The following is a 72,089-nucleotide window of genomic DNA, read 5'->3' on the forward strand; positions in this document are numbered from 1 at the left end:
AATAAGGGAGCATACAGAGAAAAGAGATGAAAACCTAGGAGAAAACTTATGGAAAACATCCACACTTAGTGAGCGTGACCAGGATGAAGATCAAGCAAAGGAGAATGGGAAGACAGACATGTAGGAAGAGTACTAAGAGAAAGTCAAATCACAAAAACACAGAGAGAGAGAGAGAACATCTAGGAGATAATTAATAATATTGGATGCTTGCAGAGAGACCAAGAGGGTTGAGGATGAAGAAAAACAATTGATGTGACAATTAAAAGATTGTTGGTAACTTTTGAGAGAGCAATTTCAGATGAATGATGAAATTGGATACCAGATTACAGAGGCTTTAAAAGAGATGAATGTGGGTACTGAAGTGTAGATTTTTAAAAGATATTTAACTGAGAAAAGGACATGATACATAGGAAAAATGATTATGAAGAAGATAGATAAAGAGAGCAGATGGGGAGGAGTGAAGAGAATGTAGCTTTATGAAAGCCAAAGAAATAGAACATTTCAAATGCAAGTAGATTAGGAAGGTTATTATGTGTCACAGAGAAATCAAAGAGGATAAGGATTGATGAGGTCTTTAGACTTAAAATATGATCATTAGTAACCTTGAAGAGAATTTAAGAAGGGTGATGGGGTGAATTTCAAAGAATTAAGGAATTGTTCTTGTTGTTTGTTTTTCATTTTCAAAGAGGACCAATGACAATACAGAGTGGTCTTTACTTGTACAGGAAGTAGATTTATGTGAGGCAGAGTTGCACAAAATCCTCAGCCTTACACTTTTCCAGACTCATCAATGTCTAGTGACAAGACAAAAGTCAAGGCAATTGGCAATAATCTGTGATACAGTGAATGACCTTGACATCTTAGATGTCTCAACAAGCTCTAAATGCTCTATAGCACCTGCTTCAGCCATGTACTTGGTCACTGAAATCAATTGTTCCCATGTGCCCATTCTGCAAAGAGAAGTCTTCATATGCTTGGGGTAGAAACCCCCTAACTCACTTATATCTTTGAAGCCCCTCAGTTATCCTTAACCTGGTTTAGCCTGTCTGTAAAGATAGTTTACTGAGGTGTGGTCACTGTACAAGCCACAGTTTCTTGGCGACATATATGAGACACCAAAGGTAGATAAGAAGCCCTGAAAAGGGCTTTGCAAGCCCTCACTCCAGACGTGCTAGTCCTCCTTGAAGAAGTGGAGGTTAGAAACATGGTTACTGCTGAAAACACTTATCACTTACACTTTAACAAATCAAACATATCCAAACATTTCTTTGTTCTTAACACTTCCAATTTTTTTTCTTTCTTTTAATGGAAAGGACTACAAAGAATGGTGTCTATAATGATGAGGAGTTAGCAAACCATACAAAGGTTAATGAAATGGCCAAAGAAAATGGAGATTTTATTTCAAATTTGAAGTACTTTATTGTTAAGAAGTTCTACTTTGTATGTTTATACTATACTTTCTATTGAATATTTTTTAATAATAAGCATTTTTATTTCAAATTTTGTGTTCCAAATTCTACCCCTCCTTCCCTCCTTCCTCTTTCCCTTCCCTGAGGTGGCAAGCTGATATAGGTTATACATGTGCAATTATGTAAAATGTTGCCATATTAGTCATTTTGTATAAGAATGCTTGAATCAAAGAAAAAAATCAAAATGAAAAATAGCATGCTTCAGTCTGTGTTCAATCAATATCAGTTCTTTCTTTAGATGTGGATAATATGCTTTATCATTAGTCCTTTGGGATTGTCTTGGATCACAGAAATTGTTTGTTTGTTGTTTTAACATATTAGTTACTTTCCATTCACCAACTCTCTCCTATGGTACCTTCTCAGAAAAACAACTAGCTAAAAGACTATTTGTGCCTGGCAGTATATTACCTTCCATTTGTCATTTATATTAGAACATAAGTTCCTTGAAGATGAGTTGTTTTGTTGTTTGCATTTCTTAGACCCAATACTTAGTATAGTGCATAATACATAATAAATGCTGTATAAACGTTTGGTGGCTGTCTGATTGAGTTACCATTTTTTAAAAGAAATGGAGGATATGTTTCTTTATTTCAGGTATTTAGAGCCCATCCTCGTGCACTATAAATTCTGTTACCTTTTATTTTGGTCTTTTTAAATGTTGTTTTTTCCTTGTTCATTAGTTCCTTTAATATTCTTGACCTTTTCTTTTTCCAGATGCATTTTGCTATTGTTTTTCATAGACCTATAAAATAATTATTAATTAGTCTGAGTGGTATGGCATTGAATAAAGTGATTAATTTAGGTAGAATTGTCATTTTTATTATATTAGTTCAGCCTATCCATGAGCAATAGATATTTTCCTAATTATTTTGATCAGATTTTATTTGTGTGAAAAGTTTTTTGTAATTGTGTTCATAAGTGTTCCTGGCTTTGTCTTGGCAGGTAGACTCCCAAGTATTTTATATTGTCTAGTTATTTTAAATGGAATTTCTATTTCTATCTCTTGCTGATGACCTTTGTTGGTCATATATAGAAATGCTGATGATTTGTGTGGATTTATTTTATATCCTGCAACTTTGCTGAAGATGTTAATTGTTTCAAGTAGTTTTTTAGTTGATTCTTTAGTATTTTCTAAGTATACCATCATATCATCTACAAAGAGTGATAGTTTTGTTTCCTCCTTGCCTATTCTAATTCCTTTAATTCCTTTTTATTCTCTTATTTCTTGTTGCAATTATTTTCTTTTGCTGAGGCAATTGGGGTTAAGTGACTTGCCCAGGGTCACAGAGCTAGTAAGTGTCAAGTGTCTAAGGGTGGATTTGAATTCAGGCCCTCCTGAATCCAGGGCTGGAGCTTTATCCACTGCACCATCTAGCTGTCCTTATTTTCTTATTTCTAAAGCTAACATTTCTACTACAATGTTAAATAATAGAGGTTATAATGGACATTGCTGTTTTACCCCTGACCTTATTGGGAAAGCCTCTAACTTATCTCCGATACATAAAATGCTTGTTGATGGTTTTAGGTAGATACTGTTTATTATTTTAAAGAAAGCTCCACTGATTCCTATGCTCTCTATTGTTTTTAATATGAATGAGTGCTTCATTTTGTCAAAAGTTTTCTCTGCATCTATTGAGATAATAACATGATTTTGGTCAGTTTTGTTATTGATGTGGTTGATTATATTGATAGTTTTCCTAACGTTGAACTGGCCCTGAATTCCTGGTATAAATCCCACCTTGCCATGTTGTAATATCCAGGTGATCAATTGCTGTAATCTCCTGGATAATATTTTATTTAAGATTTTTGCATCAATATTCATTAGAGAAATTGGTCTATAACTTTTTTTCTCTGTTTTGGCTCTGCCTGGTTTAGGTATCAACACCATATTTGTGTCATAAAATGAATTTGGTAGAACTCCTTCTTCACCTATTTTTCCAAATAATTTGTATAATATTGGAATTAATTGTTCTTTAAATGTTTGGTAGAATTCACTTGTAAACCCATCTGGACCTAGAGATTTTTCTTAGGGAGTTCACTGATGGCTTATTCAATTTCTTTTTTCTAAAATGGCTTATTTAAGGATTTTATTTCCTCTTTTGTTAATCCGGGCAGTTTATACTTTTGTAAATATTCATCCATTTCATTTTGATTATCAAATTTATTGGTATACAGTAGAGTAAAATAGCTCCTAATTGTTGCTTTAATTTCCACTTTATTTGTGGTAAAATCACCACTTTTCATAATTTCTAATTTGGTGGTTAATTGGGGATTCTTACCCCTGCCTCAATAAAATAGAGAAAAAGCAGATCAATGATTTTGGCATAGAATTTAAAAAAAACTAGAAAATGAACAAATTAAAAATCCCCAATTAACCACCAAATTAGAAATTATGAAAATTAAAGGAGAGATTAATAAAATTGAAAGTAAGAAATCTATGTAATTAACAAATAAAACTAAGAACTGGTTCTAGGGGGGAAAACAATAAAATAGATAAACCTTTAGTTAATTTGATTTTAAAAAAAGAAAGAAGAAAACTAAATTATCATTGATCTGCTTTTTCTCTACTTTATTGAAGAGAACCATGACATCGGGGTGATGTCATGACTTGCACTGAATTGGATTTAAGTGAGGCAGGGCTGTGCAAAGTCACCAACCTCACTCTCTCCTCCAGAGACATCTGAGTCCAGTGGCAAGATATAAATCAGGATGACTAGGGATGGACCTGGATATTTAAGGCAATTAGGGTTGTGATTTCCTGAGGGTCACATAGGTAGTAAATGTCTGAGGTGATATTTCAACTCAGGTCCTCTTGATCCCAGGGCCACTGTTCTATCCACAGTACTACCTACATGCCCCTAACTAAGAGAATTAGTAAAGTCTTGAAGGAGCTGGCACATAAGAAAAGCCTAGGAGTCACAACAAAGGAGAGGATGGAAAATAATCCAGACACAGGGGACAGTCTGTGCAACAGCAAGGAGATGGGAAGATGAATATCATGTATCAGGAACAGATAGTAGGCTGGTTGGGCTAGAGCACAGAATGCAGGACTGGAAGAGGGTATAATTCTCTTAGTAAGATAGGTCAGAGTTAGATTGTAAAGCATTTTAAACTAGGAAGAGGAGTCTGTATTTTATCCTATAGGCATTGGGAAACCATTGAGAACACAGTACTATCTATACTTAAGGAACATCAATTTGGTAGCTGTATGGAGAATCGATTCTAGAAGGCAGAAATTAGAAGCAGAGGGAATTAATTAGAAGGCTAATGTAATAGTCCAGGAAACAGGTGATGAGTGGCTAGAATATGGTGATTGTGATATAAGTAAAGAGTAGGAATAAAAGAGAATGAGAAAGTAGAATAAACAAGGCTTAACAATTGTTTAGAAATCAGGTATAAATGAGAATCAAGAGTGGAGGATGACTTCTTGGTTGGGAACCTGGGTGCCTGGAAGGATAGTAGTACCTTGGACAGAGAAAGGAAGTTAGGAGGAGAAACAAGTTGCAGAGGAAATATAATAAATTCTGTTTTCGCCTTACTGAGTTTTTGATGGCTGTGGGCATCCAAGTGAAGATGTCACTGGAGAATTATAATCATATGACTAAAGCTCAGGAAGGAAATGAAGGCTAGCTAAGTAAATTAGTGAGTCATGTGTATAGAGAATGCATGGGACTTGATGACATCAGAGTTGAGAGGATAATCTCTTTCCCTAATGTTGATTTATATAGACATAACTTAAGTGTGTTCAAAAGGGGGTGGTACCTCATGAACATAACAGGTCCAGAAGAACCAGGCATGAAGTTCCTTTCCATCTATCAGACCTTGCTTGCCAGAACACCACAAATATGATAGCCAGGGCCAATTACAAATGCTGATGGCTCTAGGTCAATAAGTGCATGTCCATTTCTATCCCAAGCTACGTATAATTCTTGAATCCCTGCAAGTTTATATTTTGAATTTCTGTACAAATAGTCATCTGGTGATGGACAAAATATATTTGTACCTTTGCAAGTTGTTACTCAATAGTAAGAAATAACTCTATATTTTTTGTAATCAGAAAGAATTCTAAACCAAGCAGATAGATGCCTAGTAATTGATAAATGGCAACACAAATTGTGTTACATGAATGGAATAGTACATGAATAAATGATGACTATGAAGAAAGGAGAAACAGACTGATATTAACTGATGCAAAATGAATTAAACAGAACCAGGAAAATAATATATACAGTGACTACAACAATGAAATTGAAAAGAACAACAGCAAAAATAAAAACTGAACACCATTAAATAATATTGATTGAGCTTGGCTCCAAACTGAGATATGAGAATTCACTTCTTTTCCTTTTTGTTGAATTGGGAACTATGGAGATGGCACGCTGCAAATGTCAGATTTTGTTCATATGTTAGTTTAAGGAAACTTTCCCCCCTCTTTTTTTAACCCTCTGTTATATGTGATGACCCTGCTCTGGAGTGGAGGAGTCTGTAGAGGAAGGCTTTATTAGGAAATAAAGCTAATGTAAAAAATCAAAATAAATTAATTAAAGATTAAAAATCTTTAGAACTAGTGTGACATGACAGATTATAGAGACACTCTTCGGAAAGGAAGAAGAACTGTTAGCAAGGTGATGGAATGAGATGCCATATGAAGACACTAGTTCTAAATATTCTCTGAAATAACGAAAACATGAACAATCCAAATTAAAGGATAAGCAATCAAAGAATCTCAAAAGACTCACAAAAAGAACAAAGAAAGGTCAAGAAAAGGAAGAAGCAATAAAAAACATGCAAATATACAAAAATATTTCAGGACAAATAACTATTATAAAGCAATTCAAAGAACAAAATAACAAATTAGTATGAACAACAGTTTTAGGGTAAGAACAAAGTTAGCAGTCTTCTAAGATAAAATAAAAGTGTATAACAGACATGCAAAGGCAAATAATGGAGGAAATTATACATATAAAGACTCAAAACAGAATCATTTAAAACATTCATTTAAAAAATCAGACAAAATTATACTAAAACAACACCATGGAGAGAGAAGAAAAGACCCAAGATATGAGAAAAGAACTATTCTGGGCAAAAACAAAAGGAAAAGTATAATCATAGGTAGCAAAAGCAGATCAAAAGATACATCAATAAAGGAAAGTAAAATTTTATCAGCAAAAATGATAGAACTAGAGAAAATTGAAGGCTAATTGCTATATATTCCCCTCTAGGAAAAGGTAAAAGTTCAGGAAATCAAAACTTGAGGACATTATGGAAGGCAAATAGCATAAATGAAAACATTATAATCAATGTATAAAAATTTTATTAAGCCCTTACTAGATGCTAGGTAACATATACCGCTTATGCTTAACTAAATTAAGGTAGTTAACACTATAGAAACAAAGGAAAAAGGGGAAAAAGTTCCCTACCCTCAAGGATTTCTATTGATCTATCATTCTAACAATATCTAAATATATTTATATATATATATATAAATAGATATGTATATATATACATACATATCTATCTATCCATGTATCTATATATCATCTATTTATCATTTTATTTGATATTTGAAAGGAATAGCAAGTTGTTCATGGTAGATTTGCAGTTTCATGTGCAATTATCTATTTTTATCATACTATATTATGCAAATGCTTGTTTCATTCCATAAATAAGAAATAAAATACATTTTAAAAGAGGTAATTATTGGGGCAGCTAGATGACGCAGTGGATAAAGCACTCGCCCTGGATTCAGGTCCGGCCTCAGACACTTGACACCTACTAGCTGTGTGACCCTGGGCAAGTCACTTAATCCCAATTGCCTCACCAAAAAAAAAAGAGGTAATTATTAATATGTAGCAAAGATTTCAAAGTCACAATTGATCGATGTATTCTTTAGTGTTTTTTTTTTCTGATTGTTTTTATCCTTTGTAACAAGTGATACCTATATAGGTAGGGAAGGGGGAGGGATATACAAGTGATATAAAATAAAAATCTAACACTTTTAAGAGAATAAAAATAAAAGTACATTCATAAATATGTTAATTATCTACACAAATATCCAAGGTATAAGGGAAGGGGATTTAGAACAAGTGAGTTTAAATGGGAGCACAGGATGAATTCATCCAAGGTGTGGGAAGAAAGGAAAGATGAGGCAAACAGTCAGGCATATGAAATCATTCTAATAGGGGGCACCAGTAGAAAAAGGCAATTTGAAGATTCTGGAGTAAAACAAAAATAAGAGTAATTTAATCCCATTTCACTTATTCCATAAATTGTTAGAGATCCTATAGACCCACTTGCAGGTCTTTACTCCATAAATAAAGGTTCATGCAATCTCTCAAATTGGCCTTTCCTTCCTAAGCACTCTCCTTAGGGCACCCTTTACTTCTGCATTTCTCAGGCTATAGATCAAAGGATTTAGGGTAGGATTAAAGAAGCTGTAAAACAAAAAAAAAAGAATTTCCTTTTGCTCCTCAGAGTTCCTAGATTTAGGGGCCATGCAAGCTATGCTGGCACTACCAAAGAAAAGCCCTACCACACAGAGGTGGGAGGAGCAGGTGGAGAAGGCTTTCTTTCGACCTTCCCCTGACTGGATTCTCAGGATAGCACCAAGGATACGTGTGTAGGAGACTAGGACTAAGCAGAGGGGCCCAACTAAGATAAAAGCACAAGCAACAAAGATGACCAATTTGTTGAGCCATATGTCTGCACAGGCAAGTTTCAGTACAGAAAGGATTTCACAGAAGAAGTGGTTGATTTCCCGAGGCCCACAGAAGGGCAGCCTAAGGAGGAGAAGCACATGGACCAATGCCAGGAGGTATCCACATGCCCAGGATGTGACAGCAAGTGCAATGCATACTCCCCAGTTCATAATAATACTGTATCTGAGGGGATGACAGATTGCCGCATATCGGTCATAGCTCATCATAACCAGCAGAAGGCATTCTATGAGGGCAAACATCAAAAAGAAATAGGTCTGCATTATGCAACCTGCAAAGGAGATGGGCTTGGCTGGATCCAGGAGGTTTACCAGCATTTCAGGCACTGTGTTTGAGGCATAAGAGATGTCAACAATGGCCAGTTGTGAGAGGAAGAAGTACATGGGAGTGTGGAGTCGGGAGTCAAGACAAATCAGCCCCAGGATAACTCCATTTCCCAGCAGAGTGAAGGTGTACAGCAGGAAGCAGAGGCCAAAGAGAATTTGATGCATCTTAGGGCTAACAAGAAATCCCAGCAGGATGAAATCTGTCACTGTGGTCTGGTTGTTCTCCATAACCCTATGATGAAAACAAAGACGTTGAAGGAAGATATTAAAATGCAAGTTAAACTCACTTCCACTCAGTCCCATGAAACATATTTTGTTGATCTTTGTTAATTCTTCTTTGGTGATGTGGGGGAAGAGGGCAGAAAGAAGAAGGCTGAAACCAATAATTACTTCTGATGATTCTTTAACTTACTTTCCTATACATCTATAGAGTATACATTTGTAGACTATTTTGATATGCTACATAATTCCTGCCCTTCCAAAGTTAAACTTTTAAAATGGTATGGAAATACAAGGAAACTAGAAATGTGTGGAGCTACACAAGGATATAGAATTACTATGTAAACTTTTATAGTATAGGGAAAGGTAATGTCTCGTGATGGGAAGAAATGATGCTATACTATCTTAGGAAAGGACATGATTACAATAGCTGTGGTTTCCCTCAAAGTTTCATTGATAGAGTGAGATATTTGAAGATCTTTACAAAAATTGGTCTGAATTAAAGGCAGAAAAAAAGTGAGGATGTATTATTACTACCACCCATTTAGACTGAGGAGATCTGCCTCTGACACTCTGCTGAAAAAAAAAATACTATTCATACTGTCCCTGTGAATTCAAGATTAACTGAGAATGAATGATTCTGTTATTATGTATGATGAATAGGTCAAAGGTCTTATACATCTAGATCACTTTGATGATGAAGGGTCACTCAACTGTTCTGTTGAGAGGTATCTAACAATTGCATCTAAGGGTATTTTCCTAACTTTTCATTTTCTCCCACTGGACAATTTCTCATCAATCTCATAAACTCTTACTTTGCCCATATAACTCAAATATATGGAATCTGAGAGATGCTAAGTATGTGTGATTGTCAGACGTTGATGATATAGAACACAGTGAAAAAAAAAACACCAATTACTGTTATCTGAGAACTGAACACTAAAAGAAAATGTTTGATACTTCTTTACTGGGAAAAAGTATGACAATGGAAATAAAACCAAGAACTGCCTAATTCCCACTACTTCTTTAGAAAAAGATGATGAAACATCTGGAACTGTACCAAATACTAGGTGGCAATCTATATGATATCATGAAGAATAATGTACACCAGAGCATTACATTTTCATTTAGTGAAAGTAAAGATGATATGTCAGGGAGGGAAGTTTTTTTTTTTTGGGGGGGGGAATGGGGGGTTAAGTGACTTGCCCAGGGTCACATAGCTAGTAAGTGTCAAGTGTCTGAGGTCAGATTTGAACTCAGGTACTCCTGAATCCAGAGCCGGTGCTTTATCCACTGTGCCACCTAGCTGCCCCCAGTATTATTTTTAATCTACCTAGGATATAGTAACTTTTTGTATTCCGTCACATTTGACATCCTCAGAGAACATTCAAAGACAATCAAACTTTTGTTCGTCAACAATTTTGGGAGGACAGTAAAAGTTAAAATAATAATATTTATATCAAAAGCTTTAAGATTTGAAAAGTGTTTTATATATGCTATCTCACTTTATCCTTACAACACTCCTAGAAGGTAGGTGATATTATTATCTCCATTTTGCAGATGCAGAAACTGAGACTGAAAGAGGTAACACACCTTCCCCAGAATCACGTAGCTAGTAAGTCTTTGTGTCAGAACTGAAACCCAGAGAATACCGATTCCAAGTCGAACACTCTATCCACTATCTTTTCTAGCTGGCTAGAGAAAAGACATTGTACATCACCTCTTATTTATTTCTGCTTATTCCTTAAAAAGGAAAATTTTGCTAGGGTTCAATAGAAGTTAATTATTTCAATGGTTTTAGTAAGGGGCACATATCTAGAAGAAATTCTAGACCCACTGATGATTTAAATTTTTAATTCATGTAACAAGAAAATCAAGAATCCATTGTTGGAATTTGAATAAGGTGCTGAATTTTAAATGGATTTGGTTAATAAACTGAACATTTCAATCAAGTATTTAGATAACTTTTATCAGAACTCCAAAAGACTCTAGCAACCTAAATGCTTCTTGGAGGCAATGAGTCCAGTTTCATTTCTAATATTCATAGTAGTCTCTATATACAGAATATTTATGATTTTTTTATTCTGACCTTACTCTGTCACCTTTTACCACCAACTCCATCATTTGTGCAAAAGCATATTTTACCATGTGAGAGATGAAGAAATTAAAGTCAACTGAAATAAATATTAGTGTTTAGGTAATTGGATTGTAATTGCTGATGTAAAATTGCTGATGGATTCTGGATCTTGGAACTTCTGTAGAAAAATAAGTGAGATAGAACTTTGTGTTTCTCAAATATTATGCTCAGTCTGGAACTCATGAAATCCCTATATGCTTCTACACAAGTCTCCAACTCACTAATTTCTTTCATTCTAACAGAAAAAATAGGAGGAAAATTTTTCCCCAACCATTTTTAAAGTCACAAACTTAGTTGAGCTCCTTCTCCAAAGTCTCCTGTATCAATATTTGATAGGTTCAAGGAATGGAGTTTGATAGAAAAGGAATGGAGTCCACTTTGCTGTATTGCCCAAGAAGGCAATTTGAAATTTCAATTTATTAAGTTCAAGGAGGACTCACCTGAAGAATTAAATGGAGTCCAATGAATATTGGTACATAGATGTTGTGGAACAAATTCTCCCCATGGGTTGGGGATGGATTAGTATAACCTTCAGTCTCCTTCAGCTCAAAGATTCCGAGATCTAAAACTAGGTAATAAAGAATGTTATTGTCTTCACTGAAATTCACTTCACCTTCTGGTAAATAATATGTATGTGTAAAGAATAGTTTATGTAGATCACAAAGAATCCTGTAGATGTGCCAGATCACTGAGAAAATAGCCTATATTTCCCTTCACCTTCAGATAGGACCCTATCCTTACATTCTGGTGAGAAGGAAACCAATCTCTTTCATGGGTACATATATATATTTTTTTTTTTGTGAGGCAATTGGGTTAAGTGACTTGCCCAGGGTCACACAGCTAGTAAGTGTTAAGTGTCTGAGGCGGATTTGAAACTCAGGTACTCCTGACTCCAGGGCCAGTGCTCTATCCACTGTGCACTAGCTGTCCCCATGGGTACATATTTTAACCAAAGAAACAGTCTGATGTAGTGAATAGAGAGTTGGCCTAAGAGTCTATGCAACCCAGCTACAAGTCTGCACAACTGACATATATTGGCTCTGTGTTCCTGGAGGACATAATGAAAACTGAAGAAAATACAACAGAAAAAGCAAAAGAGGAAAATATACTCTTCTGAAATTCTCAAGAATTATATTTGCATGAATTTTAAAAATAAAAATAACAGACACACTGACAAACTTTAAAAAAATAAAACAGCCTGACAGTAACCCCTAGAAACTCTCTAGGAACTGATTTTGATCTATTATTTTCAAAGAGGTCTTCTTAAGCAAGAACTCGCTATAGCAATGAAATCTGAGGAAATTATTTATATATATATATCTATATATATATAATTGTGTCAATGTATACATAAATATGCACACATATATGGAATCAGTATATATGTGTACATATGCATACAAACATATATACATTTGTTTTTACAGGTATAAGGTATGTCCAGAGACTATGAACAGTGTGTCTATGTATATGTTTTTACAAAGAGTCACAATTTATTGATGTAGGAAATTCCTACTTATGCAGATCATTGACTCTTCTGCAACAGATTGTCTTAGAGATTTGCAAAGAGCCCTGCCAGTTCAGATTGACTTTGTCATGGTCATAGAACCAATATGTGTCAGAGAAGAGAACTTTGAACCTGGGTCCTATTGACTCTAAGGCTCTCTCTCTATTCACTATACCAGACACCCTCTTGGGCACACACATACACACATGTATTATATATACATACATACATACACATATATATGTATATATGTATACATTATATGTATGGAAAATATTAAATATGTAACAATTGGGTGGGTAAGATAGAAATATCTAATAATTTATGTATTTTTTCAAGAACTTAAATAGATGTAAATTCTTTGAGATTAGGACTTATTAAATATATTGTATGTGTATCTCCAGTAATTTGCATCGGTGCCTGGAACCTATTAGGTACTTAATAAATCTTTACTAGTTAATTAAATAATTGATCTACATACCATCTTTCAACAATAGGACTTTTTAAAAATATAGAACATAATTATTCTTTTTTTAAAAACTTTTTTTTTTCTTGTTAGGACAATAAGGGTTAAGTGACTTGCCCAGGGTCACACAGCTAGTAAGGTGTTAAGTGTCCTAAGGTCGGATTTGAACTCAGGTACTCCTGACTCCAGGGCGGTGCTTTATCCACTGCGCCCCTAGCTGCCCAGAACATAATTATTCTTGCTCAATTATTCACAAAAATCATGGATTCCTTATTCTCCTAAGGCCTTTACAAGTAAATCTCTGATTCCATCTCTCAAAACTCATAGTTTGTGAATTTTCAAAGACCTTTCTCACCTCTTATAAAAATTAAGTAATAGACATACCAAAGTCCTTGCCCATAAATGAAATCTGTACAATAAATCTACTTGAGCTATCTTCTTACCTCAAGTTATTAATAAGCAAAAACTCCTCTTTTCAATGCATAATGAAGAGTGAGGACAAGAGACATGGTATTTATAGAACTAGATGCTACAAAGAGTTGGCTCAGAACTCATAGCCAAGTGCTAGAAGGCCACCTGGGTATGGTCATGTGGAAGCTATACAGGAACGTGGAACAAGTTCTAGGGAGGTGATCTTTGAGATAAGATTAAAGCTTTCACTAGAGATTCAGGTTAACTCTCTGGCTGCTTCTTCAGCTTGAGGAAGGATGCCTGTGTCCTCCAGCAGCAAAGGTTTTCCTCTTTGATTAGCTCTGACTTATACTCTTGAGAATTCAGTGTAGGTGGAGAATCACAGACTTTCCCAAACACTAGCCTCCTCCCCACAGAGAAGCAAAGAAACAATTCTGCGTGAGGAAAATTTAAGACTGTTTCATGAGACCCTGGAGTCTGAAATTCCAGGAGAAAGGAAGAATTAGGTTACAAATTTATAATCTGAAAAATGTTTGGCCTAATAAGCATCCATGAACCTCTATAATTTTTTTTACCTCATACCACCATCCCCTTAGAATTAAGTGTAAGTTGAGAGAAGGCATAGTTTATATGTTATCAGTAGCAATAGCAACAGCCCTATATGATTCAAGTGATTTTGCAACCAGAATGGGGAGTCCAAAGAACTATAAATCCCAGGGGGGCTCATTAGATTCTATCACTTGACTTTCAATTGGAATACAATATTTGGTTTCCCAATGGAAATATCCCCAGTTCTGCAATTTAGAAATACTCTGAGCTCTACCCCTCAGGAGAGGATTAGAACTCTTTAAAGCCTGGGTCCATTTATAACAGTGACTACTCTTGCCCCCCTCATCTTGAGAACCATAGCAAATAGACTCTGAGATCTCTCTAGGGCCAAGCCTCTTAAATTTTTTCTATTCACAACCCTTTTTTGTCCACCAAGTTTTTACACAACCATGTGACATCATGAACAGTGAAAAAATCTTGTCCAAGGTTATGTTAGTAATAAACAGCAGATCTAGAACTTGAACCCACCTCTTGTGTCTCAGAGCTGGTGTTCTCTCTGCTACAACTGCTTCAACTGTAGATAAATCCTTTTTTTCATGAATCTAATTAATAAATCAGTCAACCCACTATAGAACAAAGAATCAGTGCATGATAGTGAGTACTGTGAACTATAGTTCCTCTAGTCCATCAAGTTTCTTTTCCCTGGCCTCTGACTTTGTACCTTTTTAAAAAAGTCAGTAACAATGTTAGTGTTTTTCTATTCAAGGAATTATATCCCAATTTGATAGAAAGAGTTGGGTTTCTTTCTCATTTATTCTTTACTTGTCCTGCCAATTTTATACCTTCCCTCAGCTATCTCTCACCATGGTAAATTTTCCTTTCCCAATGCCTACTAAGCAGGTAGGACATTATGACCTATTTTCTTGTCTAATAACTGCACGACAACTGGAGCCCACAACACCAATTCTAACTACTATCATGTCTGGAAGGGAGGGAGGGATAGAATTTAGAACTAAAAACTTTTTTAAAAAATGTTAAATTTGTTTTTAAATGTAATCGGGGGAAAATAAAATATTAGTTAGATTCATTAAAAATATTATTTAAAAAGAAAAAAGTATTTTTCTCATTCACAGATTCCTGTAAATGTTAACTAAGTTGGGTTCATGTCAAACAAAGGTTCATATAAAAATCATTGGGGAAATTTGCAAATTTGGCCTTTCCTTCTCTCTCAGTCAGAATTGGTTTGTATACTAGATTAATGATAAGTTAAATACAATTGTTGTTGGCACATTCAGTACTAAATCACAGAGTACCACATAAGTATTAGTATTTTTTCATGGATTCCTTTTTATCCTTTGTTTTAAGAGATTGTATTCTAGAATGGGGAGGAAAGATATACTGGGAATTAAAGTTGATATAAAATTGAAAAATATCAATAATGATTTTTTTAAAAACTTTGGCATCAGAGTGACAACATATCACATGGGGTATGTTTAGAAAATTTAGGAGATAATATGGAGAAGGCATATAAAGATATAGGTCATAAATATTATCTGAAAGAAGAAAGATCGAAATACTCCAAAATAAAGAAAGGGTAGAGAGAAGGTGAACAATCTAAGAATTTCAAAAGAGAATAGACTCACATAACAGGAAGAGCAAAGTTCAAGGAAAGGAAGAAACAATGAAAAACATACAATGAAGCAAAAATCCTCTAAGACAAATATTATTAACCAAAATAATGCAAAGAAAAATATATTGGGTTATTAACCTCAACAACAGCTTCATGAATGGAACAGTGTTGAAACTCCTATAAGACACATCAAAAATAGATAATAAATAACACTAGGAAATGTTATATTTAAAATTTCACCTTATTTAGATGTCTTTATCCATAAAAAAGTAATCAGACAAAATTATATTGAAACAATATGATGGTGAAATATGTGGAAAATTTAAAGGAGAGTCAAATAACTTCTGATAAAAAACAAAAGAGGAAAAGTGGGATAATAAGAACCAAAACCATATTATAGGTCAACTTGATTGGAAGAACATTTTAAAATTTCATAGGCAAAGATGAAGAACTAGAGAAGAGCCTGGAGAGAAGCTTCTTTCTAGAAAAGGGAGGAGGTTGGGTAAGCAAAAATTTGAGAAAATATGGAAGTAGAAGAAGGAATTTAGATACTGTGTTTTATAACTCAACAAACATGTTAGGCTATTAAATGGCCCAGGAAATAGGTTAATTACTAAAGATACAAAGGAAAAAAACCACCACCATCAATAACAAAAAAAACCCCAGTTCCTGTCCTCAAGATGCTAACATTACAATAGAGATAATTGTATAAACAACAAATGGAACAGAAGCAAATTTATTGAATTAAAAGGGTATTAGAACATTTTATTTAATCCAAAAAGCATTTGTTCTATGTAAAACATTATGTTAAGTACCCAAGAAGCATACTATGGCAGCATGTGATAGATGAAAACAAAAACAAAAGCTCAAACAACCAGAAAAGATAGGAACAAATGGATTTTTAAAAATTTGATTGTGTATATGTATTATATATTTTAATACATGTATTAGATACATACAATGTTATATATACATATATGATAAATATATTAAATGTGACAAATATAACATCGCATAAATGCATATCTATGTATATGTGTTATACATGCTTATATATAAATACATATATACATATAAATATATATGTATAAACTAGAGCCGTTATTATATTTATTGGGGATAAGCTAGAATCCTTTCTGACAAGGTCAGGAGTAAAGCAAAAATGTTTATTATGACATACACCATGATTTTAGAGAGTACTAGAAAAATTAGATGTAGCAATAAGACAAGAAAAAGAAATCAACAGAACAGACATAGTCATAGAGGAAATGCATTTTTCATTTTTAGAAATAATATTAAAATTTCTTTAGAAAACCCATGTATGTCAACTAAGAGATTAATTGAAACAATAACTTCAGCAAATTTGCAAGATACAAAATATATCTATGTAAACTGGAAGGAACTCTGTATATTACCAACAAAACCCAGAAGGACAGGATAAAAAGACAAATTCCATTTAAAATAACTACAAAATCAATAAAACACTTGAGAATCTTACTTGCCAAGATACATATATAGAAAAATTATTTGAATACAACAAAAAACCAGTCTTTATTGAAATGTAGACCTAAATAATTACAGAAATAAAAATTGTCTATCAAAAGGCCAAGTCAATATAGTAAAAAGTACGTTGCCATCTAAAAATCATTTACTTATTTAGTGTCATAGAAATCATACTAACAAAAGATTGCTTTGTAGAGTTAGGGGGGAAAATCATCTGGTGCAAAAAAAAAAATCCTCAAGAATAATAGTGAAAAAAGGGAGGAAGATCCTACTAGTACCAGATCTCAAGCCATAAAGCAATGTACTAATAATATATATAGGCTAAAATAGAGCAGTTGAGGAATGTATATACAATTCATTACATATGTAATTATCATATATTATATGTCTATATAAGATTGCATGCGTCTAACTTTAAAAAATATAATACAGATATAATCAAATTAAAGAAAAATCCATTTGTTCTTATGTTTTCTGTTTTTTGTTTATTTTTAAAATAACAGATTAGCTTAAAACATATATAAGTTAATGAACATAACCTACTATTAAATAATACCCAGGGTACATAAACAAAAAATTTTGGGAAAACTAGAAAATGATCTAGAAGAAATCATCAACAAATGAATAGATCAATCTGTATAATATGATAAACTGCAAAATTAGGTATAGTTAAACATATCATTCTGCATCTCAGCATAAATTCCAAAAGGATTCATAACTTCAGCATAAAAAATGAATCATAGGAGTAAAGATGAAATTACCTTTCAAATTTATAAATAGAAAAATAATAGTTTATGACAAAAAAGGAGATGGATGGACAGAAAAGATAAAGGCAACAATTGAGATTACATAATTTAAAAACAGGCAAACAAAATCAAATGAAAACAAAACAAGAAGAAAAGAATAAACAAGAAAAAAATTGACACAATTTTCTCCAAGGTTGTAACTTCCAATATATATGAGGAAACAATTCAAATTTATAAGAATAAGAGCCATTCCCAAATTGATAAATGTTAAAAACATCAAAATACAGTCAATTTTCAAAGGAAGGAGTCCAAGTTGTTAGTAAAAAAAAAAGAAAAGAAAATGCACTAAATCATGAACAATATAGACTTCAAATTCGACCAACTCTGAGTACAAAGGGTGTGCATAAATTAGTATTTTTTTCAGTATAGTTCCAAAATACTTTCCAGAATGGATGTACCAATTCTCAGATCATTTCCCTGTACTGCTCTCACATTCAGGGTCTGAGAGGATAGGACACAGAAAAAAATGTTTCAATGAGATTACAGGATGTATGGAGGCAAGTCACAGAAATAAAGGAAATGCAGGGTAAAAATAAAGAGGTTCAGATGCATGCTCTAGGAAGTGATATAAGTAGAAAAAGGGAGCTTCAGAATTTTTTAAAAAAGGTGAAAAAAGGTTGATTTAATGTCATGGCACTACTCATCTTGTGATAAAATCCAAAATAACCAATCCTTTCCCTTCCAACACAAAAAAATTCCATTCAATCCCTTAACCTTGTCTCTTACTCCTAAGGAGTCTCCTTAGGGCACCCTTTACCTCTGCATTTCTCAGGCTATAGATCAAGGGATTTAGGGTAGGATTAAAGAAGCTGTAAAACAAGAAAAGAATTTTCTGTTGCTCCTCAGAGTTCCTGGAGTTAGGGGCCATGTAAGTGATAATGGCACTACCAAAGAAAAGCCCTACCACACAGAGGTGGGAGGAGCAGGTGGAGAAGGCTTTCTTTCGACCTTCCCCTGACTGGATTCTCAGGATAGCACCAAGAATACGTGTGTAGGAGATTAAGACTAAGCACAGGGGCCCAACTAAGATAAATACACAAGCAACAAAGATGACCAATTTGTTGAGCCATATGTCTGCACAGGCAAGTTTCAGTACAGAAAGGATTTCACAGAAGAAGTGGTTGATTTCCCGAGGCCCACAGAAGGGCAGCCTAAGGAGGAGAAGCACATGGACTAATGCCAGGAGGGATCCACATGCCCAGGATGTGACAGCAAGTGCAATGCATACTCCCCAGCTCATAATAATACTATATCTGAGGGGATGACAGATTGCCACATATCGGTCATAGCTCATCATTACCAACAAAAGACATTCAATGTGGGCAAATGTCATAAAGAGATAGGTCTGCATTATGCAACCTTCAAAAGAGATGGGCTTGGCTGGATCCAGGAGATTTGCCAGCATTTCAGGCACTGTGTTTGAGGCATAAGAGATGTCAACAATGGCCAGTTGTGAGAGGAAGAAGTACATGGGAGTGTGGAGTCGGGAGTCAAGACAAATCAGCCCCAGGATAACTCCATTTCCCAGCAGAGTGAAGGTGTACAGCAGGAAGAAGAGGCCAAAGAGAATTTGATGCATCTTAGGGCTAACAAGAAACCCCAGCAGGATGAAATCTGTCACTGTGGTCTGGTTGTTCTCCATAACCCTATGATGAAAACAAAGATGTTGAAGGAAGATATTAAAATGCAAGTTAAACTTACTTCCACTTAATCCCATGAAAAACATAATTGTTGATCTCTGTTAATCCTTCTTTGGTGATGTTGGGGAAGAGGGCAGAAAGAAGAAGATTGAATTCAATAATAAATATCTCTACTAATTATTTAATTTGCTTTCCTATACATAAATTGATAGACTGTTTTGATCTGCTACATATTGTTGCCCTTACCAAAGTTAGACTCTAAAAATTACCTGGTAATACAGGAAACTAGAAATGTGTGGAGCTACACAAAGGTACAGAAATACTATGTAAACTTTTACAATGTAAGACGAGGTAATGTCTCTTGTGATGGGAAGAAAGAATGTCATATTATCTTAGGAAAGGAAATTATTCTAATTCTTTGGGTTTCCCTCAAATGTTCATTGAGAGGATGAGTTATTTCAAGGTCTTTAGTATAACTGGTTTTGGTCAGAGGCAGAAAGAAATTAGGATGTATTATCATTATTATTTTTTGGTGGGACAACGGGGGTTAAGTGACTTGCCCAGTTTCACAGAGCTAGTAAGTGTCAAGTGTCTGAGGCTGGATTTGAACTCAGGTCCTCTTGAATACAGGGCCAGTGCTTTATCTACTGTGCTACCTAGCTGCCCCCTATTAGGATGTATTATAACTGCTGCCCATTAACTAAATCTGAGTATATCTGCTTCTAACTTTGTGGTCAACAAAATACATTTACTTTTCATCCTGCCCCCTGTGAGCCCAATGTTAATTGTAATGCATTATTTTGTTACTTTGCATGATGAATAGGTCAAAATTCTTAAAAGTCTAGATCAATTTGATGATAAAGGATCACATAAGTTTCTTCTATTGAGAGGTAGCCAACAGTTGCATCTTAGCACATTTTCTTAACTTTTCATTTTTTCCCACTGGACAATTTCTCATCAGTCTCATAAGCACTTGCATTTCCAGTATAACTCAAGTATCTTGAATTTGAGAGAAGCCAAATATGTACAAATTGTCAGATGTTCTTTCCACTGAAGACAGCAGTAGAAATCACCTATTACTATTATCTTGTGGAATGGAAATAGTCAATGAACAGTGAAAGGCACCAAATGTCATATATTCAGATACTTCCTCACTGGGAAGAAGGAAGATGATGATGGTAATAATAACATAAAGGACAGCCTGGTTTAAGCAATTCTTTATAAAAATAATGAAACATCAAAAATGCATGAAATATGAGGCAGCTAAGTGGCACAGTGGATAAAGCACTGGCCCTGAATTCAAGAGGACCTGAGTTCAAATCCGGTCTCAGACACTTGAAACTAGCTTTGTGACTCTGGGCAAGTCACTTAACCCCTCATTGCCTTGCAAAAACAAAAAATTTTAAAAAAGCATGAAATACTATATCTATGTGACATTATCAAAATTAACATGCTAGAGCAATGCATTTTCCTGTAGTGCCAGTGAAAGTTATAAGGGAGGAATTTTTTTTAACATATCTAAGATTTGGTAACTTTTGCATCCTATCACATTTGCCATCCTTGGGGAAAATTTAAAGCTGATGAAATTTTTGAGTTGTAAAAGCTTTGATAAGACAATAATCACTAAAAAGACAATAATGACTAAAATAATAATTGACATTTGTACAGAAAACTTTAAAATTTGCTCAGTGTTTTATGTGTGTTATTTCACTTGATCCTCACAATGCTCCTAGAAATTATGTGTAATTATATCACCATTTTGCAGATACAGAAACTGAAACTGAAAAAGATGACGTACCTTTCTCAGAATCACATAGCTAGTAAGTGTTTGTGTTAGGATTCAAACCCAGAGCATCCTGAGTCCAAGCCCAAAACTCTATCTGTTTAGCTGATTAGACGAAAGACATTCTACCTCTACATCTGACAAACTGAAAGACTTTCAGGTAATTGTAACTAAGTGACCAGAACTCAATGGAACATTTGATATTAAAGATCCAGAGGAAATACATGGAAAACATTAAAGACTAATTATAAGGCACTGATTCAAACTATTTACTTATGTGAAAATGTTATTATTTTCTTAAAACTGTAATGAAGGCTAAGGTAGTTTGCAAAAGTGGTGGGCTGAGTTGTGTACTCACAAAAGAATATAATACAATGAGTTTTGTATAGCTTAGACATACATTTGCTTAAAGTACTATAAAGTTTCAAAAATAAGCTTTTGGTATCTCGTAAATTATATCAAAAGTTTATGAGGTGGGCAATATATTTCAAAAAGCAAAGGAACTAGGGTTTTATCCAAAAAATATCTACCCAGCAAAGTTGAGTATAATCCTGAATGAAAAAAAAATGGACATTTGAGAAACTGAGAGACTTTTAGGTATTTGGAACCAAGAGACCAGACCTCAATGGAAAATTTGATATAAAAAATCCAGAGGAAATATATGGAAAACTTTGAAGACTAATTATAAAGCACTCTGTTTAATTACGATATGTGAAAATGCTATCAATATTCTTAAAACTGTCATGATACCTAAGGTAGTCTGAAAAAAGTTTTGGGGCTGATTTTTGTATGATGAGGTGATTCTAAAAAATAAAATTTTGTTGGAAATGGTAAAAAGGAGGTTTTATAAAAATGGGGCCTGAAAGAAAGGAGTAATAATGGTGAGGCAGGTAGTGGGGTGGAGAGCTGGTCGTGTTGGAACCTTGCTCTCATCTGTGTTAAAATGAAAACCAAGTGTACATCAGGAGAGGTTTAGAAATTTTCTGAACTTATAGAGAGGTAAGAAACCTAGGGTACAGGGTAAGCGTGGGTCTTTTAGAAGAGAGTATGGATTAAGATTAGGAGGGTATGGGCAGAAGATAAAGGAGGAACTTGTAGAAAGGGAGGTAAAATAAAGAATAAGAGGCAAGTGGAGAAGATAATATAATGGGAATAAAGAAAAAATGAGAGGTTGAGAATGAAAATTCTGAGTAAAAATAAGATGAAGGGAAATTCTCCCAAATAGTAATTATAACTGAAAGTGTATTGGATGAACTCATCCCCAAAATTGAAAAGTATAGCAGAGTAGATAAAAAATTAGAACCCAGCAATATGTTGTTTACAAAAAAAAACCATTTAAAAATGAGAGACGCACACAAACTTAAAATGAAGGGTTGGACTAGAATTTATTATGGTTCAGCTGAAGCAAAAAAGTCAGGGGTAGCAAGTATGATCTCAGACAATGTTATGGATAAAAGAGATTTAACTAAAAGAGACTAACAGAGTAACTACATTTTGATAAAAATGTCATAGACAATGGAGCAAAATCAATAGAGAACATAAATGCACCAAATGCTATAGCATTGAAATTTTTAAAAGAAAAGTTAAATGAATTCTAGGTGGAGATAGATAGTATTGGGGACTTAAATTCTCCCCTCTCAGAACTAGATAAATCTAACCAAAAAAAAATGAGAAAGTAGTCAAGGAAGGTAGATATGATAGATATCTGGAGAAAAATTGAATGGAAATAAAAAGGCATATGCCCTTTTCTGCATACTTCATGTAGCTTTACAAAGACATTTTATAATTAAAGCAGAAAAGCAGAAATATTAAAATTATCCTTTTCAGATCATAATGCAATATTATTATATTTAATAAGGGACCAATGAAATAGAATAAAAACTAATTAGAAATTTAAGAATCAAATCTTAATGGAGTGGTTTAAAGAATACATTATAAAAACAATTAAAAATTTCAATACAGAGAATGACAATAATGAGACAACATATAAAACCATGATTAAAGGAAAATTTTATCTCTAAATGCTTACATCAATAAAATGAAGAGCACAATAATTAATTAGATGTGCAATTAAAAAAAAAACAAACAGAAAAAAAATCCGCAATTCCTTAGTAAATTGAAAGTCCTAACAGGTAAGGATGAGATTAATAAAATTGAGAGTAAAAAAATCCATTGAATTTATAAATAAAACTAGATTTTGGTTTTATGAAAAAAACAAATAAAATAGATAAAAAAGGTTTATTCGATTTTAAAAGAGAGAGAAAACCAAATCACTAATATCAAAATGAAAAGGGTGAATATACCACTAATAAAGATGAAATTAAAGAAAATATAAGGAGCTATTATATCTAATCATATGCCAATAAAATAAGCAATTTAAGTGAAGTAGAAGAATATTTATTTTAAAAAATTATAAATATCCTAGATTGGCAGACCATGAAATAAAATATTTAAATAGGACTATTTTAGAAAAATAAAATAACAGTACATAAATGTGCTTCCTAAGAGAAAAGCACAGAAACCATATGGATTAACAAGTGAATTCTATTAAACATTTTACACTTATTAATTCCAGTATTAAATAAACTATGTGTAATAATAGGTAAAGAAATCCTGCCAAATTCTTTATGAAACAAATGTAATACTAATACCCAAACCAGAAAAGTAAAAACAGAGAAAGACAATTATAACCCAATTTTATTAATGACTGTGGATACAAAAATACTTCATGAAAGAATGCAGTAATACAATATAAGGATTATATATTATGATGATGCAGGGTTTTACCAAGAGCATATGGATGGTTTGCTATCAGGAAAAGTATTAATGTAATTGACTATCAATAATAAACGTTTAAATCTTATTATTTTTATCAATCGATGCAGAAAAACTTTTGATAAAGTTCAAAAAGTTCAAAATACTTGGAAGTGTTGGTACGAGTGGATTTTTCCTTAAATTGATAAAAATCATTTATCTGAAACAATCACCAAACATTATTTGCAATTGGGATATACTAGGAGCCTTCCCAGGAAGATCAGGTGTGAAATGAGGATGCCTGCTGTCACCAATATTATTCAATATTGTATTAGATATTCAAGCAATAGCAATAAGAAGAAAAAGAAATAGAAGAAATCAGAACAAGGAATTGTGTAATGAAACTATTTCTTTTTGCAGACAACATGATGATATACTTGAAAAATCCTATAGAATCAACTAAAAAGGTATGTTAAACAATTATTTTAGCAAAGTAACAGGATATAAAGCAAATCTACATAAATTAGAAGCAAATAAATGTAATAACCTTGTGTTAGACAAATGTAAGGACATATGATTTGGGGAAATAATTCATTATTTGGTAAAATTTTGGGGGGGGGAACAGAAAAGAGGTATGGCAGAAACTAGGCATAGATGAATATCTTACACCATTTACAAATATAAGGGCAAAAATGGATACATGATTTACATATGAAGAGAGATATTACAAGACAATTTGAAGGATATAGAATATATTACTTATCAGAATTATGGATAGATTAAGAATTTATGAATAAACAAGAGACAGAGATCAAAGTTAGGTATAAGATTGATAATTTTGATTGCATACAATTAAAAAAAAGGTTTTCTACAAATAAAACCAATACAGGTAAGATCAGAAGGAAAGCAGATACTTAGGGGGAGGGGGGATTATAGCTTCTCAGATTAAAGTTTCACATAAAAAAATATATATTGTCAAATCTATAAGAATATGAGCAATTCCTCAACTGATAAATGGTCAAAGGATGTGAACAGGAAGTTTTTGAATGAAGAAATCAAAGCACATTATAGTCATATAAAAATGCTCTAAATCATTGTTTTTGTTTTGTTTTGTTTTTGTCGGGCAGTGAGGGTTAAGTGACTTGCCTAGGGTCACAGTGTCTGAGGTCAGATTTGAACTCAGGCCCTCCTGAATTCATGACTTTTGCTTTATACATTGCACCACCTAGATGCCCCCTAAATCATTGTTGATTAGAGAAATGCACATTAAAACAACCATGAGGTTTTATTTTACACCTATCAGCTTGGCTAAAATTATTGAAGGGCAAAGCATAATATTTTAGAGGGTATGTGAAGAAATTGAAATACTAAATCATTGTTCATGGAATTGTTTGCTGATACAATAATTTTGGAGAGCAATTTGGAATTAAGCCCAAAAAGTTATAAAACTACCTTTTCCCTTTGACCCAGCAATGCCATTACCATGTTCAGTTCCAACAATGATTGCAGGGAAAGGAAAATAACTAATATAAACTAAAATATTTAGAGGAGCTCTCTTTGTAGTTACAAAGAACTGGAAATTGCAGGGATGCCCATCAGTTGGGCAATCACTGAATATGTTGTGGTATATGAATGCAATGAAATAATACTGTGCTATAAGATATGATGAACTCAATTATCTTAGTAAAACATGGAAAGACTTGCATGAAATAATGAGGTGCAAAATGAGCAGAAACAAGAGAACATTGTATATAGTAACAGAAATATTGTTTTAAGAATGACATTAAATGGATAAGTAATTTTGACTATTACAAATATCCAAGTTAACTATAAAGGCCATATTAAGAAAGATGCTATCTGCATCCAGAAAAAGTACTGATAAATACCTGAGGAATAATTTTACATATATATATATATATATACCTATTTGTGTCTAATCCTGGGCATCTGAAGGGGAAGTGAAGGGGAAGGAAGAACAAAGAGGAAAAAAAAAAGAAATTTACATGATAGCTTGATGGAACATTTAAAAGGAATAGCAAGTTGTACACAGTAGATTTGTAGTTTCATATGTAGTCATCTTTCTTATTATGCTATATTATGGACATGTTGGTTTTATTCTATGAATTAAAAATTAAACAAATTTTTAAAAACCATATATAAGCAGGAAATGTTTAAAAATTCAACATAATAATCAAGTATAATAATATGTTTCAAGTCTAATAATCATGGCCACCTAGTCTTCAATTAAAATGACAAAATCCTCTGCCCACCTTATTGTACAATTCAGAAATAGGTAGTTTTCTAATTTTTATAAATCTTGTAATCCCTTATATCCTATTCCACCATTACCACAATGCTCAAGAAATATGGATTGAGCACCGAAATCTAGAGAAGAGGCAAACCATTTTCAAAATTTCCTCTCATTACAGTTAATAACCATTTTTACTCTACCAGTAAGAACCAAAAAACTAACATAATAAATATAGAAACAGGGATTACCTACATAGTGGGTTGAAGAAGGCAACAATGTCTACAGAGTGGTAAGTGACCAGACTGTTAAGAGCTAAGAGAACAAAGTTGAGGGACTAGAAGAAGCCATAATATCTCTGCACATTCTGTTTTGTATCATAGCTCCAAAAGACAAAAATAGTTAATTATACAGTAACCTAACAACTTCTTGGATTCAATGAATCCAGTTTTTTGTCTAATATTCATTGTGGTCTCCGTATTCAGAATATTCATGATGATTTTTTTTTTTACTCATCTTATTCCATCACCTTTTATCACCAACTCTATCACTTGTCCTAAAACATAGGTTACTATGTGAGAGGAAGAAATTGAAGCCAATTGAACTAAGTATTAACATTTAAGGCACGGGGGAAAGCAAATATAAAATTGCTGATAAATTCTGGATCTTGGAACTTCAGCAGAAAAGTCAGTGAGATAGAACGTTCCATTCCTTATATATTATGCTTATTCTAGAGCTGATGAAATCTCAATCCACTTCTAGACACCTCTTCAGCTCACTAACAGCAGAAAAAAAAACAAACAAACAACAACAACAGCAACAAAAATGGGAAAACATTTCCCCAACCATTTTTAAAGTAACAATATTAGTTCAGGTCTTTCTCCAAAAATCTCCTACATTAATATTTGATGAACTATTATAAAGGAACGGAGTCCATTTTATTTTATTTCTCTAGAAGGCCAAAGATAGGACCAATAGATAGAAATTTTTACTAATTTGGAAGTTCAAGCAGGACTCACCAGAAGTATTTAAATGGAGACCTATGACTATTGGATGTTTTGGAAAAATTATCCCATTGGATGGGATTGAGTTAGCATAACCCTCTGTGCCCTTCCAGCTCAAAGATGCAGAGATCTGAAAGTAGGCAACAAAGAATGTTATTGTCCTCACTAAAATTCACTTCAGCTTTCTGATAAAATGTGATGTCAGGGGTAAAGAATATTTCACAGAGATCACAAAGAATCTTGTAAATCTGGTACTGTGCTAGTCACTAAAAAGATAGCCTATACTTCCTCTCACCTTTAGGTAGAACTGCATCCATACATCCTAGTGAGAAAAAAAAATCAATTTCATTTCATGGGTATATGTTGTAAGCCAAAAGACCACCTAACTTAATGGATACAGAACTGGCCTAAGATTCTAGGCAACCTAGCTACAAGTCTCCACATTAAACCTAAATTGGTTCCATGTCACTAGAAGAAATAGTAAAATTGAAGAAAATGCAACAGAGGGGGGAAAAAGGAAAAAAAAAGTAGCTCTTCTGAAATTCTCAAGGCATAATATTTGTATGAATTTTAAAAATTAAAATAAGTGATATACACAAAAAGAACAGCCTCAAAGTAACCCTGGGAACTCTCTAGGAATAGCTTTTTAAATTTATATTCCTATAGAGTTTCATTGCCAAGAATTTCATGGTATACAGACATATGTTAATGAACTAATAAGCATTTATTAAGTGCCTACTAGGTTCCAGGCACTCATAATTATTGGGTTTGCACATATAAAATATTTAGCCATCACTACTCTTGATGCACAAACATTCTATTTGAATTATTGAAAAATTTTCAAAGCTTGTTAATTTTTCTGTCTTACCCATTTAAGTGATATGTACAAATAGAATATATGTCTATATACCAACTTTAAATAATAGAACTTTTTCTTACATCCAACATAATTCTTCTTTCTCAATATTTCCCAAAGATATCATGGATTCCTTATTCTTCTATGGTCTTTTATAAGTAAATCTCTCTGACTCCATCTCTCAAAATAATAGTTTGCTGAAATTTCAAAAGACCTAACCTAATAAAATAAATATCAACTGTGTAAGACCGAGTAGAGGCCCTTTCCCATATTTTCAATATGCAATCTTTATAATAAATTCTACTTTAGCTATCTTCTTGCCTAAAGTCATTAATAAGAAAAACTGCCATTTTCACTGCATGAAGAAGTGTGAAAACAGAAGAAATAGTCAACATAGGATTAGATAGTATGTTTTTTTCTCATAATTCATAACCAAGTGCTAGAAGACTACCTGCATGTGCTCATGTGGAGGTTATACAGGAACCTGGAGCAAATTCTAGAGAGGCAGTCTTTGAGATATGATTACAGCTTTCACTATCTCTAGGATCCTCAGTATGAGATTGTGGTTCACTCTCTGTGCCTTCTTGTTCAGCTCGAGGAATGATGCCTGTGTCCTCCAGCAACAAAGCCTTTTCTATTTGATAAACTCTGACTTAGATTCCTGAGGATTCAATGCAGGTGGAGAATCATAGACCTTTCAAATACCAGCTTCCTCCTCACAGAAAAGCAAAGAAATCTGTGTGAGGAAAATTTATGATGGTATATATTTCGTGAGACTCTGGTGGCTGAAATTCCAAGAGAGAGGAAGAATCATGTTACACATTTATAATCTGAAAATGTTTGGACTAATTATGCATCCATGACCTCCTAGAATTTTTCCCACTTCATATCACCATCCCCTTAGAGTTAAGTGTAAGTAGCTCATATGTTATCAGTAGCAATAGCAACAGCCCTATGTGATTCAGGTGATTTTGCAACCAGGATGGGGAGTCCAAAGAACTATACATCCCAATGGGGCTTATTAGATTCTATCACTTGACTTTCAATTGGGACACAAAGAGTAGGTTTCCCATTGGAAACATTCCCAATCCTGCAGTTTAGAAATACTCTGAGTTCTGACCCTCAGGAGAGGATTAGAACCCTCTAAAGCCTGCATCCATTTTATAGTAGTGAGAATCATAGCAAATAGACTCTGAGATCTCTGTAGGCTACAAACCTTAGAAAGCTCAGTGGTTTGGGTGCTGTTGTAGTTGTTAGGTATCTATTTAAATATTTTCAATCTATTATAATAGGATTCTATATCATAGAATTATTGTATTTAGTTCTGTAAAGGAACTAAGAGATTGGTTCAGGCCCTTTATTTCACAGATGAAGAAACTGAGGCCAAAAGAAGTGAAAGAATCTTGTCCAAGGTTATGTTAATAATAAACAGATCTTGGACATGAACCCACGTCTTCAGTTTTAGATCTGGTGTTCTCTCTGCTCCACAACACTTCAACTGAGAGTTTGAAGATTAAATTTGAGTCATCACTATGATTACTGTTATTATAACTCCAGTAAAAAAAAAGGCCACACAGATATTGCAATTTCAACATTACCCTTAGAATCAGGAAGACCTGGTTTCATCCTGCCTTAGACCCTAACTACCTGAAGGACCCTGGGCATAGAAATTGACCTCTGAGTCTCAGTTTTGTCCTCTGTACTATGGGGATGGGGAGTGTGATAATTCTTCATAGGCTGGTTGCAAGGATCAAAAGAGCTAATATAGGAATAGTACTTCACATAGTTTAAAGTGCTATAAAAAAGAATATTCAATACTTCAAGGATTTATAACTTCATTGGGGTGGTTATTCTTGCTACTGCTGCAAAGAGAGGACCGTCTATAACTGCTTTTTCAGTTATCTAAGCCAAACAATTATATTTCTATTTTCACTTAAGAAAATCATCCATTACAATAGAGCCATCCACAGGCCCCCGATGAATAAATGTACTAATAGCAGTTTCCCTTAGCAGACATTAGCCCAATTCCTTAGTCCTGACTTTAACTCTGAATTTTACCCTAAATAAAAATAATCACTAACATTATTGATGCTTACTATGTACCAGGCACTGTGCTAAGTGCTTTACAAAGACGACCTCTTTTGATCCTCACAGCAATCCTAGGAGATTAGCTTGATTGGCTCTGGTTAGCTTGATTCTCTAAGCATCGAGTTCAGGTACATGATTTAAAAAAACTACTAAAGAGGCGGATGATGTGGATGAGGATGATGTCACTAAACATTCCGATGTTTTAAAGAAAATAATCTAATAAATGACATATTGATCAACCAATTTTGAACAAGGGAGAAACAGGTTTACTCTTGGAGAAGATAAGTTAGAGAACTTATATTTTAAGAAAGAAAAAAATGGGGGCAGCTAGGTGGCACAGTGGATAGAGCACTGGCCCTGGATTCAGGAGGACCTGAGTTCAAATCCAGCCACAGACCCTTGACAGTTACTAGCTGTGTGACCTTGGGCAAGTCACTTAACCCCAATTGCCTCACCAAAAAAAAAAAAAAAAGAAAGAAAGAAAGAAAAAAAGGCAACTTGAGTTTAAAGTGGCCATAATTCATCAAACACTTTTATTAGGAAGAAATAGCGGAAGGGTATTTAATTAAAGCCAATGGTTTTTATTGTTCTCAAAATCCCTGTGGTCTGAGAAGATACAACCATCTAATTAAAAAATAAAAATTTTTAAAAATCAAAGAAAAGATTAAGAATTTTGAAAGGAAAAATGTAATTGAATTAATAAATACAACTTCAAGCCGGCTTGAGAAAAATTTTAAAAAGCTATTGGGTAATTAGATTTTTTTTAAATGGAGGGTGAAAATTAACATTATTAAAATTTTAAAATGGAAAATTCAGAACAGATGAAGAAAAGGAAAGGAAAATTTTAGGAATTATTTGCCCAACTGTTCAACTGACAACCCAAATTAAATGGATAAAAATTTAAAAAATTAAAATCCCCAAATAACCTCATAAGAAACAGAGAATTTAAATAACACAATGCCAGAAATAGAAATGTAATAAATTATATATTAAGTCTCAAAAGAAAAAAAAGTATTGGGACAGATATATTTGCAAATGAATTATATTAAACATCAAAGAACAATTGATTCTAATATGATCTAAATTCTTTGTAAAAATAAAGAGAGCCTTATAAATTCCTTCTATTTCAAAAATATGATCTTCATACCTAAATCAAGAAGAGTAAAAAGGAAAGAATGAAAGAAAAGAATGTATACCTATACCTAAGAACTATTGGTGTAAAAATTTAAATAAAATATCAGCAAAGACACAATAGTGACATAATATAATGAATATAAACCACGGCCAAGTTGGATTTATGTCAAAAACAGAGTTAGTTCCAAATTAGGAAAACTTTCAACATAATAGTTCATATTAATACCAAAAAAACCCCAAAGCATTTGATTCTATCAATAGGCAAAGAAAAAAGATTTTGGCTACATACAGCATTCATTCTTCTTTAAAATATATGTATATAAATAAACATATTATAGGTTTATAAATTATATGTGTATAAAATATATGTGTGTATAGATATTTATATATACATACACAGAAATAGCTGTATAAATAGGCACATCTATGTATGTGGGTTATACATGCATATTTAAACATGTTTATACACATATGTGTATATGTGTCTACATACATACATACATGAGCCAGTATTATATTTAATGAGGATAAGCTACAGTCCTATCTGACAAGGACAGGATTAAAGCAAGGATGTCTATTAGTACCATTACTCTTTTATAGTATACTAGAAATGTTAGATGTAGCAATAACACAAGAAAAAGAAATCAACAGAATAAACATAGTTAAAGAAGAAACACACTTTTCATTTTTATAAATAATTACTTAGAAAAACCTAGGATGGGGACAGCTAGGTGGTACAGTGGATAAAGCACGAGCACTGGATTCAGGAGGGCCTGAGTTCAAATTTGATCTCAGACACTCAAAACTTACTAGCTGTGTGACCCTGGGCAAGAACCTTAACCCTCATTGTGCCACCAAAAACACAAAACACAAAACAAAAGAAACGAAATTACAAAAACCCTAAGATGCCAACTAAGATGTTAATTGAAGCAATAAATTCAGCAAATTTGCAGGATATGAAATATATATATATTTAAATTGGAAGCGTCTCTATATATTACCAAAAAAACCCTGGAAGAACAGGATAAAATAACTACAATATTAATAAAATACTTGGGAATCTTATTTGCCAGACATACATATACAAAAATTATTTGAATACAATAAGAAAACAGTTTTTTATCTGAAATGTAGACTTAAATAATTACAGAAATATAAATTGTACACCAAAAGGCCAAAAAAAATAGTAAAAAAATTACCATCTAAAATACTCTACATTATTTAGTGTCATAGAAATCAAACTAGCAAAAGATTGATTCATAGAGCCAGAAAGGAAAAAAAAAAGAAATTCATCTGGTGCAAAAAAAAAAAAAAAAATCCAAGTTCTCAAGAGAAATAGTGGGGAAAAAAGGAGGAAGATCTTATTATTACCAGATCTTAAGCCATACTGCAAAGTACTAATCATCAAAAAATTAATATTGGCTTAGAAATAGAAAAGTTGATGAATAGAAAAGATTGGCTTAAAAAACATATAGAGGTTAAAGAACATGATAACCCAGTATTGAATATCAATGAGCCTACCTACACAAAAGATTTTGGAAAAACTAGAAAATGGTCTAGCAGAAAGTAGGAACAGATAAATAGACCAATCTGCATATCATGATAAACTGAAAAGTTAGGTATAGCTAATCCTATCATTCTATATCCCAGGATAAACTACAGAAGGATTCATGATTTAGGCATAAAAAATAAATCAGAGGAGTAAAGACAAATTTACCCTTAAATTTGTGAACAAAAGAATAAGAGTTCATGAAAAAAAGATATGGGCACAAAAGCAGAAGGGAAAAATTTTGATTACATATTTCTGAAATATACAAACAAAATTCAAGAAAACAATAAACAAGAAAAAATCAACACAAATTTCTCTATGGTTCTCATTTTCAAGATATGTGAGGAACTGATACAACTTTATAAGAATACTAGTCATTCCTGAATTGATAAATATTAAAAAGGACAAAATACAGTAAATTTTCTGAGGAAGAAGAACAAGTTATTTGTAAAATAATGAAAAAAATGCACAAAAATGTACTAAATCCTAAATTAGAAAAAATCAAATTTAACTAAATCTAAGGTAAAGGGATGTGTACGATTTAGTATTTTTTTCATTATAGTTCCAGAATGGATGTACCAGTTTCCAGCTTGTTTCCCTGCACTGCTCTGACAATCAGGGTTTGAGAGGATAGGACACAGAAAAAAAAAAAATTCAATGGGATCATAGAAAGTATGGCAGCATATCAGAGAAAGAAAGGAAATGTAGGGCAAAAATAAAGAGGTTCAAACCCAAGGAAATGCTCTAGGAAGTGATGTAAGTAGAAAAGGGGAGCTTGAAAATTTTAAGCAAAAAAAAAAGGGGTGAAAAAAGGTTGATTTAATCTCATGGCACTTCTCATCTTGTGATAAAATCCAAAATAACCAATCCTTTCCCTTCCAACATAAAGAATTTCCATTCAATCCCTTAACCTTGTCTCTCACTCCTAAGGAGTCTCCTTAGGGCACCCTTTACCTCTGCATTTCTCAGGCTATAGATCAAGGGATTTAGGGTAGGATTAAAGAAGCTGTAAAACAAGAAAAGAATTTTCTGTTGCTCCTCAGAGTTCCTGGAGTTAGGGGCCATGTAAGTGATAATGGCACTACCAAAGAAAAGCCCTACTACACAGAGGTGGGAGGAGCAGGTGGAGAAGGCTTTCTTTCGACCTTCCCCTGACTGGATTTTCAGGATAGCACCAAGGATACGTGTGTAGGAGATTAAGACTAAGCACAGGGGCCCAACTAAAATAAATACACAAGCAACAAAGATGACCAATTTGTTGAGCCATATGTCTGCACAGGCAAGTTTCAGTACAGAAAGGATTTCACAGAAGAAGTGGTTGATTTCCCGAGGCCCACAGAAAGGCAGCCTAAGGAGGAGAAGCACATGGACTAATGCCAGGAGGGATCCACATGCCCAGGATGTGACAGCAAGTGCAATGCATACTCCCCAGCTCATAATAATACTATATCTGAGGGGATGACAAATTGCCACATATCGGTCATAGCTCATCATTACCAGAAGAAGGCATTCTATGAGGGCAAACACCAAAAAGAAATAGGTCTGCATTATGCAACCTGCAAAGGAGATGGGCTTGGCTGGATCCAGGAGGTTTACCAGCATTTCAGGCACTGTGTTTGAGGCATAAGAGATGTCAACAATGGCCAGTTGTGAGAGGAAGAAGTACATGGGAGTGTGGAGTCGGGAGTCAAGACAAATCAGCCCCAGGATAGCTCCATTTCCCAGTAGAGTGAAGGTGTACAGCAGGAAGAAGAGGCCAAAGAGAATTTGATGCATCTTAGGGCTAACAAGAAATCCCAGCAGGATGAAATCTGTCACTGTGGTCTGGTTGTTCTCCATAACCCTATGATGAAAACAAAGACGTTGAAGGAAGATATTAAAATGCAAATTAAACTCACTTCCACTCAGTCCCATGAAACAAATTTTGTTGATCTTTGTTAATCCTTCTTTGGTGATGTGAGGGAAGAGGGCAGAAAAAAGAAGGCTGAAACCAATAATTCATTTTCCTATACATAAATTTATAGACTTTTGTTGAACTATATAATTGTTGCCCTTCCCAACGTTAAACTCTAAAAATGATTTGGTAATACAGGAAACTAGAAATGAGTGGAGGCACACAAAGATACAGAAATATTATGTAAACTTTTACAATGTAAGAAAAGGTTCCTATCTCTTGTGATGGGAAGAAAGAATGCTATACTATCTTAGAAAATTAAACGATTCCAATTCTTTGGGTTTTCCTCAAATGTTCACTGAGAGGATGAATTATTTAAAGGTCTTTAGTACAATTGGCTTGGGTCAGAGGCAGAAAGATGTAAGGATGTATTATGACTGCTGCCCATTAACCTTAGTTAGACTTATCTGAGTATATCTGCTTCTAACTTTTTGGTCAACAAAATACATTTACTTTTGATCCTGTCCCCACTGTGAGCCCAATGTTAAATGGTAATGGATGATTTTGCTACTATGCATTATGATTAGGTCAAAGTTATTAAAAGTCTAGGTCACTTTGATTATAGTCAATTTTTTTCTCCTATTGAAAGGCAGTCAACAGTTCTATCTAATCACATTTGTTTTACCTTCCATTTACACCCACTGGAGAATTTCTCATCAATCTCATAAGCACTTATATTTCCAAGATGGACTCAAATGCACTGAATTTGAGAGAAGCAATATCTTTCAAAGAGGCAAAGGACCTGGGTTGTATCCAACAAAACCTTACCCAGTAAAGTTGAGTATGATCCTGAATGAAAAATGAAAGGGACATTTGACAAACTGAAAGAATTTCAGGTAATTGTAACCAAGAGACCAGAACTCAATGGAAAATTTTATATAAAAGATCTAGAGGAAATATATGAGAAACATTAAAGACTAATTATAAAGCCCTTATTAAGGTCAAATTATTTACCTATGTGAAAATGTTATTATTTTATTAAAACTGTCAGAAAGCTAAGGTAGTGTGAAAAAAGTGTTGGGCTGAGTTGTGTATGGTGGGGTAATTCTAAAAAACAAAATTGGGTAGGAAAAAGTAAAAAGGAGGTATCTCATAAAATGTGCACAAAAGATAGATGCAATAGAGGGGAAGCAGGTAGTGGGTGTAGGCTGGTCATTTGGAACATTGCTCTCATTTGTGTTGAAATGCAAAACCATGTATAAGTCTGGAGAGATTTAGAAGTTTTCTGAACTTCTAAAGAGATGTGAGAAACCTGGGTGACATTGCAAAAGAGGAACTTTTAGAAGGGTGTATAGATTAAGATTAGGAGGGTGTGTGGAGAAGGTAAAGGAGGGACTTTTAGAGGGTTGGCATTGATTATATCCTAATAAAATCTTTTAAAAATCATATGTTTTTGTTAATAGATACAGAAAAAGCTTTTGATAAAGGTTCAACACTCATTTCTATTAAAAATATTGAAGGTATTGGTATAAATGTATTTTTCCTTAAATTGATAAAAATATTTTCTCAAACCATCAGCAAATATTATTATAATGGAGATAACTAGAAGCCGTCCAATAAGGTCAAGTGTGAAATGAGGATCCAGCTGACACCAATATTACTCAATATTGTAGTGGATATCATAGCAACAGCAATAAGAGAAGGAAAAGAAATAGAAAAAATCAGAATAAGGAATAGTATAATCAAACGATTTCTTTTTAAAGACAATATATTGATATACTTGAAAATCCCAAAGAATCAACCAAAAATGTGTTATAATAATATTTTAGCAAAGTAGCAGGATATAAAGGGCAAATCTACATAAATCAGAAACAAATATAATAACCTTGTATTAGACAAACATAAAGATATATGATTTAGGATAAGAATTCATGATTTGGTAAAAAAAATTGTTGGGGAAACTGAAAAGAAGTATGCAGGAAATGGCCATAGATGAATATCTTACAACATTTACAAATATAAGGTCAAATGGATACGTGACCTACATATAAAGATAAATATTATAAGGAAAATTTGAAAGTTGTAGAACATATTACCTATCAAAATTATGGATAGGTGAAGAATTTATGAATAAACAAGAGACAGAAAGTTAGGTATAAAATTTATAATTTTAGTTGCACAAAAAAGAAAGTTTTTGTACAAGGTAAAAATCAATGCAGGCCAGATCAAAAAGGAAACAGAAAATTGGGGGAAAATTATAGTTTTTCAGATAAAGGTCTCACTAAAAATATATAAAGAACTTGTCAAATCTATAAGAATATGAGTCATTCTCCAGTTGATAAATGGTCAAAGGATGTGAACAAGTAGTTTTTGAATGAAGAAATCAAAGCAAGTTATAGTCATATGAAAAAGTGCTCTAAATCATGTTGATTAGAGAAATGGACATTAAAACAACCATGAGGTATCATTTTACACTTACCAGATTGGCTAAAATGTTTGAAAGGGAAAGCAAGAAATGTTGGAGGGATGTGGGAAAAATTGAAACACTAAAAACATTGTTGGTGGAATTGTGTATTGATCCTATCATTTTTGGAGAGCAATCTGGAATTATGCCCAAAAAGTTATTTATACCACTACATGTCTATTTCCAACAATGATTAGGGAGAAAGGAAAACAACTTATATGTACTCAAATGTTTATTAGTTACTCTCTTTGTGGTCACAAAGAACTGGATATTGCAGGGATGCCCATCAATTAGGCAATCATTGAAAAAGTTGTGGCATATGGACTACAATGAAATAATATTGTACTATAAGAAATGATGAACTTAATGATCTTAGTGAAACATGGAAAGATTTGCATGAATAATGAAAAGTAAAATGAATAGTAGTATCAATACTTTTTAAGAACAAAGTTAAATGGATAAGTAGTTTTGACTATTATAATTATCCAGGTTACCTATAAAAGACATATTAAGATAGAAGCTATCTGTACCAGAGAAAGTACTGAAAAATGGAAGTAGGTATACAATAATTCATCTATATATACCTATTGTGTCTAATGCTGGGCATCTCAAGGAGGAGGAAGAAAGAACAAAGAGAGAAAAAAAGAAATTTTCATGATAGCTTTATGGTACTTTTAAAAGGAATAGCAGTTGTACATAGTAGATTTTTAGTTTAATGTGTAATCATCTTTTTAGTATATTATGTTATAGAAACGCTTATTTTATTCTATAAATTTAAAATAAAATAAAATTTTAAAAAGTATATATGACAGGAAAAGTTTAAAAATTCAACATAATAGTCAACTGAAATGATACATTGTTTCATGAGTATAATAATTATGACCACTTAATAAATAATAAATATGAAAAATCCTCTGCCCACCTTTTTATATAATTCAAAGATAGGTAATTGTGGAAGTTTTCCAATTTTCATAAATCATGTAATCCCTTATATCCTATGCTACAATTACCACTAGAATACTCAAATAATATGTATTGAGCATGGAAATCTAGAGAAGAGACAATTTTCAAAATTGTCCCTCATCATGGTTAATAACCATTTTTACTCTAGCAATAAGAATAACATATTAACATTTATAAATATCAAAACAGGAACTATCCCATGTAGTGGTTTGAAGGAAAAATAGGGAAGTAATGTCAACAGAGTGGCAAGTGACTAGACTGTTGAGAGCTAAGAAAACAAAGTCAAGGAACTAGAAGCAGCTATAACCTCTCTTCACATTCTGTTTTATATCAGAGCTCCAAAAGATAAAAAGAGTTATATTAGTACAGTAACCTAACAGATTTTTGGATGCAATGAATACAATTTCATGTCTAATGTTCATAGTAGTCTCTGCATTCAGAAGCTTCATGATGATTTTGTTTTTACTCATCTTATTCTATCACCTTTTATGACCAACTCTATCACTTGCCCTAAAACATAGGTTACTATGTGAGAGAAGAAATTAAAGCCAATTGAAATAAGTATTAATATTTAAGGCACCGGGAAAGCAAATATAAAATTGCTGACAGATTCTGGATCTTGGGACTTCAGTAGAAAAGTCAGTGAGATAGAAAGTTCCATTCCTTAAATATTATGCTCTGTCTAAATTTGATGAAATCTCTGCCCACTTCTACACACCTCTCCAGCTCACTAATTTCCTTCATTCCACCAGAAAAAAACAAAACAAAACAAAAAACCCAAGAAGACAAATTTTCCCTAACCATTTTAAAAGTAACAATCTTAGTTTAGGTCTTTCTCCAAAATTCTCCTACATCAATATTTAATATTTGTCATAAAGGAAAAGAGTCCACTTTCTTGTACTGCTCTAGAAGGTCAAAGATAGGCCCAATAAGTAGAAATTTCTTCTCAGTCAGCATCAGTTCATGTAAGTCCTTCCAGGTTTCTCTGGAACCCTCCTGCTCATCATTTCTTTAAACACTGATGTTTTTAAACTTTGTGTTTTACATTTTCTTCCTCCCTCCCTCCTTGACCCTCCCTATGAAATCAAGCAATTCAATATAAGTCATACATGTACAGTTATGCAAAACATCTTCACATTAGTCAGGTTGTGAAAGAAAATAGACAAAATAACTTTAGGAAGAGGAGCTTACAAATAAAATTATACTTCAATTTGTATTCAGATACCATCAGTTCTTCTTCTGTTGATGGTAGAAATTTCTAGTAATTGGAAAATTCAAGCAGGACTCACCAGAAGTATTTAAAATGGAGACCAATGACTATTGGATGATGTGGGGGAAAAAAATTCCTTATCAAGAATTTCCTACAGGGGCAGCTAGGTGGCACAGTGGATAGAGCACTGGCCCTGGAGTCAGGAGGACCCGAGTTCAAATCCAGCCTCAGACACTTGACACTTATTAGTTGTGTGACCCTGGGCAAGTCACTTAACCCTTATTGCCCAGCAAAATAAATAAATAAACAAACAAACAAATAAATAAAGGATTTCCTGCAGTAATGATATGTGAATAAACTCCTTCTATATTTAAAGATATGGGTGTTTACATTCTTAAATACACACATACATATGCATAGGTATATATATGTGTGTGTGTATATATATGTATATGTATATGTGTATATATATATATATATCACTTGACTGGATAAGGCAAAAAACTAACAACTCTACATTTTTCAACAATTCAAAAAGAATGTAGGCTTGATATCAGTGTCGGGAAAATTTCTAAGTCCGACAGATGAACAAAAAGAACAATTTCCAGGCTGACGCAAATAGGTTTTTTGAGAGAGCTTTAGTCCCCCAAAAAAGCCAGTCATCCAGGAGTTGGGACTGAAAGACCCAGAGTTACAAAATCCATGGGTTTATATACCCTTCAAAAGTTATACTTATATAACATAGTATCAATCTTAATTAGTTGCACTTCTAAAATTAAAGTGAATTCTTGGGAAATATGGGAAAATGCCTATGTGATCATGATGTCAGCATTTTCCAATATTCTTATAAGTCTTATGATAACAACAGGGTGGGTCATAGTCATGCTGCATGACCCCCTCCTATTATTTAAGCATGCCACTGGGTGAGCTGCGTGAACTCCTCGAAACAAGCATGTCACTCATGGTTTCTAAAATATAGTAGTGCTGATTATTGTATCTTGTGATATTACTTAATGCTTGACATTGGAAAGTTAGTCAGAAGAGAGACTTAACCTATTGACCCTAATTGTAATAAAATAATATCTAAATATAATAAAGGACAATTTTTTAGTTAATATATTGATTAGTATTTTAAATCACTTATAACTATGGTAAATCTCTTATAACTAAAGGATAGGGAAAATCTCACTCACATTAGTTAATTAATATATGTCTATATACCAACTTTTAATGATAGGACTTTTTCTTATATCTAACATAATTCCTCTTTCTCAATATTTCCCAAAGAAATCATGGATTCCTTAATCTCCTATGGTCTTTTATAAGTAAATCTCTCTGACTCCATCTCTCAAAATAATAGTTTGCTGAAATTTCAAAAGACCTTCTCACCTGATAAAATAAAAATCAGTTGAGTAAGACAGAGCAGAGGCTCTTGCCCACATTTTGTATATTCAATGTTTATAATAAATTCTACCTGACTCATCTTCTTACCTAAAGTCATTAACAAGCAAAAAACTACCACTTTCAATTCATAAAGAAGAGTGAGAACAAAGTAAAAGTCTACATAGAATGAGATAGTATCTTTTTTTTTTTGCTCATAATTCATAACTAAGTGCTAGAAGGCTACCTGGGTATGCTCATGTGGAAGCAATACAGGAACCTGGAGCAAGTTCTAGGGAGGTGGTCTTTGAGATAAGATTACAGCTTTCACTATCTCTAGGATCCTCAGTATGAGATTCAGGTGCACTCTGGTTTTTTGTCAACTTGAGGAAGGATGCCGTTTCCTCCAGCAGCAAAAATTTTCCTCTTTGACTAGCTCTGACTTAGACTCCTGAGGATTCAGTGCAGGTGGAGAATCACAGCCTTTCCGAATACCAGCTTCCTCCCCACAGAGAAGCAAAGAAGTAATTCTGTGTGAAGAAAATGTAAGACTGTTTATCTTTCATGAGACCCTGGTGGCTGAAATTCCAGTAGAGAGGAAGAATCATGTTACACATTTATAATCTGAAAATGTTTGGACTAATTATGCATCCATGACCTCCTAGAATTTTTTCACCTCATGTCACCATCCCCTGCATAGCTCATATATTATCAGTAGCAATAGCAACAGCCCTATGTGATTCAGGTGATTTTGCAACCAGGGTGGGGAGTCCAAAGAACTATACATCCCAATGGGGCTTATTAGATTCTATCACTTGACTTTCAATCGGGACACAAAGAGTAGGTTTCCCATTGGAAACATTCCCAATCCTGCAGTTTAGAAATACTCAGAGTTCTGACCCTCAGGGGAGGATTAGAACCCTCTAAAGCCTGGGTCCAGTTTATAGTCCTGACTGTTCTTGCTTTCTGTTATCTAGAATCATAGAAAATAAACTCTGAGATCTCTGTAGGCTACAAACCTTAGAAAGCTCAGTGGTTTGGGTGCTTTTTATGATTGTTAGGTATCTATTTAAATATTTTCACTCTATTACAATAGGATTCTATATCATAGGATTATTGTATTTAGTTCTGGAAAGGACCTAAGGGATAATTTCAGGCCCTTTATTTCGCAGATGAAGAAAGCACGGCCAAAAGAGGTGAAAGAATCTTGTCCAAGGTTATGTTGGTAATAAACAGCAGATCTTGGACATCAACCCACATCTTCAGTCTCAGATCTGGTGTTCTCTCTGCTACACAACCCTTCAACTGGAGCTAAATTAGTTTTCATAAACGCAATTAATAAATCAACCAACCCATTAGGTCACAAAGAATTAGTGCATGACAGTGAGTGCTGTGAACTTCTTTTGGCCAAAATAAGGTCCTGTAGTCCATCACATTTCTTTCCCTGGCCTCTAAAGTTTTACCTATTAAAAAGTCATTAACATGCTGATGATTTATGTGGATTTATTTTATATCCTGCTACTTTGCTAAAGTTGTTAATTGTTTCAAGTAATTTTTGACTTGATTCTCGAGGATTCCTTAAGTATACCATCATATCATCTGCAAAGAGTGATAGTTTTGTTTCCTCCTTGCCTATTCTAATTCCTTTAATTCCTTTCTCTTATCTGATTGCTAAAGCTAACATTTCTAGGACAATATTAAATAATAGGGGTGATAATGGACATCCCTGTTTCACCCCTGATCTTATTGGGAAGGCCTCTAGTTTATCTCCATTGCATATCATTCTTGCTGATGGCTTTAGGTAGATACTGTTTATTATTCTAAGGAAAGCTCCCCCTATTCCTAAACTCTCTAGTGTTTTTATTAGGAATGGGTGCTGTAGTTTGTCAAAAGCTTTCTCTGCATCTATTGAGATAATCATATGATTTTGGTTGGTTTTCTTATTGATGTGGTTGATTATGTTAATAGTTTTCCTAATGTTGAATCAGCCCTGCATTCCTGGTATAAATCCCACCTGGTCATAGTGTATTATCCTGGTGATCACTTGCTGTAATCTCCTTGCTAATATCTTATTTAAGATTTTAGCATCAATATTCATTAGGGAAATTGGTCTATAATTTTCTTTCTCTGTTTTTGCTTTGCCTGGTTTTGGTATCACCACCATATTTGTGTCATAAAACGAATTTGGTAGAACTCCTTCTTCACCTATTTTTCCAAATAATTTGTATAATATTGGAATTAATTGTTCTTTAAATGTTTGGTAAAATTCACCCGTAAACCCATCTGGCCCTGGGGATTTTTTCTTAGGGAGTTCATTAATAGCTTGTTCAATTTCTTTTTCTGATATGGGTTTATTTAAGGATTTTATTTCCTCTTCAGTTAACCTGGGCAGTTTGTATTTTTGTAAATATTCATCCATTTCATTTAGATTGTCAAATTTATTGGCATACAGTTGGGCAAAATATTTCCTAATTATTGCTTTAATTTCCACTTCATTGGTGGTAACATCACCCTTTTCATTTTTGATACTGGTAATTTGGTTTTCTTCTTTCTTTTTTTTAATCAAATTAACCAATATTTTATCTATTTTATTGGTTTTTTCATAAAACCAGCTCTTAGTTTTATTGATTAATTCTATAGTTTTTTTGCTTTCAATCTTATTAATTTCTCCTTTAATTTTCAGGATCTCTAATTTAGTGTCTAATTGGGGATTTCTAATTTGTTCTTTTTCTGGCTTTTTAAGTTGCATGCCCAATTCATTAATCTCCTCTTTCTCTTTCTTATTCATGTAAGCATTTAGAGCTATAAATTTTCCCCTAAGCACTGCTTTGGCTGCATCCCATAGATTTTGGTATGTTGTCTCATTATTGTCATTCTCTTGGATAAAGTTATTGATTGTTTCTATGATTTCTTGTTTGGCCCATTCATTCTTTAGAATGAAATTATTTAGTTTCCAATTGATTTTCATTCTACTTTTCCCTGGCTCTTTCTTACATGTAATTTTTATTGCATCATGATCTGAGAAGGATGCATTTACTATTTCTGCCTTTCTACATTTGACTATGATGTTTTTGTGCCCTAATACATGGTCAATTTTTGAAAATGTGCCATGTACTGCTGAGAAAAAGATATATTCCTTTCTATCCCCATTCAATTTTCTCCAGACATCTATCATGTCTAACTTTTCTAGTAATCTATTCACCTCTTTCACTTCTTTCTTATTTATTTTTTGGCTAGATTTATCTAATTCTGAGAGGGGGAGATTCAGATCCCCCACTAGTATAGTGTTACTGTCTAATTCCTCTTGTAACTCATTTAACTTCTCCTCTAAGAACTTGGATGCTATACCACTTGGCGCATACATATTTAATATTGATATTACTTCATTATCTATAGTACCTTTAAGTAAGATGTAATTTCCTTCCTTATCTCTTTTACTGAGATCTATTTTTGCCTGCACTTTGTCTGAGATAAGGATTGCTACCCCTTCCTTTTTTACTTTAGCTAAGGCATAATATATTCTGCTCCAGCCTTTTACCTTTACTCTGTGTGTATCTCTCTGCTTCACATGTGTTTCTTGTAAACAGCATATTGTAGGGTTCTGGTTTTTAATCCACTCTGCAATTCGCTTCCGTTTTATAGCAGAGTTCATCCCATTCACATTCACAGTTATTATTACTGACTGTCTATTCCCCTCCATTCTATTTACCCCCTTTGTACTTTTCCCCCCTTCTTTCACCCTATTCCTCCTCACCGACATTTTACTTCTTATCCCTGCCTCCCCCGATCTGCCCTCCCTTTTTATCACCCCCCTCTCTTTTCTTTACCCTTTTCTCCCTTGCTTTTGTCCTCCCTTCTATCAGTCCCCCCTTTCCCTTCCCCTTTTGTTTCCCTAAAGAATGAGTTAAGTTTCTTTATCCCAATGAACGTATATGTTATTCCCTCTTTGAGTCAAATCTAATAAGAATAGGGTTGAAACCATGTTCCCCCCTCCTTTCTTTCCCTCTATTGTAATAGGTTTTTTCCAACCTCTTCATATGATATAATTCATCCCATTCCACTTCCCCTTTCCTCTCCTCCCCATAGACTCCCTTTTTAACCCCTTAATTCTTTTGTATCATCACATCAAAGACAATTTATATTTATACCCTCTATATAAAGTCCTTCTCTCTGCCCAAATACATTTACAGTTCTTAAGAGTTATGAGTATTATCTTCCTGTGTAGGGATATAAACAGTTTAACCTAATAGGGTAACTTTTTTTTCCCCCTCTGTTTACCTTTTTAAACTTCTCTTGAGTCTTGTATGTTGAGATCAAATTTTCTATTCAGTTCTGGTCTTTTCACCAGGAAAGATTGAAAGTCCCCAATGTCATTAAATGTCCATCTTTTCCCCTGAAAGAAAATGCACATTTTTGCTGGGTAATAGATTCTCGGCTGCAATCCAAGCTCCTTTGCCTTCCGGAATATCATATTCCAAGCCTTGCAGTCCTTTAATGTTGAAGCTGCCAGGTCCTGAGCAATCCTGACTGTGGCTCCATGATATTTAAATTGCTTCTTTCTGGCTGCTTGGAGTATTTTCTCCTTCACCTGATAATTCTGGAATTTGGCTACAATATTCCTTGGAGTTTTCCTTTTGGGGTCTCTTTCAGGAGGTGATCGGTGGATTCTTTCAATGATGATTTTATCCTCTGATTCTATGATATCAGGGCAGTTCTCCTTAATAATTTCCTGGAATATGGTATCTAGATTCTTTTTCTGGTCATGGCTTTCAGGCAGTCCAATGATTCTCAAATTGTCTCTCCTCGATCTGTTTTCCAGATCAGTTGTCTTTGCAATGAGGTATTTCACATTTTCTTCTATTTTTTTCATTTTTTTTATTCTGTTTGACTGATTCCTGGTGTCTCATGGATTCCTTATCTTCCAACTGTCCCACTTTAATTTTTAAGGCATTGTTTTCTTCAGTGAGATTATGCACCTTTTTTTCCATTTGGCTAAGTGAATTTTTTAAGGTATTGTTTTCTTCAGTGAGATTATGCAGCTTTTTTTTTCCATTTGGCCAAATGAATTTTTTAAGGCTTTGTTTTCTTCAGCTTCCTTTTCCAAGCTTAAAGCAGAGATTATTGTAACGAGACTGATAATCAATTTATCCATACTATAAATATAACTGTCTTTCCTTTCCTTATTTGAGAGCTACCTTTCCACTATTCTGGTTCTCTCCATGTGTTCACTCACAGTATTGCAATAAAACTTGGGAAACTGAGTCATTGAGTCTTGTAATTCTTTTGGGATGACTCACAATCAATTTGACCCTCATTCAATCCCACATCAGGGGGGACCAAGTGATTCTCCCCATCTTTCTTAGTCTTTTCTTCACCCTCACTCCAAGGTACAGTTCTGCTGCTGAAAGTAGGATTCATCTGGATTGAGGAGTTTTGGGTGGAGACAGATACATTTATCTAGATGGCTGAAGATTTAGCCTAAGCACACTTAGGTTGAAACCATTTTGCATTCTATCAGCTTAGGTGGGATCCTGCATTCTTTCTCTGATGTTGTCTTCTTCTTTTCTTTTTTTAACCAAGATTTGAGTGACCTAAGTCATGAATCCCGAGACTTCATTTTAATATAACATACCCCCAATCACATCAACCAATTAGATTTGATTGCTATGGATAGACCTCCTAAAGTTAAAAGGATACATAAACTGTAACCCCATCATCATTAGGAAGTCTTTGGTCGAGAGAGACCCCGTAGATGATCTTTTTCTTAATAACCAGCTGGCCTGTTAATAAAATGATTAAATTACCCAGAAACTATGTATAATATTTTTAAATGTCACACACTTCAAATTGGGGTAAAGGTTCATGTCAAATAGTATGGGGGATTAATGCTACTTTGATATTTTCCTCTGTCTCAGGCAGAATGAATTGGATATTAGATTAATGATAGGCTAAATATGATTGCTACGAGCAAATTTGTTACTAAATCACAGAGTACCATAAAGTACTAAGTATTTATTTTTTCTTGGATATTCTTTTTATCCTTTGTTTTAAGAGATGGTAGTCTGGGAATGGGGAAGAAAGATATACTGGAAATTAAAGCTGATGTAAAACCCCAATATGTCAATAAAGATTTCTTTTAAACTTTGGTATCAGAGTGATAACAGATTACATGGGGGATGTTTAGAAAAGACAGGAAATAATTTGGAGAAGGCATGTAAAGATAGAGGTCATAAATATTATCTGAAATAACAAGTCAAAAATACTCCAAAATAAAAAATGAGAGAAAGAAGATGGGCAATCTAAGAATCTCAAAAGGGAATAGACTCACATAACAGGAAGAGCAAAGTTCCAGGAAAGGAAGAAACAATAAAAAACATGAAATGAAGTAAAATCCTCTATGATAAATATTACTGATCAAAGTAATACAAAGAAGAATATATTACTGAAGTAATCACAACACCAGCTTCATGAATGGAACAATAATGAAACTCCTGTAATACACATCAAAAATAGAAAATAAATACATTAGGAAATGTTATATCTACAGTTTTGACCTTATTTAGATGAATTTTATCCAAAAAGTAATCAGACAAAAGGATATTGAAGCCAGATGATTGTGAGATATGTGGAAAATTTAAATAAGAGTAAAAGGACTGTTCAGGGGAAAACAATATTGCGAAGTGGGATAATAAGAAGGCAAAACCGAGATCAAAGATCAACTCCATTGGATTTGATGTAGGAGGGCAAAAAGGGTTAATAGAAATAACCCAAGACCCTATTTTCCTGCCCATATCAAAGGACATTTTTAACATTTCTGGCAAAAATTAGGATCTAGAAAAGGGACTAGAGAGATAGTTCTTTCTAGGAAAGGGAGGAGGACAGGGAAGCAAAAACATTAAAAGTTATGGAAGTAAAAAGTAGAAATTTAGGGATTGTTTCATTAACTCAATCAACAAATATTTATTAGAGCCCTAAGATGGCCCAGGAACTATGCTGATGACTGAAGATACAAAACAAATACAAAAAAAAGGTCTTTTTCCCTCCAAGAGCTAACATGCCAATAGATATATTTTATATATACATATATAAAACTAGGATTGAAGCAAATCTACTGAATTAGAGTATTATACTTATTCTATTCAACAAATATTTATTATATATAAGCCATTGTGATAAGCACTAAAGAAACATACTGTGCAGCATATGATAGATGAAAACAAATGTAACAACTAAAACTATGAATGTAATAGTGTTAATTCTTCATTTGTGCAAAAATATTTTAGATTTGCTAAAAATGAAAGAACATCAGTACCCACACATTAATTAGAAAGGCATTTCTACTTGAAAGTCAAAAATTGATGTAGTACAAGACAAAGCTGAATTAGCATTATAAAGTTAAGGAATTAACCATGGGAGCTACTGTGGGAATTTATTGTGATTTGGGGATCCTGTGTTTGAGCTGAGATTAAAGAGCCTTAGGCCCTCAGGGTTTTTTCTCTGTTTATTCAGAACTGCTCCTCCCCCTCCACTTCAGTGGGTTGAGATGAGAAGCCACCTGGGCCTTAGGAAATGCAGGCCAGGTGGACAGAGATCTGGGGCTTGCTCTGCTGGTCCCAGGTGGGTAGAAGGGGGCATGGCCCCGTTAACCCTGGGTGTGGTGCGCAGTGGCTCACTCAAGCCCTCCTGCTGGCAGCACACCAGCAGCGAATTAGCTTGGCGTGTGAGGGGGCACAGTGAACCCGAGGTTTGAGGGAGGTTTGAGGATATATAGCCTGGGAGGACACTGGAGGACTAAGAGAACACAAGGAGGAGGTCGGTGAGAGAGGAAGTGCTTGGGGGAGGGGGGGGTTGTCGTGACAGTACAGAAAGGGGGGTTTGCTAAGGAGATGGTGGCTACAGTAAAGAAAGGGGGTTCATCTCTACAGGACAGAGTAAGGGGCTTTTCAGGGGTCCCTATAGTGCAGAGAGGGAACTTAGATGTAAAGGGCGAATTTCTAGAAAAAGGTCAGTTGGTACAGAGACACAGGACACAGGAGGATACTAAGAAAGTTGAGGCAGGCAAAGATTAAACGCAAATGGCAGTGCAGAAGAGATAGTTATAAGATAAAGTGCGAGTTCATTGGCAGAAATTCAAAGGTCCGTATTTTACTTTTGTTATCCTTGTTTCTACATTTAACTCCAAATTTATTCACCTAAATAAACCCCATTATTGCTTTAATTAAAAGAGGCATTTCAATCCTTTTTTTTTTTCTTATCAGTCTGAGAGGCAGTGGGAAAGAACAGCCCTAACAGACTGGCTTAGGATATTAATACACAGTCAGATAGCCAGTCAAAAGTCCACAGATTATCCCCCAAGTTAGCTAAATATTTTACATTTGAATGGCGACCACGAAGGGATTTACAGCCCAATTATAATTTTTCTAAAGGTAATAATTTTTCTTATAGTTATAAGTTTCATATAGCCCATAGTTAGTAAAATTTTCAGATTAGATTAGAGTATACAAAATTTTACACTACATAATACTTAAAAGAACCATTGCTAATTCAGCTCCAGTCAATAGACATCTCTTAAGAACCTACAATTAAAAGTGTATCACATATTTAAAAGTCATAGAAATTAATTTTGAAAGAAAACAACTGAATTAAATATATAAAATATGCATATACATATAATATAACTTTAATAATGAGAGACTTTAATATCTACTAACAAAGTTAACAAATCATTTGTAAAGATAAATTAGATTTGTTAAGATAAATCAGATAGGAACCAGTAGCAAGGGCTTGATCACAGATCCTATGTTGATTGAGGAGATGATCTGAATCTAAGAGTAGTGGGCAAGGGCAAGGAGCATTCACAAGCTGGTTATCTATCAGATTGATCTGAGTCCTTCAGCTGTTTTACAAGGTCAAGGCACTCGGCAAAAGAAATAGCCAGCAGTTTTGTCCCTTGGAGCCTCAGTACTTTTTGCTCAGCTGACAGAGTCTGTGGTCATCAGCAGTCTATTAGAGTTCTGACTGGGCAAACCAATACCGGTGTAACTCAAACTCTTATATGGTCAGGAGTTTGGAAAGACCACATCAGGAGGATAGTGTTCAAAAATTGCCCAGGAGAAAAATGCTTTGGGTTGAATGGATTAGAAAATAGAATTCTACAATATGTTGCTTACAAGTAGCCCCACTTGAAACATAAATGATTAATTTGGATTTAAAATAAGAGGCCAGAGCAAGACTATTATGCTTCAGATGAAGTGGAAAAATAATCATTTTTGCTAGATTATGATTGAGTCCAAATATACATAGTGCAAATTATAAAATGATACCTGGGTCATATTCATGTAAATTTAATTTCATTTAATATGAATGCATGCAAGCACACTGAGAGCTTCAACATGCCATTTTATTATCTGCCTGCACTTTTCTATTTTTTGTGCACATAGTACCAATAGTTACCTTAATTTTTGAGTGTCCTTAATAAAATGGATAGTAGGAAAAATACATCAAATGGAAAGCACTTCCAGTGCAGGAAAGAAGTTTGTTATTAAATTACAACAAAAATTGAATAGCATAAATGCAATCATAGTAATTAAAAATAGGATGAGATATCAGAATATCTGAATCTATGTTTTTGAAAACTATTTTAAAAATAGTCAGAATAAAATACAAGGTTTCAAAGTTTCATAAGATCTTTGTGTTTTGCAAGCAACTACAAGGAATGGAGCCATTACAATGATAAAACTAGAATACTTTTTAGCTGTCTGGATTACATATTTTAATAAAAATACATTCTGTGCAGAGCATAAGAAGGATGCACTATGCTCGGAGTCACAAAGATTAATTATGTGCAATCAATGATTAGTTACTAGCTATGTCTCTTAATTTGGCATTGTTTTAGTTTCCCTCATCTACAAAATGGAGATGATAATAATAACACCAACTTCCCCAGGTTCATTCTGAGGAACAAATGATAAAAAAAAAAATTGTAAAGTACTTAGCAAAATCCCTAGTTTATAGTAATTGCTCTATACATGTTGGCTATTGTTGATTATCATTATTCTTTATACAAAAACTTCAAGTTTATGTAAGACAGTGATAGGAAATGGAAATTAAATGGATAATCAAGAACCTTTTTTATCAGGGTCATATCACAATTTTATTTAATTGTAAATTTTCTTAGTTCATTTTGACCTAATTTGGGAGAGTTTAAAACATTATTTCTATTACTATTTTTATTACTTCAGTAAGTAATAAAAGTCAGCACAGGTACAGTCAATTCAGCATTGGCCTGAGAATCATAAGACCTAGGTTCATGCTGCCTTAGGACACTAAACTAGCTGAATGACCTTGGAATAGAACTTCACCTCTGTGAGAATTGGAATGACACCCACTGCTGGAAGGGATATAGTGAGCTCTGGTCTGAAAAAGAAACCATGTGACTTTTAGCATTTCAGAAGGGACCTTTTCTGGGGTTTCGTAGGTCAGTTTGGTGTCAGGAAATGATGTTTGCTCATGGGTCCTGTCAATCAGGCTACCAGCCAATTACTTTGAGCTATGGTGTGTTGGATGGCCTGTTTCTGGTTTCACAGGGAAGGCTTCATGGAGAAGCCACGGGGGAAGCAAGGCCTTTTTGGTTCCTACTTGAGCTTGTGGGTCAGATGCTGGGCTTTCTTAGAGATAGTTAGATGTAGTTTGACTTTTACCTGTCTCTCTCTCTCCTCACCAACTTCTGATGCACTTTAATAAATACTTAAAATTCTAAACTCTTGCTAAAGCTTCTAATTTAAGGTGACCACTCATTAGATTTTAGACATCAAAGCTAGAATTTTAGGCCCTTACAGATTGGCAAGCCAGCCAGGAGAATGCTGAACCCTGTGATCTTTTGATCTTCCAGTTGGGTAAGGATTTTTACCTAACTCCCATGTGCTGTCTCTTTAAGTTTTAAATTAGCTGCTAAGTATATAGTTTGACTCTTACGTACCCTTTTTCTAATTTTAGCCTCCTATTTTCTTTTCTTTCTTCTTTCTTTTTTTTTTTGTTTTGGTGAGGCAATTGGGGTTAAGTGACTTGCCCAGGGTCACACAGCTAGTAAGTGTCAAGTGTTTGAGGCCGGATTTGAACTCACATCCTCCTGAATCCAAGGCCGGTGCTCTATCCACTGTGCTACCTAGCTGCCCCAAAGCCTCCTATTTTCAATGGATCAAAAAAGCCTTCCTAAATTTTACCCTTGTAAGTTTCCTTTCACGGCTATTCACCCAAGCCAAAGTTGACATCATTTTTTGCATTTGGTCCTTATGAATTCAAATTTCCATTCCTATTTAAATTTATATTCTTATTTTCCTTTGTGTTATAATGAGGACATTTTTGAATTACAGGAAGGGGATTGATGATAATACATTTAATATCATTTGAGGCTCCCCCCTTTTGAAAATAATCACAGCATGGGACATTTATAAGCTGCCAATTCAGCCAGTCATGACAAAAGCAAGACTTATCAAACTGTGTTTTATGTGGCATAAAAAATATTCTAGCTTACTGGAAAACAAATGGTTAGAGAATGGATCTTTTGACCACTTAACACTGAAAACTCTACAAATGATCCTTTACTTGGCGTCCCCCAAAGATTTAACTTATTGGAACCTCTGGAATGTAGCAAGTAAGGAACTGACCAAAAAGGGAGAAAAAGAGGAGGACTCTGAGCCTGAACTTGAATGTAAGCCTATCTCTCAGGCTGAAACATCAACCAAGGAAATAAAAAAGGAAAAAAGAGAAATTTCATGTGTAGAGGAGACAGAGAGGATAAAAATGCTTCCCCTTCATGAGATCCCCTGCCATGATAAAAGGGGTGTTGTAGTGAAGTTCAGGGCCTATATACCTTTTGACCCCAAAGATTTAAGTTTATGGAAATTAGAAATTCCTAAATTTGATGAGGATCCCACAGCAGTTATCAGCCAGTTCAGGGCAATTTTCAGAGGATATAAGCCCACTTGGAATGATGTTAATGATCTCATGGAAATGATATTATCCCCAGGGAAAAGAGCTGATATAATAACTGCAGCCAACACCCTGTAAGCAATGGGAAAAATTGATATTGGATGGCCTGTTCAAGACCCTGCCTGGGACCCCAATATCCCTAGGCATTTTGATACATTGAAGGATGCAAGGGAAACATTGTTGAAGACAATGGAATTCTGTCCTAGAAAGACTGATAAATGGCAAAAATTTATAGATACAGTTCAGGGACCTGATGAGAGACCAAATATAGTGAGCTGCTATGAATAGTTTTGTTAAAATAGGTCTTTTTTTTTGCTTTTTTTTGGGTATGCCTTTTTGATATAAACCTAGCAGTGTCATTGCTGGATCAAAGTATATCACAGTTCTAAAGCTCTTGGGTATAGTTCCAAATTGCTATGCAGAATATCAACAAACTTTTAAAAAGGGAGAAACAAGCTTATTCTTGGAGAGATAAGTTAGAGAACTTACATTTTTAAGAAAGAAAAAATACAACTTGAATTTAAAGTGGCTATAGTTTATCAACCATTTTTTTGTTGGTCATTGGGATGAAAGAGAAGGTGGTTTTAAAATTAAGCCAGTGGTTGTTCACTGTTTTCAAAAATCCTTGTGGTGTGAGAAGATACAACCATATAACCATCTAATTAAAAAATAAAAATTTTGAAAAATCAAAGAAGAGATTAAGAAAACAACTGAATTAATGAATAAAACTTCAAGCTGGCTTGGGAAAAACAATAAAAATCGACAAGCCATTAGGTAATTAGATTTTTTTAATGCAGTTGAAAATTTAACATTATCAAAAGTTTAAAATGGAGAATTCTGAACAGATGAATAAAAGGATAAGAATTATCAGAAACTATTTGCCCATTTATGTACATGTAAACTAATAATCCAAATTAAATAAATATTTTTAAAAGCACCCAAGTTAACATAACAAGAAAAAGAGAATTTAAATAACACAATACCAGAAAAAGAAACTGAATAAATCATAAATTAACTCATCAAGAAAAAAAAAAGTATAGGACCAGATGGATTTGCAAGTGAATTCTTTCAAAATCCAAACAACAATTAATTCTAATGTGATGTAAATTCTGTATAAAAATAAAAAAAAGAAGAGAGCCTTAAAAATCCTTCTATTTCAAAAATATGATCTTGATACCTGTGAGAAAATGGGAAGTTGTCTCCTCTCAATGAAGATATAACAGTCAATCATAACCCTCCTGACCTGCTTGTAGGACAAAGATCTCAGATCCTTTCCTTCCCCCTCCAGCAAATGAAATCACATGGTTCTAGAGCCTGAGCTGGTCTCAATTAGGTCCAACTAGTCTCAATTAGGACCCGATAGCTAGTCTTTCCTGTAGATTGTAACCCTTGAGTAATCAATTAGTGATGAAAAAGGGGAGGGTCTATTTGCACTAAGGACTAGGGGATAAAATGGGACCTGCCTCCATTTGGAGCACCCATTATCTGCACACTACTGTGCCTCCTCACAAGAAGAAAATAAAATAGCCTTTTGTCACATTGCTGCTAAGAAAAAAAAAGGGTTTTTTAATTAAAAATAAATCTTTAAAATATCACAAGTTATTAACCACATGATTCTTTCAGATCACTAATAAGTTATAATAATGTCACTAACAAGAAAACCAGAAATAAAAAATTCTATTTAATCTCATACCAAGCAAATTTGTCAAATATAAAGGGAACAGATGATGCTGAAGGCATTGTAGAGAAACATTTTTAGTGTAACTATGGATTGATCCAACCATTCCAAAAGGCAAACGGGAAGTATGTGAAAAAAAGTAATTAAAATGTCCATACCTTTGGACTCAGAAATCTCACTGCTAGGATTATATCCCAATGAGATAAAAAACAAACTGAAAGATCCCGTAGGTACCCCAAATACTTATAACTTCACCTTTTATAGAAGCAAAGAAACTAAAAACCAAATTAAATGTAGAATGTCTACATAAATTGTTGCACATGAATGTAATAGTGTACTGCTTCACTGTAAGAAATGATGAATATGAAGAATATAGAGGAATAAGAGAAGACATACAAACTGAAACAAAATGAAGTTGACAGAATCAGGGATACACAATACACATATATACACATATATGTATATATATGTACACACATATGTGTGTATATATACACACACACATATATTTATGTATTAACAAAAAGAAAAAATAGAAACACAACCAAATGCTGTGCAGTCTTATACTTTATTCCTTCTGTGTAATCTAAGATCCAAAGACACTGTCCTTCTGCCTATTCTTGTACATGACACTCTATTTCCTCTTTCTACTGGCATTCCCCCATGACTAAATGTTTTCCCTCTTCACTTACTCTTGGCTTCAGTGCTTTCTTCTAGTCTCACCTAAAATCCCACCCTCTACAAAAAATCTTTCTTGAAGTCTCTAAATCTAGTGCCTTCCTGGTAAGATTACCTTCCATTTACACTGTACATAAAATGAATGTAAATAGGTATTTAAATCTGTCTTCTCTAATTAATGTCAGCTCCTTGATGGAAGGAATACTGCATTGCCTCATGTATCCCCACTGCTTAGCATAGTAACTACTTAATAAATATTGTTGACTGAATGACTGAATGTGTAAATGGCCAAAGTGTTTCCCAGAGAATAGATGAAAAAACAACTTCCCTATATAATTTGAAGATTTTGGTGCTTATGCATAAGGATATGGATATACAACATTGCAGATACTGTTCATCCAATTTTTATTCTTTATAACACAGGAAGACTCTTATAATAGGGAAGAGATGGATTCATTTGGAAGTAAATATAATATGAAAGCAAAGTATATCAATATTGATTTTAATAAAGGTCATTAGTACAATTGATTTGATAATTTCCCTGAACTGTACTGACATCCACAATCTAAAAGGGTAGGACACAGAAAAAAAAAAGCTTCAATGGGATCATAGGAAGTATGGAGGTATGTCAAAGAATAAAGGGAAATGTAATTTTTTTAAAAAAAGGAGTTTCATACCTATGGAAATGCTCTAGGAGGGAGTTTAAGGAGAAAAAGGGAACACGAGAAATAGAACAAAAAAAAAGGAAAAAAAGGTTGATTTAAACTCATGGCACTTCTCAATTTGTCATAAAATCCAAAGTTACTATTTCCTACCCTTCTTCCATAAAAAAGTTCCATCCAATCTCTGAACCTTATATCTTATTCCTAAGTACTCTCCTTAGGGCACCCTTTACCTCTGCATTTCTCAGGCTATAGATCAAAGGATTTAAGGTAGGATTAAAGAAGCTGTAAAACAAGAAAAGAATTTTCTGTTGTTCCTCGGAATTCCTGGATTTAGGGACCATGTATGTGATGATGGCACTACCAAAGAAAAGCCCTACCACACAGAGGTGGGAGGAGCAGGTGGAGAAGGCTTTCTTTCGACCTTCCCCTGACTGGATTCTCAGGATAGCACCAAGGATACATGTGTAGGAGATTAGGACTAAGCAGAGGGGTCCAACAAAGATAAACACAGAAGCAACAAAAATGACCAATTTGTTGAGCCATATGTCCCCACAGGCAAGTTTCAGTACAGATAGGGTTTCACAGAAGAAGTGGTTGATTTCCTGAGGCCCACAGAAGGGCAGCCTAAGGAGGAGAAGCACATGGACCAATGCCAGAAGGGATCCAAATGCCCAGGATGTGATAGCCAGTGCCATACATACTCCCCAGTTCATAATGACAGTATACCTGAGGGGATGGCAGATTGCCACATATCGGTCATAGCTCATCATAACCAGCAGAAGGCATTCAATGTGGCCAAATGTCATAAAGAAATAGGTCTGTATCATGCAACCTGCAAAGGAGATGGGCTTGGCTGGATCCAGGAGATTTGCCAGCATTTCAGGTACTGTGTTTGATGCATAAGAGATGTCAACAATGGCCAATTGTGAGAGGAAGAAGTACATAGGAGTTTGGAGTCTGGAATCAAGACAAATCAGTCCCAGGATAGCTCCATTTCCCAGAAGAGTGAAGATGTAGAGCAGGAAGAAGATCCCAAAGAGAACTAGGTGCATCTTAGGACTAACAAGAAACCCCAGCAAATGAAATCTGTCACTGTGGTCTGGTTGTTCTCCATAACCCTATAATGAAAAAAAGACATTGAAGGAAGATATTAAAATGCAAGTTTAATGCACTTCCACTCAATCCCATGAAATACATAATTGTTGATCTTTGTTAATTCTTCTTTGTTGATGTTGGGGAAGATAGCAGAGAGAAGGCTGAAAGCAATAATAAATACTTCTAATGATTCTTTAACTTGCTTTCTTATACATATTTTTGTAGATTATTTTGATCTTCTATATATTTGTTGCCCTTCCCAAAGTTAAACTCTAAAAATGGTCTAGCAATACAGGAAACTAGAAATGTGTAGACCTGTATAAGGATACAGAAGTACTATGTAAACTTTTACAATGTAAGAAAAGGTAATGTCTCTGTGATGGTAAGAAATAATATATTATTTTCGGAAAGGAAATTATTCCAATTATTTGGGTTTCCCTCAAATGTTAATTGAGAGGATGAGTTATTTCAAGGTCTTTAGTACAACTGGTTTAGGTCAGAGGCAAAAAGGAGTGAGTATGTATTATGGTTGCTGCCCATTAAATAAGTCTGAGTATATATGCTTCTAACTTTCTGGTCAACAAAATACATTTACTATTCATCCCTTCCCCCCATAAGCCTAAAGTTAATTGGTAATAGATGATTCTGTTACTATGCATGATGAATAAGTCAAAGGTATTAAAAGTCTAGGTCACTTTAATGATGAAGGGTCATGTTATTTTTTTTTTTCTCCTGAGAGGTAACCAACAATTGGATCTAAGTACATTTTCTTTTTAACCTTTAATTTTCTCCCACTGGACAATTTCTCATCAATCTCATAAGCATTTGTATTTCCAATGTAACTCAAGTATGTTGAATTCGAGAGAAGCCATATATATGCAAAGTGTCCCATAGAAGACAGTTGGCAAAAACACCTATTACTATTATCTTGTGGAGTGGGAATAGTCACTGAACACTGAAAAGACCTAATGTCAGATACTCAGATACATTCTCATTGGGAAGAAATAGAAGGACAAAGGAAATAGCATCAAGGAGAGCCTAATTTCATGAGTTCTTTAGAAAAATAATGAAACATCTAAAATGTATGAAATACTATATCTATGTGATATTACAAAAATTAGCTTATACCACAGCAATGCATTTTCCTGTAGTGACAGTGAAAGGTATAAGGGAGGAAAGTATTATTTTTAATCTATCTAAGATATAGTAACTTTTGCATCCCATCACATCTGCCATCCTTGGGGAAAATTCAAAGCTGATGAAATTTTTGTGTGGCAAAAGCTTTGGTAAGACAACAATCACTAGAGTAATAATTAATATTTATACAGAAAGCTTTAAAATTTGCTCAGTGTTTTATATGTATTATTTCATCTGATCCTCACAATACTCCTAGGAAGTAGGTGGCATTATTATCAACCTGTTGCAAATATAGAAATAGAGATTTAAAAAAAAAAAGATGATGGACCTTACTCAGGATCACATAGCTAGTACGTGTTTGTGTTAGGATTTAAACCCAGAGGATCCAATCCCAAAACTCTATTAACTATGCTGTTTAACTGGTTAGAGAAAAGACATTCTACTTCATCTATTGCTAGTTTTTGCTTATTAGTGAAAAAAAGAAAGTTTCAGTAGGATTCATTGGAAGGATGATGGTTTCAATGGTTTTAGTAAGTGGCACATACCCAGAAAAAAAATTCCTGACCCACTGATGATTTAAAAAATTTTAATTCATGTAGAAAATAGCATCAAGAACTCACTTCAGGGATTTAATAATGTGTCAAAGTTAAAATTGATTCAGTTAAAAACTCAACATTTCAATCATGTATATAGATAATTGTTCTCTTTCAATACATCTGCATGTCATTTAGGAGACCCTGGATTCAAAAAGGCTGTGCCAGCCATTAACACAATCTGGTTGTTTCTGTCAAGCAGGAAATACTTTAAGTACAGGTTTAACAGTGCATTCTATATCTGTCATTCACAAACCATCATAGCTAAGTATGGAGAGTCTCATTACTACATGGTCTAAAGGATGATGTAATTTTTAGTCAGAGAAACTCTTAAAGACCTTATACTGAGATTGAGGTTGCCATGTATATTATAATAACACTAATAATATCAAATATTATTGAAATATTCAAGTTTTATAATATAGGATTTCATTTTATGTCATGGATTCTGACATCTGACTTTGAACAGAGTAAAAAGGCTGAGAATGAAAATATTAAGTAAAAGTAAAATGGAGGGAAATTCTGATAAATAGCAATTATTATTATTATTATTTTTAGGAATGCTTTGGCTACATGAAAAAAGTTCATAATTGTCATTATCTTTAATGAAATTTTCTACTATTTCTATGACCATTCTTTGGCCTTCCCATATTTAGAATCAAATAGCAATTATAACTTTGAAAGTGAATGTGATAGACTCACCCAGAAAATTGAAAAGAATAGCAGGATGGATTAAAAATTAGAACCCAACTATATGTTGTTCACAAAAAAAATTAAGAATGAGAAATGCACATAGACTTTAAATGGGGGGTTGGACTAGAATTTCTTATGCTCCCACTGAAGCAAAAAAAAAGGCAGGGGTAGCAAGTATGACCTCAGACAAAATTATGGCTAAAGGATATTTAATTGAAATAGAGTAACAGGGTAGCTACATTTTGATAAAAGATGCCATAGGCAATGAAGCAATATCAATATAGAACCCATATGCACCAAATACTATAGCATTTAAAATTTTTAAGAAAAAAAAATTAATGAATTATAGGTGGAAATAGTATTAAGGAAGTTAAATTCTCCCCTCTCAGAACAAGATAAATATAACCAAAAACTAAGAAAGAAGTTAAGAAAGATAAATATGATAGATATCTGTAGAGAATTGAATGAAAATAGAAATGAATGCAACTTTCTCTCCATGGCTCATGGTAGCTTTACAAAGACTAACCATATATTAAAACATAAAAAATTACATTTAAAAAGAAAAAAGCCGGAATATTAAAAGTATGCTTTTCATATCATAATACAGCAATATTACATTTAATATGGGACCATAGAAGTATAGATTAAAAACCAAATGTAGATTAAACTACCTAATCTTAAAGAACAAATCACTTAGAAAATCCTAGCTAATCAACTAAAAACCTGCTTGAAACATTTAACAACTTTAGCAAAGTGGCAGGATAAAAATAAATCCACATAAATCATCAGCATTTCTATACATGACCAACAAAGTCCAGCAGCAAGAGATAGAAAGAGAAATTCCATTTAAAGTAATGGTAGACAATATATAAAATACTTGGGAATCTGCTTGCCCAGACAAACCCAGTAACTATACAAACACAATTACAAAACACTTTTCACACAAATAAAATCCAATCTAAATATTTGGAAAAATATCAACTGGCATGGATAGGCCGAGCTAATATAATAAAAATGACAATTCTACCTAAATTAATGTATTTATTCGGTGCCATGCCAATCAGACTACCTAAAAATTACTTTATAGAGCTAGAAAAAATAATAACAAAATTCATCTGGAAAAACAAAAAAGGTCAAGGATATCAAAGGAACTATTGAAAAAAAATGCACAGGAAGGTGGACTAGCTGTACCAAATCTGAAGCTTTACTATAAAATGTCAGTCATCAAAACTATTTAGTACTAAGAAATAGAGTGGTGGATCAATGGAATAGGTTAGGCACAGGAGACACAGTAGTAAATGACTTTAGTAATGTACTGTTTGATAAACCCAAAGACTCCTGCTTCTGGGATAGGAACTCACTATTTAACAAAGACTGCTGGGAAAACTGGAAGATAGTACGGCAGAAACTAGGCATAGACCAACATCTTACATCTTATACTAAAATGAGGTCAAAATGGGTACATGATTTAGATATAAAAGGTGATACTATAGGTAAATCAGGAGAGAAAGGAATAGTTTACCTCTCAGATTTATGGAAAGGAGAACAGTTTATGACCAAACAAGAGATAGAGAATATTATGAAATGAAAAATGGATGATTTTAATTACATTAAATTAAAAAGGGTTTGTACAAACAGAAGCAATGCATCCAAAATTAAAAGGGAGTATAGCCAGTATTTCTGATAAAAGCCTCATTTCTAAAATATATTGGGAACTAAATCAAATTTATAAGAATCCAAATCATTCCCCAATTGAGAAATGGTCAAAGGATATGAACAGGCAGTTTTTTGATGAAGAAATCAAAGCTATCTATTGCCATATGAAAAAAATGCTCTAAATTACTATTGATTAGAGGATGTAAATTAAAACAACTCTGAGGTACTACCTCACACCTATCACATTGGCTAATATGACAAAAAAGGAAAATAATAAATGTTGGAGAAGCTGTGGAAAAAAATCAGAACACTAATGCACTATTGGTGGAGCTGTGAACTGATCCAACCATTCTAGAGAGCAGTTTCAAACTATGCCCAAACGGCTATAAAGCTGTGCATACCCTTTGACTGAGCAATACCACTATTAGGTCTTTTTCCCAAAGAGATGATAAAAAAGCGAAAAGGACCCACATGTACAAAAATATCTATAGCTGCTCTTTTGTGGTGGCAAGGAATTGGAAATTGAGGGGATGCCCATCAACTGGGGAATGGCTGAACAAGTTGTGGTACATGAATGTAATATAACACTATTGTGTTGTAAGAAATGATGAACAGGCAGATTTCAGAGAAACCTGGAAGGTCTTACATGAAGTGATGCTGAGTGAGATGAACTAAATCAGGAGAACATTGTACACAGTATCCACACCACTGTGTGTTGATCAACTGTGATAGACTTGACTCTTCTCAGCAATACAATGGTCCAAGATAGTTCCAGAGGACTAATGATGGAAAATGTTCTCCGAATCCAGAAAAAAAAAAAGAACTGTGGCATCTTGATGCAGATTGAACCATACTATTTCTATTATTTTTTTTCTTTTTTGAGGTTTTTCCCTTTTGCTCAAATTCTTCTTTCACAGCATGACTAATGAAGAAATATGTTTAATGTGATTGTACATATATAACCTATATCAGATTGCTAGCTGTCTTGGGGAGGGGGGAGGGAGGGGAGAGGAGAAAAATTTGAAACTAGAAATCTTATAAAAAGAAATGTTGAAAATTATCTCTACATGTAATTAGAAAATAATAAAATACTGTAATGATAAAAATAAAGAACAAATCACAGAAACAATCAATAATTTCATTTAAGAGAATGACAATAATGAGACAACATATCAAAACCCCATGTATGGGTTAGAGCAAAAACAGTGATGAAGGGAAATTTATGTCTCTAAATGCTTACATCAGTAAAATAAAGAACAGACTAATGAATTAGGAGTGCAATTAAATAATTAGAAAAAGAAAATATTTAAAATCCCCATATCAACAGTAAATTTATCATCCTGAAAATTAAGGTTGATATTAATAAAATTGAAAATAAAAATCCATTGAATTAATAAATAAAAATAGGATTGGTTTATGAAAAACAAAATAAAATAGATAACAATTGATTATTTTGATTTAAAAAGGAGAGAAAAACCAAATCACTTGGATTAAAAAGTAAAAAGGGTGAATATGCTGCTAATGAAGAAAATTAAAGCAAATACAAGGAGTTATTTTGTCAAATTATATGCCAATAAATTTAACAATTTAAGTGAAATGAAAAAATATTTACAGAAAATAAAAATTGCATAGATTATCACAAGAAGAAATAAAATATCTAATCAGAATTATTTTAGAAAAAGATATTGAACAGGGCATAAATGAGCTTCCTATGAGAAAAGCACCAAGTCCAGATAGATTTACAAGGTAATTCTATTAAAAATTTTAAGACCAATTAATTAAATCTAATATTAAATAAATTACATAGAATAATAACTAAAGAAGAGATCCTTCCAAACTTCTTTTTTTTGGGGGTGGGGGTGGGCAAGGAGGGTTAAGTGATTTGCCCAGGGTCACACAGCTAGTAAGTGTCAGTACTTGAACTAAGGTCCTCCTGAATCCAGGGCCAGTGCTTTATCCACTGCACCAACTAACTGCCCCTCAAAATCCTTTTATGAAACAAATGTGATACTAATACCTAAACTAGGAAAAGAAAAGCCAGAGGAAAAAAATTGTAATCCAATTTCATTAATGAAAAAATACTAGCTAAAAGATTATAGCCATATATTACAAATATTATACATTATGATTGAGATGGATTTTGACAAAATTCTTCATATATTTTTTATATAAGACCTATATCTGAGAAACTATTACATTTTCCCCAATTTTATGCTTTCCTTCTGATCTTTACTATATTGGTTTTCTTTCTACAAAAAATTTTAATTTAATATAATCAAAAGCATCCATTTTACACCTAACTTTGCTACCTTTTGTTTATTTATAAATTGTTCATCTATCCATAATTCTGATAAGTAACCAATGTAGTAAAGATCAGAAGGAAAGCATAAAATTGGGGAAAATGTAATAGTTTCTCAGATATAGGTCTTATATAAAAATATGTGAAGAATTTTGTCAAATTTATAAGAATATGAGTCATTCTCCAATTGATAAATGGTCAAAGGATATGAACAGGTGGTTTTACAATGAAGAAATCAAAGCAATTGATAGTTATATAAAAATATCCTAAATTATTGTTGATTAGAGAAATACACATTAAAACAATCATGAGATCATTTTACGCCTAACAGATTAGCTAAAATGATTGAAGGGGAAAGCAAAAAATGTTGGAGAGCATGTGGAAAAATAGGGACACATTCATTGTTGGAAGAATTGTGAACTGACCCAACCATTTTGGAGAGCAATCTGGATTATACCCAAAGAGTTATTTTTTGTTAGTTTGTTTTTTTCTTTTTTCTTTTTTCTTTTTGGCAGGGCAATGAGGGCTAAGTGACTTGCCCAGAGTCACACAGCTAGTTAAGTATCAAATGTCTGAGGCAGTATTTGAACTCAGGTACTTCTGAATCCAAGGCCAGTGCTTTATCCACTGCACCACCTAGCTGCCCCCAAAGAGTTATTGAGTTAATTTTACCCTTTGACCCAGCAATGCCACTGCTATGTCTGTTTCCAACAAAGATTAGGGGGAAAGGAAATTATACACACATACACACACACACACACACACACACACACACACACACACACACACACACACACATATATATATATATATATATAAATGTTTCAGTAACTCTGTGGTCACAAAGAACTAGAAATTGCAGGGATTCCCATCAATTGGACAATGACTGAAAAAGTTGTATATTAATGCAATAGAATTAACTATACTATAAGAAATAATGAACTCAATGATCTTAGTAAAACATGGAAATACTTGCATGAAATAATGGAGAGCAAAATGAGCAGAAAGAAGAGAACATTGTATATAGTAGCAGTAATATTGTTTTAAGAATGACTTTAGATGGATAAGAAATTTTGACTATTATAAATGCCCAAATTAATTATAAAGGATATATGAAAGGGGGGCAGCTAGATAGTGCAGTGGATAAAGCACCGACCCTGGATTCAGGAGTACCTGAGTTCAAATACAGCCTCAGACACTTAACGCTTACTTGCTGTGTGACCCTGGACAAGTCACTTAACCCCAATTGCCTCACACACACAAAAAAAGGATATATGAAGGGGACAGCAAGGTGGCACAGTGGATAAAGCACCAACCCTAGATTCAGAAGGACCTGAGTTCAACTCTGGCCTTAGACATTTGACACTTACTAGCTGTGTGACCCTGGGCAAGTCACTTAACCCTCACTGTCCCAGAAAAAAGAAAAAGGATATATGAATAAAAATGTTATCTGCAGCTAGAGAAAATATTGATAAATAAAAGTAGGTATAGAATAATTTTACACACACACACATATAGATATAGATATAGATACACACACACCTATTTGTTTCTAATGGTGGCCATCTCAAGGCTGAGGTGAAAGAGTGACCAAAAAAATTACATGTTAACTTTACTGTACATTTAAAAGGAATAGCAAAAAAAAAAAAAAAAGGAATAGCAAGTTGTACATAGTAGATTTGCAGTTTCATGTGTAATCATCTTTTTTCTTATACTGTTATAGAAATGCTTGTTTTATTCCATAAATTAAAAATTTTAAAAATGTTAAAAAGTATAAATGAGCAAGGAAAGGTTAAAAATTCAATATAATAATCAACTGAAATAATACACTGTTCCATGAGTATAATAATTCTGTCCATTTAGTCATGAATAAAAATGACAAAATCCTCTACCCTCAATGTATAATTCACAAATAAGTACTTCTTGTAGTTTTCCAATTTTTATAGCTCTTGTAACCCCTTATATGCCATCCCAGAATTACCATTACAATACTTAAGAAATATGTACTGAGCATGGAAACCTAAAAAAGGGGAAGAAAGTTTTCAAAATTGCGTCTTATCACAGTTAATACCCATTTTTACTCTACTAATAAGAACAAACACCTGACATTTATAAATATTGAAATAGGGACTTTCTTGTGTAGTGGATTGAAGGGAAAACAGGGCAACAATGTGAACAGACAGAGTGGCATGTGACTAAACTTTTGAGAACTAAGAAAGTAAAGTCCAGGAACTTGAAGCAGTCATAAACTCTCTTCACATTCTGTTTTGTATCAGAGTTCCAAAAGTCAAAAAGTTATATCAGTGTAGCAACCTAACAGCTTTTTGCATACAATGAATTCCCTTTCAAGTATTATGTTCATAGTAGTTTTTTAAATCAGAATATTCTTTTTTTTTTTAAGTGAGGCAATTGGGGTTAAGTGACTTGCCCAGGGTCACACAGCTAGTAAGTGTTAAGTGTCTGAGGCTGGATTTGAACTCAGGTACTCCTGACTCCAGGGCCGGTGCTCTATCCACTGTGCCACCTAGTTGCCCCTAATCAGAATATTCTTGGTGATTTCTTTTTTTACTCACTTTACTATTTTGTTTTATCATCAACTATAACACTTGACATAAAACAATTTACTACGTGAGGAGAAGAAATAGAAGTCAATTGAAATTAGTATTAATATTTAAGATGCTAGAAAAAAACAAACATAAAATTTCTGATGGATTCTGGTTCTTGGAACTTCAGTAGAAAAGTCAGTGAGATAGAAAGTTACTTTTCTCAAATATTACTCCCAAACTAGAACTGATGAAATCGCTACCCACTTCTAGAAAACTCTCCAGCTCACTAATTTCCTTCATTCCACCAGAAAAAAAAAAAAAAAACAACACACAAGAGGACATATTTTCCCTGACCATTTAAAAACCAATAATCTTAGTTGAGTTCTTTCTCCAAAATTATCCTACATAAATATCTGGGCTGTCATAAAGGAATGGAGCCCATTTTGTCATGTTCCTCCAGAAGGCCAATGCTAGGACCAATAGGTGGAAAATTCTACCAATGTGAAAGTTCAAACAGGACTCACCTTATATATTTAAATGACAACCAAAGACTATTGGTAAGAAATATTGTGGAAGAAATTCTCCCACTGAGTGGGAGATTGGATTAGTATAACCTTCACTCCCCTTCCAGCTCAAAGATGCAGAGATCTAAAACTAGGCAACAAAGAATGCTATTATCCTCACTGAAATTCACTCCAGCATTCTGGTGAAAATGTGATGTCAGGGGTCACAAAGGATCTTGTAGATCTGGTACTGTACCAACCAGAGAAGATAGCCTATACTTCCCCACAGCTTTAGGTAGCACCCCATCCACACATCCTAGTGAGAAAAAAAATCAATCTCATTTCATGGTTATATGTTGTAACTGAAGAGACAGCCTAATGCAGAGGATAGAGAGTTGGTCTAAAAATCTATACAAACTACCTATAAGTCTCCACATATGACATAAATTGGTTCTATTTACCTAGAGAAAGTACTAAAACTGAAGAAAATGCAAGATAGGAAATAGCTCTTCTGAACTTCTCAGAGTAACATTTGTATGAATTCAAAAATAAAAATATTGAGATACTTATACTAATGACAACAACAGTAAAAAGAGCCTGATAATAACCCTGGGAACTCTCTGGGAACAGTTTTTGATCTATATTGCTAAAGAGTCTCCTTACCAAGAATTTCCTGCAGCAATGAAAGCTGAATACACATACACACATACACACACACACATACACGTCTATTTAGATACTTAAATATACAGGCATATATTAATATATATTTTTGTGTATACAAACATATGTGTGTACACATACATATAAACATATATATGTACATATATGCATGTGTGTATGTGTTCCAGTATAAAGTACCCCAAAAGTCTATGCACATGTGTTTGTATATGATGTCAGAAGGTCCTAGAGAGGAAATTCCCTCTATATATGCAGATCATTGCATGTTCTGTAACGTATTTTCTTAGAGACTTGCCCAATAACCCTTCCAGTTTAAGTGGCTTTCTCAGGGTCGTAGAACCAATATGTGTCAGAGATAGAAATTTGAACCTGGGTTCCATTGATTTTAAGGCTATCTCTCTATCTGCCATATTAGGCAGCCTCTTGGTTGCACACAGACACACACAGACACACACACACACACATATATATATATATATATATATATATATATATATATATATATATATATATATATATATGTATGTATTATGTAAACATTTAGGTACATACATATGTGTATATATACATAATTATATATATACATATATTATACATATCAGCTGAGTGGATAAGACAGAAAAGACTAGCAACTTATAATTTTCAACAATTCAAATAGGGGGCAGCTAGGTGGCGCAATAGATAAGGCACTAGCCTTGGATTCAGGAGGACCTGAGTTCAAACCCAGCCTCAGACACTTACTAGCTGTGTGACCCTGGGCAAGTCACTGAAACCCCATTGCCCTGCAAAAAAAAAAAAAAAAACACAATTCAAATAGAAGGCAAGCTCCTTTAGAATAAGGATTGCTGGGGCAGCTAGGTGGTGCAGTGGATAGAGCACTGGCCCTGAAGTCAGGAGTACCTGAGTTCAGGTCCGGCCTCAGACACTTGACACTTGCTAGCTGTGTGACCCTGGGCAAGTCACTTAACCCCAATTGCCTCACTAAAAAAAAAAAAAATTAAAAAAAAAAGGATTGCTAAATATTTTGCATGTGTATGCCCAATAACTATAAGATTACCTGTATTTAATAAATGTTTAATAATTAATTCATATATCTCTACATACCAACTTTCAACAATAGGACTTTTTCTTTTACTGAACATTATTTCTCTTTCTCAATATTTTCCAAAGAAATCATGGATTCCTTATTCTCCTATGGTCTTTAAAAAGTAAATATCCCTGATTCCATCTCTCAAAATCATAGTTTGCTGAATTTTCTAAAGACTTTTCTTACCTGTTAATATGAAAATTGGTTGAGTAAAAGACATACAAGAGGCCCTTGCCCACATTTTGTTTTTGCAATGTTTATAATAAGTTCTTCATGAGCCATCTTTTTACCTAAAGTTATTAATAAGAAAACTGCCTTTTCAATGCATGAAGAAGTATGAGAACAAAAGACATCATATACATAGAATTATATGGCATAAATTTTTGCTCATAACTCATAGCCAAGTGCTAGGAGGCTACCTGGGTATGTTCGTATGGAGGCTATACAGGAACCTGGAGCAAGTTCTAGGGAGGTGGTCTTTGAGACAAGATTAAAGCTTTTACTATCTCTAGGATCCTCACAATGAGATTCAGGTCTACTCTCTGAGGTTTCTTGTTCAGCTTGAGGAAGGATGCCTGCGTCCTCCAGCAGCAAAGATTTTTCTCTTTGATTAGCTCTGACTTAGATTTCTGAGGATTCAGTACAGGTGGAGAATCACAAAGCTTTCCAAACATCAGTCTCCTGCCCGCAGAGAAGCAAAGAAATAATTCTGTGTGGGGAAAATTTAAGACAATTTATCTTTCATGAGATTCTGGTGGCTGAAATTCCAGGAGAGAAGAAGAATCATGTCATAAATTTATAATCTGAAAGTGTTTGACCTGGTTATGCATTCATGACCCCTATAATTTTTGCCCTTGTACTACCATTCCCTTAGAATTAAGTGTAAATTGAAGGAAGGCATAGCTCATCTGTTATCAGTAGCACCTGCAATAGCCCTATGTGATTCAAGTGATTTTGCAACCAGGATGGGGAGTCCAAAATACTTTATATCCCAATGGGGCTTATTAGATTGTATCACTTGATTTTCAATTGGAGCATAAATAGTAGGTTTCCCATTGGAAACATTCCCAATTCTGCAGTTTAGAAATACTCTGAGTTCTGGCCCTCAAGAGAGGATTAGAATTTTCTAAAGCCTTAGACTAGTGACTGTTCTTGTTTCCTCCTATCTAGAATCATAGCAAATAGACTGAGATATCTCTAGGGTACAAAACTTAGAAAGCTCAGTGCTTTGGTTGCTTTTGGAGTTGTTATGTATATATTTAAATAATTTCAATCTATTACAATAGGCTTCTATAACATAGGATCATTGGATTTAGTTCTGGAAAGGACCTAAGAGATTGGTTCAGACCCTTTATTAAATAGATGAAGAAAGTGAGGCCAAAAGAGATGAAAGAATCTTGTCCAAGGTTATGTTGGCAATAAACAGCAGATCTTGGACTTGAACTCACATCTTCAGTATGAATCTGGTGTTCTCTCTGCTACACAACCCTTCAACTGGAGCTAAATTATTTTTTCATGAATACAATGAATAAATCTGTCAACCCATCAGGTTCATGACAGTGAGTGCTATGAGTTACTTGTGGCCAAAATAAGACCTAATAGTCCATCGAGCTTCTTTCACGGGCCTCTAACTTTGTACCAATTAAAAAGTCAGTAACAGTTTTAGTTATATCTATTTAAGAGGAATTATATCCCACTTGGATAGAAGAATGGCAAAAGTGGGATAATAAGAAGCAAAACCAGATCAAAGGTCAATTCCATTGGGAGTACATTTTAAATTTTTTATGAGAAAAGATGAAAAAATAGAGAAGAAGCTGGAGAGATTCTTCTAAGAAAGGGATGAGGTGGGGAAGCAAAAATTTGAAAAGAAAAATCATGGAAGCAAAAGTAGAAATCTAGGCACTGTTTCACCACTCAATCAACAAATATTTATTATGTCCTTATGTTAATTGCAAAAGATACAAGGAAAAATTAAAAAAAAAAGTCTTGTCCTCAATGAGCTAATATACAACGAGATACTTGTATACATAATGACTGGAATTGAAGCAAATGTGCTGAATTAAAGGAGAGTATTGTATTTATGCAATTCAAATCAAAAAGCATTTATTATATGTAAGACATTGTGTTAAGCACTAAAAAAACAGATACTATGGCAGCATATGACAGATGAAAACAAATAAAATAATTATAACTAGGAATGTAAATGAACTGAATTCTTCAGTTTATGGGAAAATGCAATTCTTTAAAAATGCAACACTTTTACTACACACACTTTAGTTTAGTACTTAAAAGTCAAAAACTGATGTAGTGCTAGACAAAGCTAAATTTGCATTAGACAGCATGAAGAAATTAACCATGGAAGCTACATCATACTGAAAAGAACCATTGCCAATTCAAGTCAATAAACATTTCTTAAGCAACTATAATAAAAATGTATCAATGTATTGAAAAGTCATAGAAATGAATAAAAAGTTAATCGAATTAAATGTTATATATTAGATTAAATATATAGATATATAATATAAATCAAATTAATCAAATATTTTTATACACAGAAAAAAACATTAATAGAGACTTCAATATTCCACTAACACAATATAATTAGTAACTTGTAAAGATAAATAAAATAGAAAAAAGCACCAATGATGACCTGAATCTAAGAATAGTAGACAAGGGCAAGGAATGTTCACAGCCTTGTTTACTTCTCATGCTGATCTGAGTCCTTGGTCAAGACATTCAGGTAATGAACTAGCCAGCAGTAACCCCTACACTCTACACCCCTGACCAACAGTGCTTTCTGGTCAGCTTACAGGGCCCATGGTCAACAGCAGTCGACCAGAATTCTAATGAGGTGCAAACCTACAGTTTTGGTACCTAAACACAAATTATGGTCACAAGTTTGCAAAGAGTGCCAAGGATCAAAATGCATTGGGTTGAATGTATTAGAAAACAGAATACTACAATATATTGCTTACAAGAAGGCCACTTGAAACATAATCATTAAGGCATATTTAAAATAAGATGCTGGAGCAAAGTCTATTATGTTTTATCTGAAGTAAAAAATATATTTTTATAATAAATGTTGGAGAAGCTGTGGAAAAATTAGAACACTAATGCATTGTTAGTGGAGCTGTGAACTGATCCAACCATTCTGGAGAGCAATTTGGAATTATGCCCAAAAGGCTATAAAGCTGTGCATACCCTTTGACCCAGCAATACCACTTTTGCTTCTTTTTCCCAAAGAGATCCTGGAAAAGGGAAAAGGACCCACATGTACAAAAATATTTATAGCTGCTCTTTTTGTGGTGGCAAGGACTTGGAAATTGAGGGGATACCCATCAATTGGGGAATGGCTAAACAAGTTGTGGTATATGAATGTAATGGAATACTATTGTACTGTAAGAAACGATGATCAGGAGGAGTTCAGAGAAACCTGAAAGGACTTGCATAAACTGATGCTGAGTGAGATGAGCAGAACCAGGAGAACATTGTACACAGTATCCTCAACATCATGTGTTGATCAACTGTGATAGACTAGATTCTTCTCACCAATCCAATGGTACAAGAAAGTTCCAAAGGACTCAAGATGGAAAAGGCTCTCCAAATCCAGAAAAACAAAAAGGAACTGTGAAATATGGATGCTCATTGGACCATACTATTTCCTTTGTTTTTGGTGCTGTTTTTCTTTTTTGAGGTTTTTCTTTTTTGATCTGATTCTTCCTGTATAACATGACTAATGCAGAAATATGTTTAATGTTAGTATATGTATATGTATATGTATATGTATATGTATATGTATATGTATATGTATATAACCTACATCAGATTGCTAGCTGTCTTAGGGAGGGAGAAAAATTTGAAATTGGAAATCTTATCTAAACAAATGTTTAAAACTAAAATAAATAAATAAATAAATAATATATATATACATACATACATATGTCTCTATATATCTATATATAGATATTAGCTAGGTTATGAGATTACCTTCCATTGACACTGAAGAGAAATTGAATGTAAATAGATATTTGAAAATTATCTTCTCCATTAAATGTCAACTCATTGATGGTTGGAATCCTGT

General features: G+C 33.7%; 3 protein-coding genes and 1 pseudogene across 3 annotated transcripts; all 4 read right to left on the bottom strand.

The window, feature by feature from the left end:
* Window positions 1-7,803: 7,803 nt before the first annotated feature.
* Window positions 7,804-8,781, bottom strand: LOC122729185 (olfactory receptor 2A1/2A42-like). The gene has a single exon (XM_043967904.1). The coding sequence runs from the start codon at window positions 8,737-8,739 to the stop codon at window positions 7,804-7,806; it is 936 nt and encodes a 311-aa protein (XP_043823839.1). The 5' UTR covers window positions 8,740-8,781.
* Window positions 8,782-18,448: 9,667 nt separating this feature from the next.
* LOC122729192 (olfactory receptor 2A1/2A42-like) lies at window positions 18,449-19,423 on the bottom strand. The gene has a single exon (XM_043967912.1). It carries the CDS (start codon window positions 19,379-19,381, stop codon window positions 18,449-18,451), a length of 933 nt encoding a protein of 310 aa, XP_043823847.1. The 5' UTR covers window positions 19,382-19,423.
* Window positions 19,424-33,701: 14,278 nt separating this feature from the next.
* LOC122729187 (olfactory receptor 2A1/2A42-like) lies at window positions 33,702-34,676 on the bottom strand. The gene has a single exon (XM_043967907.1). The coding sequence runs from the start codon at window positions 34,632-34,634 to the stop codon at window positions 33,702-33,704; it is 933 nt and encodes a 310-aa protein (XP_043823842.1). The 5' UTR covers window positions 34,635-34,676.
* A 21,304-nt stretch (window positions 34,677-55,980) lies between these two features.
* On the bottom strand, window positions 55,981-56,832 carry LOC122729198 (annotated as a pseudogene).
* Window positions 56,833-72,089: the final 15,257 nt, after the last annotated feature.

The sequence above is a fragment of the Dromiciops gliroides genome, chromosome 5 (genome assembly GCF_019393635.1).
Source record: "Dromiciops gliroides isolate mDroGli1 chromosome 5, mDroGli1.pri, whole genome shotgun sequence".
Taxonomy (NCBI): domain Eukaryota; kingdom Metazoa; phylum Chordata; class Mammalia; order Microbiotheria; family Microbiotheriidae; genus Dromiciops; species Dromiciops gliroides.

What these genes read in the sequence shown, in the direction of transcription:
- LOC122729185 (XM_043967904.1), bottom strand. Translation starts at nt 8,739, where the DNA reads ATGGAGAACAACCAGACCACAGTGACAGATTTCATCCTGCTGGGATTT.
- LOC122729192 (XM_043967912.1), bottom strand. Translation starts at nt 19,381, where the DNA reads ATGGAGAACAACCAGACCACAGTGACAGATTTCATCCTGCTGGGGTTT.
- LOC122729187 (XM_043967907.1), bottom strand. Translation starts at nt 34,634, where the DNA reads ATGGAGAACAACCAGACCACAGTGACAGATTTCATCCTGCTGGGATTT.